The sequence below is a fragment of the Oncorhynchus nerka genome, linkage group LG9a, assembly GCF_034236695.1.
Source record: "Oncorhynchus nerka isolate Pitt River linkage group LG9a, Oner_Uvic_2.0, whole genome shotgun sequence".
NCBI lineage: Eukaryota > Metazoa > Chordata > Actinopteri > Salmoniformes > Salmonidae > Oncorhynchus > Oncorhynchus nerka.
In genome coordinates this window covers 46,033,249-46,105,337 of record NC_088404.1, presented here as the reverse complement: position 1 = coordinate 46,105,337, position 72,089 = coordinate 46,033,249, and the positions used below count along the sequence as shown (strand labels likewise).

Below are 72,089 nucleotides of genomic sequence, written 5' to 3'. Positions count from 1 at the left end.
TTGGTAGACTTTGAACCCAATCAGAACAGTCATAGTCAACCGGTTTGGGCACTGTTGTTAGGCGATGTGGCACAACAGTTCTGACGTGGCAGAGAAAACTGTTTTTGAACGACTTGGGATATAGAAATAGGTACTAGGCATTAGTCTGATGTTGACTCATTGTTTAACTGCCCTTTGAAATGGCGGTTCAAACTTGGATTGGAAATGTAAGGTAATGTCAGCTGCATCAACATTCGCTGTTGATCATAATTCCTCTCTCAAACGGAGGTGTGGGGTCAAGTCAAAAGAGTGAATATGCAACACAAGACATGAGTGAAGCCTTTGTGTCTTGGAGGGTTGTCTAGTGGGACTGATACACTGTATGGATGTGGCGTTAGCGTGAGCTTAGGGCCTCTCCTCCCTGTGCATATCTGTGGAGTCAGGCTCAGGGCTAGCCTTCTCTCTAATGGAGTGCTAACCACTGAGGCAATCTCTCTCTCTCTCTACCTCTCTCTACACCTCTCTCTACACCTCTCTCTCTCTCTACTTCTCTCTCTCTCTACCTCTCTCTCTCTCTCGCTCTCCCTCCTACTCTCCTCAGTCTCAGTCTGGCTCCCAGCTGGAGATCTCTCTAAGCACTAACAGATGTATGGCCCTGAGACCGCGGAAGACACAAGAGGAGACCTCTCAGATGTGGGAGAGAGAGGCAAAACCTCACGGACACCCCCGACACGCACACGTGCACGCACGTGTCCACACACTCTCTGAAAGACACTGGGCTCAGACAGAGAAGCAACAGAGGAATAACATCTCAAAACCCAAAGGTCCATGATTGTATTATGACATCTGCCTGCCATAACATGGCAATCCTAGAGCAGCACCAGGAAGGGGAAGGAGGAAGAGATTGAAAGCTGTGTGTGTGTGTGTGTGTGTGTGTGTGTGTGTGTGTGTGTGTGTATAGACAGACACCCTACCTTCGTAAATAGAGATGATGTGGGGGTGTTTCAGGGAGGACATGATCTCTATCTCCCTGCGGATGTGAACCATGTCCTGCTCCTCCTTGATCTTCTCCTTCCGGATGGACTTGATAGCCACCTGGGGAACAGAGAACAGACATGTGTTCTGGTCAGTTGACGTGGACTACTGTGGAAAATTAGTGGGCAGGTCAAATCAAACCCACAAAAGAGATTGTGATGATAAACCAACGCAGGCCAAACCGCGAGTCAACACACCCACACAGCATATCACAGACACCTTGTTGCACGTACATCAGCAAAGACATTTGGACAGCCAGAATGCTTGCCCTGTTGACCTTCGCAGAATACAGTATGTCTTACATAACATAATCTAAATGAACACTCTTTGACCCTCCTTCCCAGAGCCCATATAGTGACCCACCCGTTGTGACCTCTGCTCTCCACTCAGCCAGTCAACACAGACAGGAGAGGCACTGAGACTCAGTCATCAGAGGCTCCTGCTGTGTAATTCCCCGTCTCTTTAGAGGAGAAAAGGAAGGTGCTCTCGGTGGAAAGAAACAGCGTTGTCGCGTGGTGCAGTAATGAGAACTCCTTTGTACGGAGTGTTCACCCTGGTATTAACAGACAGCTGGTGCTAGGGGCTTGGTCTATCTAGTCTGTGATGTGTGTGGAGTGGGGCGGGGCGACTCCCTCTAGCCTGACTCCGGTCTAATGGACATATCAGGTAGAACATCAAGGAGAATAGGGAGTTTCTGGGCTGTGGGTTTCCATGGCAACTGCAGCTCGGGGGCGGTGTGTGTGCCTGCCAGCAGGGGGAGTGGATTGATGAGCTGAACCTTCTCAACTAGCCTGTGAAGACATTATAGTAGATGCAAGTGCCAAACGAACACACTTTCAGGCCAATGTATCGTGTTGATTTACACCATGCCGCCCACAAACACTTACACACGGCGTACAGTATGTAGGCTTACACCCACATCTGTTGTAAAAACGACAAACCAGAGGCCTAAGGTCAAGGGCGTCCGGTAGCCTAGTGGTTAAGAGTGTTGGGCCAGTAACCAAAAGGTTGTTGGTTCGAATCCCCAAGCAGACTAGGTGAAGAATATGTCGATGTGCCCTTGAGCAAGGCACTTAACCCTAATTGCTCCTGTAAATTGCTCTGGATAAGAGTAAAAAAAAAATCAGGTCAGCAGAGACTTCCTCTCAATTGGCCTCCCCCTAGTCTCTGTTAGCTAGCCCATTGGGACGACAAAAGCTTTCCTTACTAAGAGAGAGGTCCATTACAGCAGAGGCCAATTCTAGTCCAGAGCCAGGCAGCAGTACAAACCACACACTCAGTGTGCCAAGCTAATTACTGTGTAAATTCATAAAAATAACCCAACCAGAATAACTCTCCTCATCCAGAGACTTGATTACATAGAATAAAAAAAGATGTAAATATAAACAAGGAAAGGCCCTGTTTTGTTTCCACACGCTGAGTGGTAGTCTTTAGGTCTTAGTTAGTCGCTGGTCTCTATTGGTTAAGTGTTCTACCTCCACTGTTATCAACAGCATTAGTACTGTATTCACTTCATGCCAAATCCTAAACCATGAGTGGGAACGTAAGTCCCCAGTCTGTCTTTATGTGAAGCAGCACACTGTCTGCACTGCCGGTCTGTTTTTCAATTGTACTGTTTTTCATTGAAGGCTGGGATCTTTCAGTTCCTATAGAAGTACAATACAGGACACACTCTACTTGGATATGGTGATGTAGAAATAGGGTTGCAAAGGGTCGGAAACTTTCCAGTAAATTTCCGGGATTTTTCTGGAACATTTCCATGGGAATTTGGGGAATTTTGCTTAAATTCATCAAAAAAATGTAGCTTATAACAATTAACCTTTTTGTGGGATACACATAAGGCAATTCTAGGTCTTGCGGCATATTTTGGTTCAACTATCACCAATTCAATGGAATTGCAACCCTCTGCACGCACAGTGGATTTTTCCATCACATGTACAGCTGATTATCAAGATTCTTGCACACTAATGAGATGCTATTGAGCCCACACTACTACACTGTCTGAGCCAAGAACTACATGCTTTCGGGTACAATTTTATTACAATACTGGGTGAATATATTTTATATCACATACATTATTTTTTGTTAACTAGTAAATAGTAGCCTACAGCAAAGTGTATTTAAATCATTTCTAACTTGTTAACCATTTCTGCTAGTTAGTTTTTGCTACCATGTGGGTTTTAGCTTGCTTGAGCCTGCTAACTGAGGAGTGTTAATTCACCTGTTTCCATACATGTTTCGTTTTAAAACATGTATCTTTCAAAGAAGTTGTTTAATGTAACTACTTAACTATTTATCTGTACATGGAATTGTATTTGTTTTTTTCTACCAATTGTTTTCTAATCTTTACAGGAAAATGCCACGGGCTCTACATTTCACTGCAGCTAATGTAGAAGGAAAAGCTGTATACATTTGCAAATACTGTGCCAAATCATATGTGAAGAATGCAACAGATGCAGAATCAACTGGCCAAGTGCATAATGTTCCCTCATCACTCACAACAAGCAACCTCTGACAAATGTCCCTCTGCTTCTATTCGAGGTGAAATGATGAATCAGACACCTTATCGATAGCAACAGCTCATGGTCCTCCTGGAATGAGAAGTTTTTTTGACTCAATAAAGGAACGTAGTCAGAGAAATGCTGATGAATGTCTTGCTAGAGCTGTGTATGCAACTGGTTCACCTCTGATGCTCACAGGCAATGTGTATTGGAAGACATTTCTGAATGTTCTTCACCCAGCATAACATGCAGACATGCTTAATCTACTCATTTGCTGGATGCAGAGTTCCACAGAGTTCAAGTGAAGGTCAAGCAAATCATTGAGAAAGCAGACTGTATTGCAATCATCTCTGATGGGTGGTCGAATGTTCGTGGGCAAGGAATAATTAACTACATCCTCTCCACCACTCAACCGGTATTGTACAAGAGCACAGACACAAGGGACAACAGACACACCGGTCTCAACATTGCAGATGAGCTGAAGGCAGTCATCAATGACCTTGGACCACAGAAGGTATTTGCACTGGTGACAGACAATGCTGCGAACATGAAGGCTGCTTGGTCTAAAGTCCTAACCTCACGTCACACCCATTGGCTGTGCTGCTCAAGCATTGAATCTGCTTCTCAAGGACATCATGGAACTGAAAACAATGGACACACTCTACAAGAGAGCCAAGGAAATGGTTAGGTATGTGAATGGTCATCAGGTTATTGCAGCAATCTACCTCACCAAGTAAAGTGAGAAAAATAAGAGAACCACGTTGAAGCTGCCCAGCAACACCTGTTGGGTGTTGTCACCATGTTTGACAGTCTCCTGGAGGGGAAGGAGTCTCTCCAAGAAATGGCCATATCACAGTCTGCCAATATGGACAGCCCCATCGAGAGGATCCTCCTGGATGATGTATTTTGGGAGAGAGTGGTAAGCAGCCTGAAACTCCTGAAACATATAGCAGTAGCCATTGCACAGATTGAGGGAGACAATGCCAGACTTGCAGATGGAAGAGAAGACATCCATACTGCCCTGCCCACTTCACTGTTGCTCCAAGCAGAGGAGACTGCAGTTCTGAAATACATAAAAAGCGTGAAGACTTCTGCCTGAAGCCCATACATGCCGCAGCGTACATGTTGGACCCCAAGTACAGTGGCTTGCGTAAGTATTTTCCCCTCTTGGCATTTTTCCTATTTTGTTGCCTTACAACCTGGAATTAAAATGTATTTTGGGGGGTTTGTATCATTTGATTTACACAACATGCCTACCACTTTGAAGATGAAAAATATTTTTTCTTGTGAAACAAATAAGAAATAAAACAAAAAAACAGAAAACTTGAGCGTGCATAACTATTCACCCCCCCCCCCCCCCCCCCCAAAGTCAATACTTTGTAGAGCCACCTTTTGCAGCAATTACAGATGCAAGTCTCTTGGGGTATGTCTCTATTATCTTGGCACATCCAGCCACTGGGATTTTTGCCCAATCCTCAAGGCAAAATTGCTCCAGCTCCTTCAAGTTGGATGGGTTCCGCTGGTATACAGCAATCTTTAAGTCATACCACAGATTCTCAATTGGATTGAGGTCTGGGCTTTGACTAGGTCATTCCAAGACATTTAAATGTTTCCCCTTAAACCACTCAAGTGTTGCTTTAGCAGTATGCTTAGGGTCATTGTCCTGCTGGAAGGTGAACCTACGTCCCAGTAAACATATACATTTAAATGGTATTAATAATAATTTGCATATATTTCCATTAATTCCCATATATTCCCGTTAATTCCCACAGAAGGTTTACACCTCTTGTAATGATTGTCTGTGGTGGAAGAAGGTGAGGACCAATGCGCAGCGTGGTAAGTGTCCATATTGTTTTAGTAAGAATCTGAACACTGAACAAAAACAATAAAACAACCAGTCCTGAACGGTGAAGCAAAACACAGAACAGAAAATATGCACCCACAACTCAAAGGTGAAACCAGGCTGCCTAAGTACGGTTCTCAATCAGGGACAACGATTGACAGCTGCCTCTGATTGAGAATCATACCAGGCCAAACACAGAAATCCCAAATCATAGAAAAAATAACATAGACTCCCCACCCCAACTCACGCCCTGACCATACTAAAACAAAGACAAAACAAAGGAACTAAGGTCAGAACATGACACCTCTGAATATTCCCCAAAATGTGCAACCCTATGTATAAATACACAAAGGTCTTACTGTGGTGTGTGTGGTTTAATTTTTGAGAGATTTGTGGATGACTGGACTGCATGTATTGCAGATAGTACAGTATCAATAGACACTGCCCTTTGACCCTCAATATACTGTAAGTTATGTTTTTAATGTCACGTGTGAAATGCCTTTCTTGCAAATGCAAAACCCAACAATGCAATAATCAACACGAAAAACACACGAGAAACAAGAAGAAATATGTCAACCTATTAGAGACAGCATTCCAACAATACAGCGCAGACAAAACTCCATCCATCCCACCGGGCTCGTCTCTTACTCCCCTGGGACCCTGGAGTGGGTGGGATCATTAAACACGCAGGCCTGTGTATCATCCACCTGCCAGCTGGCTGACTGGCTACAGTACTGCAGCCCTGCTTTTGTCTTTAAGTGGTGGGCTATTACTGTCAGTCACACAGATGGCTGCCCTGCCGGCCTTGCCCAGCCACCCTGTGCCAGGTATCGTCCTCCTCTACAGGCTGTAGGCTGTAGTGTGTTTGATGCGAGAGGCCGCGCTTCGCTCCCCTAGAGCCTGACAACAACGTTTTCTCAGCCCATTAAAATAGATGAGGTATCCATCACTAGTTCCCCACTAGATCATGTTCATTTGTGTGGATGGAGAGATTTTGTGTGTGTGTGTGTGTGTGTGTGTGTGTGTGGGGAGTTAACAATAGCAGGGAGGACCCTATGATTGATTGAGAGAGCTGAGCCATCTTTTTACCACAGTGCCAGAGTGAAGAAGAAAAACTGCTGATAACTGCACAACTACAGCCCATAACAGTGAATCTCAGTAATTTTCTCCTCCCAGTTAATCCCCAGTGAATCCATTGTTTGGGGGTGAGGTAATCTAGTGCTTTAAACTCAAATGAATGTGACTTTCTAACCCCTAAACTAAAGCCCACCCCTTCCATTATGTTGGGGTTCCCTATCTTTAAACTGCTCCCCTCCTCCCATCTCCCTCCCTCCCTTCTCCTCCCCCATCCCTCCCTGACTCATTCCCTCCCTCCCTCTGCGTTGGACCCCCCCACAGGATAATAACTTTCCATTCGTGTCTTATTTCCTGCTGGGGACGGCCTTTCATGTGTCAATGCCCACTGCTGTCACCACAACTTTTTCCCTTTGTGCAAGGCATCTCCTCCCTCACACACACTAAAACGGACACGCATACACGCATGTAAGCACACACACGCACCTTTTATTAAAAAAGATATGTTTATTTAAGAAGGCAAGTCAGTTAATAACAAATTCTTATTTACTATGATGGCCTAGCCCGGCCAAACCCTAACCTAGACGACACTGGGCCAATTGTGCGCCACCCTATGGGACTCCCAATCATGGCCGGTTGTGATACAGCCTGGAATCTAACCAGGGTCTGTAGTGACGCATATAGCACCGAGATGCAATGCCTTAGACCGATGTGCCACTTGGGAGCCCTTATGCACCCAAACACACAGACACAAGAGTCAGAATTGCATACACATTGACCTTTGCACATCCAAGCCCATGCACACATACAGTAGTCAAATCAAACCGCACATACAGTAGTCAAATCAAACCGCACATACAGTAGTCAAATCAAAACATACATACATTAGTCAAATCAAACCACACATACAGTAGTCAAATCAAAACATACATACAGTAGTCAAATCAAAACATACATACATTAGTCAAATCAAACCACACATACAGTAGTCAAATCAAACCACACATACAGTAGTCAAATCAAAGCACACATACAGTAGTCAAATCAAACCACACATACAGTAGTCAAATCAAACCACACATACAGTAGTCAAATCAAAACATACATACATTAGTCAAATCAAACCACACATACAGTAGTCAAATCAAACCACACATACAGTAGTCAAATCAAACCACACATACAGTATGAGGACACAGACACACTGCTGTTCCATCCAAAGTGAGCAGCCGACAAACACAACAGAAGGTTGTGCAGATTCTATGTCGACAGGCTGTCACACTTGAACACATGCTCTCATGCACCCCGACATCTAATCAATCTCTCTGCAATGGTAAACCCACAAACACAAGTCATCAGTCTCTTCTCTTTGCCCTTTTGCTCTTCTCATTTAGTCCAGCTGCAAAGGAAGCTGGGGCATGCCAGGGAAAGTCATACGGGCAGGGTCAGCAGAGGGATTCCATAACGATCACCCTGTTGCTATCTCTATCACATGGACACCAGGGGCTCTTTAGGTCAGGGGTCATGTACACTCTCACAGCACCATGCCAGACACACGTGCCCTGGGGCCACAGTCTGCACACCCTCTCTATCACAGCGTGCCTCTGAACTGAATGTACTCAAGTGTTGATTTACAAAGGGCCCATGGCCCCTTGTACTGGTAATAATGTTGTGACACATTCAACGGCAACAGTTCAGGTTGATTTATAATTAGCTACCACCTACACACTGTTCCAGGGTCAGCTCTGCTGCCTGCTATTTGAAGTGGAATCATTAAGGGCTGAAGAACTAAGGCAGGCCAGGCTAACTGATAGAGGAGGAATGCATGGAGATCAGGCATTACCATCACTCCATAAATCTCTAGAATGATGTCAGGGCATGTGGAGATGGCAATGACATACAAAGTGGTGAAACTGTGGTAATTAATGGGATATAACATAATAGCCTTAAACATTTCACCAAATTTGACTAGGCTTTTAGAAACAGACCCAAACAGATCCTGATTTTCACTTGAACCAAACACCCTGTCTGTTTAATGAGTTGGGAAACTTGCAATAAGGCATTGATGCCATAAAGCAATGGCACCAGCCAGGCAGGCCATGTGAGGGTGCTATTTGAGCTATGGGTTAATGGTGCCCCCACCAAGCATGCATGTGCCAGGAGCTATGGAACACAGAGGGACGTGTTGACCCGACTGAGTTTCCCCCCTGGCATTCTGAATCTGAACACACGTAAGGAAATTTCCTCTCGTTGTGCCAAAAGGGGATCATGGGTAAAATTATGCAGCACATAGAGATATCTGAAGAGGTGTGGTGCATGGGTCCCCAAATATGGTGCATGGGGGCAGATGACGAGCACTCAATGACATGCTGCTGTCCTCACAGTCATGGATAAACTCCAGGAAAGTGTTGACCAGAACAACACCAAGAACACAAACAAAAACAAAACAGTTTAGGGACATTGGTCAAAGAGACACAGTCATAGGTCCGGTAGGTAGCCTAGTGGGTGAAGCATTGGGCCAGTAACTGAACGCTTGGTGGATTGAATCCCTGAGCTGACAAGGTAAAAATATGTCGATCTGCCTCTGAACAAGGCAGTTAACCCACTGTTCCCCAGTGGGCCGTCGTTGTAAATAAGAATCTGTTCTTAACTGACTTGCCTAGTTACATTTGAAGTCTGAAGTTTACATACACCTTAGCCAAATACATTTAAATGTGTTTTTTTCCCCACAATTCCTGACATTTAATCCTAGTAACAATTCCCTGCCTTAGGTCAGTTAGTATCACCACTTTATTTTAAGAATGTGAAATGTCAGAATAATATTAGAGAGAATGATTTATTTAAGCTTTTATTTATTTCATCACATTCCCAGTGGGTCAGAGGTTTACATACACTCAATTAGTATTTGGTAGCATTGCCTTTAAATTGTTTAACTTGGGTCAAACGTTTTGGGTAGCCTTCCACAAGCTACCCACAATAAGTTGGGTTAATGTTGGTCCTTTCCTCCTGACAGAGCTGGTGTAACTGAGTCAGGTGTGTAGGCCTCCTTGCTCACACACGCTTTTTCAGTTCTGCCTACAAATGTTCTATAGGATTGAGGTCAGGGCTTTCTGATGGCCATTCCAATACCTTGACTTTGCTGTCCTGAAGCCATTTTGCCACAACTGTGGAAGTATGCTTGGGGTCATTGTTCATTTGGAAGACCCATTTGCAACCAAGTTTTAACTTCCTGACTGATGTCTTGAGATTTTGCTTCAATATATCTCCATCATTTTCCTTCCTCATGATGCCATCTATTTTGTGAAGTGCACCAGTCCCTCCTGCAGCAAAGCACCCCCACAACATGATGCTGCCACCCCTGTGCTTCACGGTTGGGATAGTGTTCTTCGGCTTGCAAGCCTCCCCCTTTTCCCTCCACACATAACGATGGTCATTATGGCCAAACAGTTATATTTTTCTTTCATCAGACCAGAGGACATTTCTCCAAAAAGTACTATCTTTGCCCCCAAGTGCAGTTGCAAACCGTAATCTGGCTTTTTTATGGTGGTTTTGGGGCAGTGGCTTCTTCCTTGCTGAGCAGACTTTCAGGTCATGTTGATATAGGACTCATTTTACTGTGGATATGGATACTTTTGTACCTGTTTCCTTCAGCATCTTCACAAGGTCCTTTGCTGTTGTTCTGGGATTGATTTGCACTTTTCGCACCAAAGTACGTTCATCTCTAGGAGACAGAACGTGTCTCCTTCCTGAGCGGTATAACGGCTGCGTGGTCCCATGGTGTTTATACTTGCGTACTATTGTTTGTACAGATGAACGTGATACCTTCAGGCGTTTGGAAATTGCTCCCAACGATGAACCAGACTTGTGGAGGTCGACAATTGTTTTTCTGAGGTATTGGATGATTTCTTTTGATTTTTCCATGATGTCAAGCAAAGAGGCACTGAGTTTGAAGGTAGACCTTGACATACATCCACAGGTACACCTCCAATTGACTCAAATTATGTCAATTAGCCTATCAGAAGCTTCTAAGGCCAGGACATATTTTTCTGGAATTTTACAAGCTGTTTAAAGGCACAGTCAATTTAGTGTATGTAAACTTCTGACCCACTGGAATTGTGATACAGTGAATTATAAGTGAAATAATCTGTTGGAAAAATGACTTGTGTCATGTACAAAGTAGATGTCCTAACTGACTTGCCAAAACTATAGTTTTTAACAAGAAATGTGTGGAGTGGTTGAAAAACTAGTTTTAATGACTCCAACATAAGTGCATGTAAACTTTCCACTTCAACTGTAAATAAAGGTTACATAAAAAAAATATAGATATATTCTTTTAACATGCAGTTCAATTATTTCAACAACATCAAAAAGAGGTGTTATTCTAGGCCAGCTCTCAAGTTTGAATTTGACAAACTAGAAACCTCTTAACCTTACCTCAATAAATGGCACATTCCAGCCCATTCAATGTGAGTAGGCTGAAGTGTCTTGGAGGACTGTTGGCCTGTTTCAATGATGTGTATCGTTGAGGACAGCGCGTGCTAAAGATATTCCCATGGTCTCTAGGGCCTTATGAGCACGGGGAAATTCCCAGAGGAGAAAAAGACACACATGTCTAGAGCACAGCAAAGTAGCTATTTGGGGCCTCTTTGTTGTAGCTATGTTTTCTATGACTCAGGATTAGACGTCTCAGGTCTGTAGACTTAAATTACACAGGCAGCCCAATTCTGATCTTTTTTCCCGCTAATTGGTCTTTTGGCCAATTACATCAGATATTTTCCTGATCTGATTGGTCAAAAGACCAATTAGTGAAAAATAGATCGGAATTGATTGCCTGTGTAAACGCAAGAAGAACTTTTACAGATGTCTCAGGCATACAGGGTTATTGAAACCCCTATACGTAAAGAGTGTTTAAAACCCCTATGCATAAATAAATGTCTCACCTCTCTGCCGGAGTGTCGTTCAATTGCCTTCTTGACTTTGCCATAGGTCCCTCTTCCGAGAGTCTCGAGCAATTCGTAGCGGTGTTTCAGGTTATGCTTGTGGTGGTGTTTCTTGAAGCCTGAATTTCTCCTGCTGCCATCGCTAGCTGCCGGTGTCTCTGGCATTGAATGACCGGCAGGTAGCGATGGAGGGGACAGATCACCCCTAGATGGTTTACCCACTGAGGTGGGGGTTTGTTTGGCCTCAGGACGGGTCAGCCCTCGGTGGGCCGAGAGACAAGCTGTTTCCATCTCTGGGGAAGTATTCCAACTAACTTCCCACGGTTAAATATCTTAAACTAAGCTATTTGTTACAAATATTTATACTATAGTTATACTTATTATAGGCCTAATAATAGTCGTAATAAATAAAATAAATTACAAGGAATAATGCGTAAATATTATAGTAATAAACATAGAAATTATTCCGATTGTCTAATGATCACTCCCTTTGTTCATTCTTTTCTGATCAAAGAATTCTCTCCACATCTAGTCATTCCTTTGTCGGCTTATAAGAGTGAGTCATTATTATACGATTAAATAAAAAAGAAAAAGGTTATAAAGGAAACATGTGACATCACCTGTCTTTGCGCGACTGATACATAATGCAATGCATATTATACATGTTTTACTATGAAGGTATATTCTAGGGCTGCAGTCCTCTAAATATGTATTCAGCATTCGACAGACGAATGCATGTCGGAAGCTGAATCCACTTTCGATTGTATGTCTCCTCGGGTATGAACAATGGTGCTCAAAATGTAGCAATCCAGAAATATTGTATTTTATTTGGGTTATTTAAACATCAGGCTATTCTATTCTCGTTATCCGTGTAGTAGCCTATACTGGCATTATTATATCATAGTCTTTCGTTTATTCTAGGCCGTTCACATAATCTACCGTAAAAATGCTGCCAACATCGTTAACTCACAACTAACAGGCGAAACCTTCAGCGTCATTGCCTCCCGAGAAAGCAGCGACGAAACCGGCGTTCTGGATGAAGATGACCCTCATTTTGTCCTCAAACCAGGTGTAACGTCATTCAGCTGAGCTCTGTGTATGGCGCGAGTGCTCCATGCCCAAGTCGACGTTGCATATGCGCTATGATCGGATATGTCAAGCTCAGACGTTTTGATTATTGCCATTGTCGTTTTGCTCTCCTTCTTCGTGTGCCCTTCTTCTCCCTTTCTCTATATTCTCTAACGTGAGGGGCTGTGAATAAGGAATGTGAAATGATCGAGTCCGGAGGCGGAGTTTACAGTCCTCCTTCCTTCTCTCCGCTGTGCTCTCTGCCTCTCTCCTGATTTTGGACTGCTGCTGACTGCTTTTCCCTTGACAGAGGCTGTGGAAGTACAGCCCTGTTTTTGGCAAACTACAGTCATTTTACTATAGCCTAATGACTAAACTGTGTTTCAGATACAAAATACAATATAAAGTCATAATAAAACCTAACATCGTAATAACCCGTCAAGGAACATCCTCCTACCTGCCTGTCATTCATTATTTTAGCCGTGTCAAAGTTATTAGAGTGCAAGAGAACATAACGTTTTGATTGGCAACTCAGGTTGAGGCAGTTTAATTATTAATATCGCTGAAACCTTTATGAAGTCACAGGAGGTCCTTCACTTTCACAGGAGGTCTTTCACTTTCAAACCAATATTTGTTCCATTAATAATTACAACCACTGCTGTTACTGTGGGCGAGTCTATAAGAGCCAACGGTACTTATGAATCAGGAAGCAGAAACAGGTATCCAATGTTAGGTTTATCACTAAATACATGTTTTGCATTCCTACTCTGGCATGACAATGACGGATGACATACAGTAAGACCCGTTGAGAACCTGGCTGTGCAGAATTCACAATCTATCTCAGTGTTACTGTCATACTGTCGTTACTGTATGTTATCATTACGCAACATGTTTGCATCTGGTTCTTGAAGGCCACATCACATTGTATAACACTACTGATCCCCACGTGCAAGAATATCACGTTGTTGTCTGTAGGTTTTTACAGAGTGGATATAGTGGCCATTTACTGCGGAATAATAGATTGTCATGGAAATATTCTTGAAATATGACTTTTATTTTTAAGCAGCAGAGGTCAAAGGTTGCCATATTAACTCTAACACTAATCCACAATAAATGTATTCATTTGATTTATTATCTATAGATTAAATATTTAAAGATTATTCTGAGTGAGTCCAGGTTTTATCCCTCTTCTGAAGGAAAAAAGAGCCCTCTACTGTAAGATATCACTTGCCTTTAGTAGCCAGGGAAGGAGAATAGCGTAGTGAATTCCATCACCCCTGGGCTATGCCCTCGTCCTGCTCAATCTAGCTGCAGTATCAGATGGCCCAGTGCCATTCTGCTCAGGGAGCCTCACCTCACCTCTGGTCCTAAACTGGTTTGTATTTAGTGAAACATTCAGAATGTTGCAGCTAGAAATTCAGTCTACTTTCAATTCTACTCGGCAGACGATCATAGTTCTACACAATACATTTCTACACAATACAATAGTTCTACACAATACATTTCGATCTGAGGGTTCTGTAATGTTGCACACCCCAGAGAGACTCACTTCACTTCTGGTCCTAATCTAGACCCAGACTCTGAGACGTTACCAGGAGATGACCTGATGCAGCCTGCAGCTCATTGGGTTTACTGCAATTGCTCTTGTTAACGTTGGGCTGTGTATGGTGTAATTTATGCACTAATTAGAGAGAGGGGAAGTTTATGTCAAACATCATCTGATTAGAGTGACCTGTTTTCCTCTACGATACGATAGCAGAATACATGCAGAACATTTGTGTTATTTTTTCTCTCTAAACATGGTCATTGGGGTATCCATTTATAGCAACACAGACTCAGTCCAAGATTTATATGTGATATGATGCAAAGTTGGCCTTATTTGCACTCGTGCAAATATTTGTTCTTGGACAAATATAATGTACATACTGCCCTCTAGTGTGGAGAGATATGGAGATGTCCCATCAAATCAAATCAAATTGTATTTGTCACATGTCCTGAATACAACAGGTGTAGACCTTACAGTGAAATGCTTACTTACAAGCCCTTAACCAACCATGCAGTTTTAAGAAAAATACCAACAAAAAAAATCAAAAATTAAGTAACAACTAATTAAAGAGCAGCAGTAAAATAACAATAGTGAGGCTTTATACAGGGGGTACCGGTACGGAATGTGTGGGGGCGCCGGTTAGTCAAGGTAATATATACTGTACATGTGGTAGAGTTATTGAAGTGACTTATGCATAGATAATAACAGAGAGTAGCAGCAGTGTAAAAGAGGAGGAGGAGGGGGGGGTCAATGCAAATAGTCTGTGTAGCCATTTGATTAGCTGTTCAGGAGTCTTATGGCTTGGGGCTAGAAGCTGTTTAGAAGCCTCTTGGACCTAGATTTGGTACTCCGGTACCGCTTGCCGTGCGGTAGCAGAGAGAACAGTCTATGACTAGGCTGGAGTCTTTGACAATTTTAGGGCCTTCCTCTGACACCGCCTGGTATGGAGGTCCTGGATGGAAGCTTGGCCCCAGTGATGTTCTGGGCCGTACACACTACCCTCTGTGGTGCCTTGCGATCGCAGGCCGAGCAGTTGCCATACCAGTCAGTAATGCAACCAGTCAGGATGCTCTCGATGGTGCAGCTGTAGAACCTTTTGAGGATCTGAGGACCCATGCCAAATCTTGGTGTGCTTGGACCATGTTAGTTTGTTGGTGATGTGGACACCAATGAACTTGAAGCTCTCAACCTGCTCCACTACAGCCCCGTCGATGAGAATGGGGGCGTGCTCCGTCCTCCTTTTCCTGTAGTCCACAATCGTCTCTTTAGTCTTGATCACGTTGAGGGAGGGGTTGTTTTCCTGGAACCACCCGGCCAGGTCTCTGACCTCCTCGCTGTCTCGTCGTTGTTGGTGATCAGGCCTAAAGCTTTACCAAGTCAACCAAGAGGACAGGCTTAACAGTCACATTATTCTCCTGACACAATTTATTTCCAAACAATAGCAGCAGTTCCAAATAAAAATGTATTCCTCTCCACTAAGGTTTTTTATTTATGAATTTATGATTTTAGAGTTCCCAGCTAGTCAGAACCCAATGAGTTAACCATTAGACAGAGGATGATTGCTGCCAAATGGCCATAAAAGTGGATTCTGGGCAGCACCTGTGGAAATAAATTGAATGGCTTCTACATAAAAGAGATGTTGATCTGCTTGTATTTGTCACAGTCGCCTCTAGGAACATATTTACCACTATGTCATATTTTTGAAATAATATTCTGTAATCAATAAACTTGTATTTTGTAGGTTACCCCATGTAGGTTCAAATAAAATAAAATAAAAATGTATTTACATAGCCCTTCTTAGATCAAATCAAATCAAATCAAATTTTATTTGTCACATACACATGGTTAGCAGATGTTAATGCGAGTGTAGCGAAATGCTTGTGCTTCTAGTTCCGACAATGCAGTGATAACCAACAAGTAATCTAACTAACAATTCCAAAACTACTGTCTTATACACAGTGTAAGGGGATAAAGAATATGTACATAAGGATATATGAATGAGTGATGGTACAGAGCAGCATACAGTAGATGGTATCGAGTACAGTATATACATATGAGATGAGTATGTAGACAAAGTAAACAAAGTGGCATAGTTAAAGTGGCTAGTGATACATGTATTATATAAGGATGCAGTCGATGATGTAGAGTACAGTATATACGTATGCATATGAGATGAATAATGTAGGGTAAGTAACATTATATAAGGTAGCATTGTTTAAAGTGGCTAGTGATATATTTACATCATTTCCCATCAATTCCCATTATTAAAGTGGCTGGAGTTGGGTCAGTGTCAATGACAGTGTGTTGGCAGTTTAACAGTTTGATGGCCTTGAAATAGAAGCTGTTTTTCAGTCTCTGGGTCCCAGCTTTGATGCACCTGTACTGACCTCGCCTTCTGGATGATAGCGGGGTGAACAGGCAGTGGTTCGGGTGGTTGATGTCCTTGATGATCTTTATGGCCTTCCTGTAACATCGGGTGGTGTAGGTGTCCTGGAGTGCAGGTAGTTTGCCCCCGGTGATGCGTTGTGCAGACCTCACTACCCTCTGGAGAGCCTTACGGTTGAGGGCGGAGCAGTTGCCGTACCAGGCGGTGATACAGCCCGCCAGGATGCTCTCGATTGTGCATCTGTAGAAGTTTGTGAGTGCTTTTGGTGACAAGCCGAATTTCTTCAGCCTCCTGAGGTTGAAGAGGCCCTGCTGCGCCTTCTTCACGACGCTGTCAGTGTGAGTGGACCAATTCAGTTTGTCTGTGATGTGTATGCCGAGGAACTTAAAACTTGCTACCCTCTCCACTACTGTTCCAACGATGTGGATAGGGGGGTGTTCCCTCTGCTGTTTCCTGAAGTCCACAATCATCTCCTTAGTTTTGTTGACGTTGAGTGTGAGGTTATTTTCCTGACACCACACTCCGAGGGCCCTCACCTCCTCCCTGTAGGCAGTCTCGTCGTTGTTGGTAATCAAGCCTACCACTGTTGTGTCGTCCGCAAACTTGATGATTGAGTTGGAGGCGTGCGTGGCCACGCAGTCGTGGGTGAACAGGGAGTACAGGAGAGGGCTCAGAACGCACCCTTGTGGGGCCCCGTGTTGAGGATCAGCGGGAGGAGATGTTGTTGCCTACCCTCACCACCTGGGGGCGGCCCGTCAGGAAGTCCAGTACCCAGTTGCACAGGGCGGGGTCGAGACCCAGGGTCTCGAGCTTGATGACGAGCTTGGAGGGTACTATGGTGTTGAATGCCGAGCTGTAGTCGATGAACAGCATTCTCACATAGGTATTCCTCTTGTCCAGGTGGGTTAGGGCAGTGTGCAGTGTGGTTGAGATTGCATCGTCTGTGGACCTATTTGGGCGGTAAGCAAATTGGAGTGGGTCTAGGGTGTCAGGTAGGGTGGAGGTGATATGGTCCTTGACTAGTCTCTCAAAGCACTTCATGATGACGGAAGTGAGTGCTACGGGGCGGTAGTCGTTTAGCTCAGTTACCTTAGCTTTCTTAGGAACAGGAACAATGGTGGCCCTCTTGAAGCATGTGGGAACAGCAGACTGGTATAGGGATTGATTGAATATGTCCGTAAACACACCGGCCAGCTGGTCTGCGCATGCTCTGAGGGCGCGGCTGGGGATGCCGTCTGGGCCTGCAGCCTTGCGAGGGTTAACACGTTTAAATGTCTTACTCACCTCGGCTGCAGTGAAGGAGAGACCGCATGTTTTCGTTGCAGGCCGTGTCAGTGGCACTGTATTGTCCTCAAAGCGGGCAAAAAAGTTATTTAGTCTGCCTGGGAGCAAGACATCCTGGTCCGTGACTGGGCTGGGTTTCTTCTTGTAGTCCGTGATTGACTGTAGACCCTGCCACATGCCTCTTGTGTCTGAGCCGTTGAATTGAGATTCTACTTTGTCTCTGTACTGACGCTTAGCTTGTTTAATAGCCTTGCGGAGGGAATAGCTGCACTGTTTGTATTCGGTCATGTTGCCAGACACCTTGCCCTGATTAAAAGCAATGGTTCGCGCTTTCAGTTTCACGCGAATGCTGCCATCAATCCACGGTTTCTGGTTAGGGAATGTTTTTATCGTTGCTATGGGAACGACATCTTCAACGCACGTTCTAATGAACTCGCACACCGAATCAGCGTATTCGTCAATATTTTTATCTGACGCAATACGAAACATGTCCCAGTCCACGTGATGGAAGCAGTCTTGGAGTGTGGAGTCAGCTTGGTCTGACCAGCGTTGGACAGACCTCAGCGTGGGAGCCTCTTTAGATCAGCTGATATCTCAAAGAGCTGTACAGAAACCCAGCCTAAAACCCCAAACAGCAAGCAATGCAGGTGTGGAAGCACGGTGGCTAGGAAAAACTCCCTAGAAAGGCCAAAACCTAGGAAGAAACCTAGAGAGGAACCAGGCTATGAGGGGTGGCCAGTCCCCTTCTGGCTGTGCCGGGTGGAGATATGTTATAGCCTTTTGACAGTCAGTGACAGATGTCACTGTAGATCATTTCCAAAACAGTGGAACCTGATATAGAACGTATTTTATGTTTCCATGTCAGTGTGTTCTTAGTTATTAGGCCTCTGCTATAACACTATACATAGCCCTGTCCCAAATGTAAATTTCCATTCTCTGCAATGTACCCAACCGAAAAGTTATAACATGTATTTATAAAAGAGGTTATGTAACTTTATCGTTATAAAACACAAAATAAAAAATCAGAGTAATAATTCACAAACTACAATTTCATGTTGTGCTCTTGGGTGAATCCGAAAAACATCTCTGAACTCTGGATCAGTGATTTCCGTGAAATGCATGGTCACGTCCCCAATGGCACCCTATTCTCTATATAGTGCACTACTTTTGAACTGAGACCTATGGGTACTCTGGTCAAAAGTAACGCACTATATGGGAAAAAGGGGGCCATTTGGGACATAAGCCTATGTGTTTCTGCCAGGTATTCAGAACCCCTGGGCCACTGGCAGAGGTAACTCACAATAACAACTTCAAGATCAACAAAACTATTTGGGCACACAGTGGGCATCCAAAATAGAATATTTTTCATATGACATAAGAAACTAGGCCACTGTAAAGAGAAAACAACACTGCTGTATTTAGAATGCCCAAAATAGGGACTGATCCACACTTCAAGAATTCAGACCTACTTTGAGATTACATTGGATATCTGGGATACAGTCATTAAAAAAAGCAATAATTAAGAAACAATGTAAACATTACAGGTGAATAGGCCTACGGCTTCTATCCTAAAAATAGAAACAAAAAAAAGAGGTGGGGGTCAGCCTAATTGGGTATATAGTTTCATCCCAATGTCAACAGATCATTCCATCTTTCTCGACTCACACTGACTTACCAAATCACCTCATCATAAATTGTATATGGTGAGTGTCCCACCTGTCTAAGATGGAAAGTTGTGTTAACTGCCAATAGACCAGGAATAGCCTGAGGGAACGTGGACAGAGGTGAAACAAGGACACGCTGTATCCAAATATATGTATATATATTTTTTTACATAAACTGATTTGACTTGTATACTGTGACTTATGCAAAAACACAACCACAAGGAAACACGTTTGGCTGGAAAGTCACTGCACATCCACTGTGACGACTCCCTCACATGGACCAACATCCAAGCAAAGATGTCATCCAAGGTCAAAACAAGGTTATTTTCAGTCCATGGTGGAGGGGTCTTGAAGCTGGCAGGCCTTCCCAAGGATAGAATAGCAATGCTGGTGGACCAACATCCAAGGAGAGATGTCTGCCAGACACACAGAGATCATATGTTTCATGGGGGTTGGGTGAAAGATAGTTGAGTGCCGTCAGCACTCAGAGAAACCATGTGAGGATGTGAAAAACAAAACAAGTGAACCAACACCAGGGAAGGGATAAGGTGCGGACACTGATACTTTCCATGAGAGAGTGCAGAGCCGGAGACATGTTCGGAATAATATCAATATTACAGGTACAACTTATCTGTGATTCGGCATGCGTTGCATTACCAGCCTTCTCTGCTTCGGTCTCATGAAACTCCAGAACTGCCAACACAGAGAGAGAGTGCAGAGCCGGAGACATGTTCGGAATAATATCAATATTACAGGTACAACTTATCTGTGACTCGGCGTGCGTTGCATTACCAGCCTTCTCTGCTTCGGTCTCATGAAACTCCAGAACTGCCAACACAGAGAGAGAGAGCAGAGCAAGAGTAAGGAGTAGATCATTCTGCCTAAAATCATTCTAACAATCGCCCAGGCCAGGAATCAGCATATGCTTTTACCAATTTTAGTGTGAGGCTAATGTATAGGGTTTGTTGACAATGATATTCTTGACAAACAATTGAGTAAAACAAGCATGTATTTTGAGTTCTGATGGGGTACGACAGGTGAACTAAGTTAATTAAGTACTTACACATGTTCCACTCTTCAAGAATCAATAGGCCTAGCTATTTAATTTATTCAAAATTCTAATTTGTCAGTCTGTTCTATTGGCAACTGAAGAGGAACTATTTTGCACTGTCTCTCGAGGATATGATGTCCCCTGATCAGGGGTACAGCAAGTCTGTTTTGAAGGTAAAGTAAACAAGAACAAGCAGTAGAAATGTAGCTACTAGCTGGGTCCTCAGGAAATAACAACTGTTATTTAGTGTAAAATGTGTATTCTAAAGGGCTTTGAATATAAAATTAGGTGTTGTTTAAAAACGCAGAGATATAGATATCTAAGGGAATTTTATGTGTTTTGTTTTTAGTGGATGTAGGGTTTTTTGCCATGTCTCTGTGTGCTACTAATCAGCTTCTATGAGAAAAATAAGTAATTTGTCACGCCCTGACCTTAGAGAGCCTTTTTATGTCTCTATTTGGTTTAGTCAGTGGAAGGCCTTCCACTAGTTGTTAAAACATGGCTGCTATAACAGCCTCCACTCTTCTGGGAAGGCCTTCCACTAGTTGTTAAAACATGGCTGTGGGGACTTGCATCCATTCAGCCACAAGGGCACTAGTGAGGTCGGCACTGATGTTGGGCGATTAGGCCTGGCTTGCGGTCGGCGTTCCAATTCATCCCAAAGGTGTTCGATGGGGTTGAGGCTCTAGGCAGGCCAGTCAAGTTCTTCACACCATTTCTATATGGACCTCGCTTTGGGCACGGGGGCATTGTCATGCTGAAACAGGAAAGGGCCTTCCCTAAACCGTTGCCACAAAGTTGGAAGCACAGAATCGTCTAGAATGTCATTGTATGCTGTAGCGTTAAGATTTCCCTTCACTGGAACTAAGGGGTCTAGTCTGAACCACAAAAAAACAGCCCCAGATCATTATTTCTCCTCCACCAAACTTTACAGTTGCCACTATGCATTGGGGCAGGTAGCGTTCTCCTGGCATCCGCCAAACCCAGATTCATCCGTCGGACTGCCAGATGGTGAAGCGTGATTCATCACTCCAAAGAACTTTACACCACTCCAGCCGACACTTGGCATTGCGCACTGTAATCTTAGGCTTGTGTGTGGTTGCTCGGCCACGGAAACCCATTTCATAAAGCTCCCAGCGAACAGTTATTGTGCTAACGTTGCTTCCAGAGGCAGTTTGGAACTCGGTAGTGAGTGTTACAACCAAGGACAGACTACTTTTACGTGCCACGCGCTTCAGCACTCAGTGGTTCCACTCTGTGAGCTTGTGTGGTCTGCCACTTCGCGGCTGAGCTGTTGTTTCTCCTAGATGTTTCCACTTCACAATAACAGCACTTACAGTTGAGCAGGGCAGCTCTCGCATCGCATAAATTTGATGAACTGACTTGTTGGAAAGGTGGCATCCTATGACGATGCCACGTTAGAGTAACTGATCTCTTCAGTAAGGCAATTCTACTGCCAATGTTTGTCTATGGAGATTCCATGGCTGTGTGCTCAATTTTATACACCTGTCAGCAACAGGTGTGGTTGAAATAGCCTAATCCACAAATTTGAAGGAGTGACCACATACTTTTGTATATATAGTGTATTTAGGCTTCCCATAACAAAGGGATTAAATAGTTGTTGACTCAAGACATTTCAGCTTTTTATTTTTTTGTATTTTGTAAAAAATTCTAAAAACATAATTCCACATTGACATTATGGGGTATTGTGTTTAGGCCAGTGAAAAAAATTATGTTACACAACATGGATAAAGTCAAGGGGTGAATATGATATGCACTGTATGTTTTTCTGAAAGTCAAACGTCCTTTTCTGAAAGAACACAATTTTTTTCAAATTATGACATCCAAAATGTGCAACATAGTAGAAATGACCCAGCTAGCTAAATTTTGAACAATGACCTGTTGAAAAGCACATAATCCCTGCAGATGAACTGACACGGATAACACCACTTCATGCTTCATCCAGCGATGTTGCTCCGTCTTCGCTTCTTCTTCTTTTATAGCAGACTACACTGTGCGGGGTATTGAAACAAAGAATATTCCGTTGGGGGATGGGGTGGGGAGCCCGACATCATACAAAAGGTTTTGTTTAAAAACACCCCACTCCTTCAGTCACAGCTCAAATTCCATCCCTAAACAGGCTCAGATGCCTGTGAAGTCAGAGCATTCATCAACAGGATTCTTTGTAATGCCTCTGCTCTAAAATCCTAGTCACAAAAAATCTCAGCGGTACTCACAATGATGCGTATTTTCTCAGATTTCCTCTCTGTTTAGCTGTGCAGTTGATAAACCAAAGTAATACACCCTACATAGTCCACCTTCTTATTTAACATGCAACACATCAGGATGCCTCTGTTGACAAGGAATATTCTCTGTTGTCTCTACTCCTACTACCATTGTTTCTTCAACTTCACTCATCTCTTCCACTCTTCTTACTGCCTCCAGATAGGAGACATGCTGGACTGCCCTGATCTGATTCTTACCACCTCCGTCTCCTTCACCCTACACAGGACATTTCAGAAATTCGGGTGCATGTTCATCACCACAACGGTAGCGTTTAGGCTCAGCTGGCATAGGAAACTCTTGCCATCTACATACACTTGACACATGACCAATATATTTGCATTTATTACACTGCATGGGTTTGGGCATGAAGACTCTCACAGGGTACCTCATAAAACCCAAATATATGTGAGAAGGGAGAGAACCTTCATCAAATAATGATCGAATGGATGGAGTGAGCTTCCACCATGCCGGTCAGTTTGTGTGCACCGACCACTTGATCCAATTCTTCACATGCTGTATATTCTCTGCATTTACTTCTAGTGCCACCCCAGAGATAACACCCTTGATAGGTGCCCTGCTTCGAAGAGCAACACATGACACATTCCAATCCGATATCTTCTTGAGGCGCAGAGCACACTCTTTCTGTTCCATAGATACACAAAAAAATAACAAGCCCACTTTTCGTAACTCTCATCAACGCCACTTCATCCAACGCTCCACAATTTTTATAGAGACTTCAATCGGATCTCCCAGGTAACAACATTAATCCAAAACACTTACTCCAACCCAAAAAAATGTCAGAACTAGACTTGGATTGACTAGATTCCACTACCAATTTACTTCTCTTATTTCCTTTTGCATTCACCACTGTAATGCAATTCTTCTCACGCTCATCTCCACTTGACATGCCATCTGATTCAAACATAACATTCCACCATTTCCCTCAGTGTTCCCTAACTTGCTTTTCCCTTAAGCTGACATTTGTGTCCTGCTATCTCTTTCTTCCCTTTCAAATATCGTGCGATTGATGACGTTTCCCATTTCAACCAATCAAAATATCCAACTTTTATATCGATTTTTTTTGCCCTATCATACATAATTCGGGTTTGGTGGCGTTCCCCTGCTCAAATGTTGCATACATAAACCAATGGTTGCATGCCACTTCATTGACTGTGTCATCGACTGACAGATTGGGCTTGTTCGACACTGCAGCCGATGGTGCAGGCGACCCGTCAGTCAGTCACAATCAAACCTATGATACGTCATGGTTTTGATGCTCTTAAACACAGACATAGTTATAGGGGGCACACTCTTTTCACGCCACTTCAATATAAAGTGATTTTCATAGCAGGTTAGGAGAGCATTTTCCCAAACCCTAACCCTTACCTAACCTTAATCTCAGTCTCCTAACCTGCTACGTTAATTATCCTAACCTGCTACGAAAAAGTGGTGTGAAAAGCATGTTTCCCATAGCTATAGAGCTTGTAGTCCTAAAACCTGGAAATTAGTTACCTCTGGTTCGTTCAGCCATTCCTAGGGGGCAAATGAACAGGGAAAAAACAGGGTTATAGTCTGAAGCTAACACAGGTTTAGGGGATTTTATAGGCTACGTTTTGTTCTTTGAGATAATATCAGTCAGTTAAAGCTGCAATATGTAACTTTTTGGGCGACTAGACAAATTAAAATAGAAATATGTGTTATAGGTCTGTTGTTCTCTTTGAAAGCAAGTTTAAGAAGTGGTATATACGTTCTATGTGCGCTATTCTATGCTTCCCGTTCTTAAGTTTCGTTTTTGTGCCTTTTGCTTTCGGTTTTGTACACCAGCTTCAAACAGCTGAAAATACAATATGTTGGGTTATGGAAAATATATTTCACAGCGGTTTAGATGGTGCAAGGATTCTCTCTCTTGTTTTGTGACATAAACTGGAATTAGGGGAACTATTAGAATTTTTGCAACCAGGAAATAGCGGACGATTTCTACATAGTGCATTTTTAACATGCCCTTTATGAATTTTGAAACCTTTATGTGCTTTATGTACTTGATTTGATTATGTAAATACTTCACAATTCACAAAAAGTGACATTAGCTGATGAAGATTATTTTATAGAACAAAATATATAAGATCTCATAAACCTGTGTTTACCACATAATTTATTTTCGGCACCTGATTGCTATAGGAACTGTAAGATTTGGCTTAAAATCCGCAACGCCTGAGCAGTAGAACGCGTCCAGAGGCTGGAGGCAAACAGTAAGACAATTTTAACCAGGTCGTTAGCTTCTTTGACACTACCTTTTTTTTGGAACCATTTGGACAAAGCATCATGATAAAGTCCTCCATTATTATACCCAATATCATTATTGTGAGAGTCAAATTGAATATTCAGTCAAATTAAAATGTTTCGTTTTGAGCAATTTACAAAAACCACCATAGCTGATTAAATAAACGTTGTATCTACTTTTTAAATAAATGACAAGCAGCAGCAGCTGGAGTCGGCATTTCAAGGCCGCTTGAAGAATAGTCTCCATAGGCCAGGGATTATCAACGAGATTCAGCCGCCGGACGATTTCTTCTTGAGTAGATGACCAGGGAGCCGATGTGAAATAAATAGATCTATTGGAATGTGGAGAGCGAGCGCTTATAGAGCCCCACGGTAAAGGTGTCATAATACCTATAAAACCTAGCGGTCAAACAGGGAAATGGTCCCAATCGTTTTCCACCATTCATTTTCACATTGGGAATTTTGGAAACACTTCAAATAAGGGCTGTGTTTCATGTAGGCTAACGCTGGCAAGAAGTTTTGATAGCCATATAAATCTTTTTCAGACAAGGTGACTTTTATGGGTATTATGACTCATAATGTGTACTCAATTGCAGTTAATTTAGTCTTTGACTTAATAAGTCAAATATCTTTGAGTACTTAACAGGGGAACAAAGAGTCCCAGATGGTTTGCAATAAAACATACTAGAGAGGCGTATCGTTTATAAGGATACCTAAATAGTGGGATAATTTGGTTATCACTAGTGTTTAGAATACATTGAGTTTGTTGACAAAAAAGGGCATGGGACACCTTTTCACACGGAGATGTATTTGTCAAAGGTCCGCAGTGTGTCTGTGTAAACTATATGATTATATTGGGGACAGGTTTATTACAGTGAATGTCATCTATTAATTTGCTGTTTTAGTATTTCTAAGTAGCAATGCAGCCATATCAGCCAGGGAAACTAATTGTTCTCGTTTTATGACAGAACATTCCGATTTTTCTGCCTGACTGTAGTGCTTTTTCTCTGAATTGTTAGGATTTTCTTGTGATCACAACAAAAATACTTATTTTGCTCAAATAGAGATAGAATTAAATAGTTTTCTTTGAAAAGATGGGCATGGCTGAGAATGGAACATTCCGTGTTCTGCCTGAGTGTGGCGCTGTTTACAGCAATTTTCTGGATTGTCTTGTGACCAGAACAAAACTACTTATTTTACTCGACTAGAGATTTAAAATACATTAAGGGGAAAGGATTCACAGACACAGAGGCTGATTATCTTTTCTTTATTTACAATGCTGGCTGCCATGGGTTACAAAAACACAGTACATTGAATGCTTTTATTTATTTATTTGTATGTATTTTTTATTTAATTAGGCAAGACAGTTAAGAACTAATTCTTATTTACAATGACGGCCTACCAAAAGGCAATAGGCCTCCTGTGGGGACGGGGGCCTGGGATTAAAAATAAATGCAATACAAATATAGGACAAAACACACATCACAACAAGAGACAACACTACATAAAGAGAGACCTATAAGACAACAACATAGCAAGGCAGAAACACAGCATGGTAGCAACACAACATGGTAGCAGCACAAAACATGGTACAAACATTATTGGGCACAGACAACAGCACAAAGGGCAAGAAGGTAGAGACAACGGTAAACGCACAAAGCAGCCACAACTGTCAGTAAGAGTGTCCATGATTGAGTCTTTGAATGAAGCGATTGATATAAAACTTTCCAGTTTGAGTGTTTGTTGCAGCTCGTTCCAGTCGCTAGCTGCAGCAAACTAAAAAGAGGAGCGACCCAGGGATGTGTGTGCGTGCTTTGGGTACCTTTAACAGAATGTGACTGTCACAAAGGGTGTTGTATGTGGAGGATGAGGGCTGCAGTAGGTATCTCAGATAGGGGGGAGTGAGGCCTAAGAGGGTTTTATAAATAAGCATCAACCAGTGGGTCTTGCGATGTGTATACAGAGATGACCCGTTTACAGAGGAGTATAGAATGCAGTGATGTGTCCTATAAAGGAGCATTGGTGGCAAATCTAATGGCCAAATGTTAAAGAACATCTAGCCACTCGAGAGCACCCTTACCTGCTGATCCGTAAATTATATCTCCGTAATCTAACATGGGTAGGATGGTCATCTGAATCAGGGTTAGTTTGGCAGTTGGAGTGAAAGAGGAGCGATTACGATAGAGGAAACCAAGTCTAGATTTAACTTTAGCCTGCAGCTTTGATATGTGCTGAGAGAAAGACAGTGCACCATCTAGCCACACTCCCAAGTACTTGTATGAGCTCTAAACCCTCAGAGGTAGTAATAACACCCGTGGGAGGAGGGGCATTCTTCTTATCAAACTCCATGACCTTTGTTTTGGAGGTGTTCAGAACAAGGTTAAGGGTAGAGAAAGCTTGTTGGACACTAAGAAAGCTTTGTTCTAGAGCATTTAACACAATATCCGGGAGGGGCCAGCTGAGTATAAGACTGTATCATCAGCATATAAATGGAGGAGAGAGCTTTATACTGCCTGAGCTATGGTGTTGATGTAATTTAGGAAGAGCATGGGGCCTATGATTGAGCCTTGGGGTAGTCCCTTGGTGACAGGCAGTGGCTGAGACAGCAGATTTTCTGACTTTATACACTGCACTCTTTGAGAGAGGTAGTTAGAAAACCAGCCCAAAGACCCCTCAGAGACACCAATACTCCTTAGCCGGCCCACAAGAATGGAATGATCTACCGTTGTCACACTCTGACCTGAGAGAGCCTTTTTATGTCTCTATTTTGGTTTGTTCAGGGTGTGATTTGGGTGGGCATTCTATGTTCTGTATTCTATGTTCTTTAGTTCTATGTTTTGGCCGGGTATGGTTCTCAATCAGGGACAGCTGTCTATCGTTGTCTCTGATTGGGAATCATACTTAGGCAACCTTTTCCTCTTTGTTATTTGTGGGAAGTTAACTTTGTTAGAGGCATCATAGCCCTGTTGAGCTTCACGGTCGTTTTGTCTTGTTTATTGTTGGCAACATTTATCTAATAAAAGGAATATGTACACTCACCACGATGCACCTTGGTCCACTTCTTACGATGCCCGTGACAGAACTTCCCACCACCAAAGGACCAAGCAGCGTAGCCAGGAGAGGCAGCCCCCAAAACGGTCGGCATAGCCGAGGATGGAACCAGAGCCAACTTGGAGGGGATCGAAGGTAGTGAAGCATAGACAGTGAATGAGTTGATGGGGAGATTGCAGGAGAGAGCTATGAGAGGGCTGCTGTGTTGGTGCATGAGGCATGACATTAAACCTACGGAGCGTGTCCTCGGTTTGATGTCACCTAAGTCAGCTCTCCATACTTGTCCTGAGGTGCGTGCTAGCCGTCTGGTGAAGACTGTGCCAGCCCCACGCACCAGGCCTCCTGTGCGCCTCCCCAGCCCTGCACGTCTTGTGCCAGCTCGGTGCTCCAGACCTCCAGTGCGCCTCCACAGCCCGGTGAGTCCTGTGCCGGCTCTACGCACGGTTTCCCCAGTTTGCCAGGAGAACCCAGTGTGGCCTGTTCCAGCTCCCCGCACGTGCCCGGGCTAAAGTGGGCATGCAGCCAAGAGGAGCGGTGCAAGTGATAAGCACCAGAGCTCCAGTGTTCCCGCACAACCCGGTTCATTCTGTGCCTCCTCCAAGGACCAGGCCTCCAGTAGGTCTCCCCAGCCTGGTTCATCCTGTGCCTCCTCCACGGACCAGGTCTCCAGCAGGTCTCCCCAGCCTGGTTCATCCTGTGCCTCCTCCACGGACCAGGCTTCCAGTAGGTCTCCCCAGCCTGGTTCATCCCGTGCCTCTTCCACGGACCAGGCCTCCAGTAGGTCTCCCCAGCCTGGTTCATCTGGTGCCTGCTCCACGGGCCAGTCCGGGGCCTCCAGCAAGGGTCCCCAGTCCGGGGCCCGCAACTAGGGTGCCCAGTCCGGGGCCCGCATCGAAGGTGCCCAGTCCGGGGCCCGCAGTGAGGGTGCCCAGTCCTGGGCCCACAACGAGGGTGCCCAGTCCGGGGCCCGCAGCGAGGGTGCCCAGTCCGGGGCCCGCAGCGAGGGTCCCCAGTCCGGGGCCCGCAACGAGGCAACCCCAGTCCGGGGTCGGCGGCGAGGGTCTCCACACCAAAGGCGCCACCAAAGTGGGGTGAGCCAGAGGTGGAGGGGGGCAGCTGTCTATCGTTGTCTCTGATTAGGAATCATACTTAGGCAGCCTTTTCCCCTTTGTTATTTGTGGGAAGTTAACTTTGTTCGAGGCATCATAGCCCTGTTAAGCTTCACGGTCATTTTGTCTTGTTTATTGTTTTTGTTTGCGACATTTATCTAATAAAAGGAATATGTACGCTCCCCACGCTGCACCTTGGTCCACTTCTTACGACGCCCGTGATAACCGTATCAAAAGCTTTGGCCAAGTCAATAAAAATAGCAGCACAATATTTCTTAGAATCAAGGGCAATGGTGACATCATTGAGGACCTTTAATTAAGGCTGCAGTGACACATCCATAACCTGAGCGGAAACCAGATTGCATACCCGAGAGAATACTATGGACATTAAGAAAGCCAGTCAGTTGATTATTGACAAATTTTTCCAACACTTTTGAGAAACAGGGCAAAATAGAAATAGGCCGATAACAGTTAGGATCAGCTTTATCTCCCCCTTTAAATAAAGGGCAAACCGTGGCTGCCTTCCAAGCAATAAGAACCTCCCTAGAAAGGAGAGACAGGTTAAAAAGGTTGGAGATAGGCTTGGTGATGATAGGGACAGCAACCTTAAAGAAGAAAGGGTCTAAACCATCTGACCCAGATGTTGTTTTTGTGGTCAAGTTTAAGGAGCTCCTTTAGCACCTTGGACTCAGTGACTGCCTGCAGGGAGACAACTTTGTAGCGGGACAGGGGAAAAGAGGGAGAAGTATCGGGGATAGTCGCATTAGAAGGGCTGGGAGATGAGGAAATGTTGGACGGGCAAGGAGGCATGGCTGAGTCAAATAGGAATCCTGACTTAATGAAGTGGTGATTAAAGAGCTCAGCCATTTGCTTCTTGTCAGTAGCAACCACATCCTCAACATTAAGGGACACGGGCAGCTGTGAGGAGGAGGGTTTATTCTCTAGGTCTTTAACCGGTTTCCAGAACTCTTGGGGGTTAGACCCACAGAGAGAGAACTGCTCCTTAAAGTAACTAACGTTGGCCTTCCGGATAGCCTGAGTGCACGTATTTCTCGTTTGCCTGAACGAAAGCCAGTATGCGTGTGCCAAGCCTTTTGCCAAATGCAATTCTAGAAGTGGAGTCAAGATCACGGTCGAACCAGGGGCCGAACCTGTTTTTAATTCTCATTTTCTTTATGGGCGCGTTAACAATATCACTGAAAATATAAAAAAAGAAGGTCCAAGCGTCTTCGACAGAGGGGACCAAGCTGATTCTATACCATTTTACAGAGGCCAGTTCATGAAGGAAGGCTTGCTCATGAAAGTTTTTTAGCAAGCGTCTATGACAAATCAGGAAAGGTCATTTCACTGAGCAGCCATTACGAACACAGGCTGTAAAACAGTGATCACTAAGGTCATTACAGAAAACACCTGACTGATACCTGTCAGGATTATTTGTGAGGATAACATCGAGGAGAGTAGCCTTTTCTGGGTGTTTGGAGTCATACCTTGTGGGATTGGTAATAATCTGAGAAAGATTTAGGGAGTCCCGTTGCTTTAGGACTTGGTCTGGTGGTTTAAGCATGTCCCAGTTTAGGTCACCAAGCAGGACAAATTCAGACTTATTGTAAGGGGCCAGGAGAGAGATTAGGGCAGGTAGGGTACAGGCCGGTGCTGATGGAGGACAATAGCATCCAGCAACAGTCAACGAAGAGCTATTTGAAAGTTTAATGTTTAAAACCAGCAAATCAAATTGTTTGGGGACAGACTTGGTGGAGACAACCGAGCACTGAAGGTGTTCCTTGGTAAAGATTGCCACTCCACCACTTTTGGAAGATCTGTCTTGCCAAAAAAGGTTATAACCAGATAGGTTAACATCAGTGTTCAAAACACTATTTCTTAACCACGTCTCAGTAATGACCAACACATCTGGATTGGAGCTGTGAACCCAAACTTTCAATTGATCCATTTTAGGTAATAAGCTTCTAGTGTTAACGTGCAGAAACCCCAGGCTTTTAAGAGAGCAGAAATCAGTGAAGCAGATATCAGAGCACAAGTCAGAATTGGACCTAGCAACAGTAGATGGGCCAGGGTGTCCATGCACATTTCCAGATATCATCAACAGTAATACAATCAGGGCACGGCAGAGGGCAGGGAGAGCTCTGCAGTGCTGATTTATCTGAATGTGCATCAGACGGCAACAAGATCATATTGCACAGCAATTTCATCAGGTAACATGAATGCAAAGCCGGTGAGAGGTGGTTAGAATAGGATGGGAGGCCAAAAGTCTGTGTAACCAATAGAGAGTCAGAGTCCCGAGTGTGGGAACAAACATAGTCTGTCCCACGGTTGGGTAAAGAAAAGTTTGTAGTCAACAAAGTATACAGGAGTCATGAGGCAAAAAGCAAAATAGCAAAATGCACAAGAAAAAAATATATATATAATGACTTGGGGCTAGCCATAGTAAGTTCAGAGTCACTCGCCCCAACAGTCAGTGAGTGCTGGAGGCGAGCGAAAGCTCGGGAGGGAGAGATGAGTGTGGTGGGGGTACCTGTACCAGACAGGGGTCTGCTACCTGAATTGTCTCAGAAAAAATATAAAAAATACATAACTAGGCCAACAGTACAACAGCGAGGTCAAACAGGTGTGTGTGTTTCATTATCTAGTATCCACAGAAACAATATTGATAGTTCTCAACCATCAGTGCATGTGATGTACTATCTTAGCCATGCTCTCATTAACCCTAATCTTTTCTCTTTCTCCACTTCCGGAGGCCCTGAGGCTCTTGGACCACAGACCTTATTTTCAGCGTTTATCCAAAACCCCTTCAAAAGTGGCATTCATTTCCCCGTAGGCTTTTACCAATGAACCGTGGCAGAGTTACTCCTCATCCTGAAGTTGCGCCATCGACTAGCTTTTGGTGTAGCGCCGACTGGTAAAACGCTTCAGAAGGGTGGTCACGTGTGCTAGCAAGGAATTTGAGGTGGTGCGATGAGACACTTGAGGGAGGACGGTCAGGCGGTGTGTTTGTGAGGCAGAGTTCGCAAGTTCGAGCCAGATATGGGCCGAATCGGGAGGCAGTGTTACTCATTAAGCAAGCAGCATGACGTCCTTTACACCAAACAAAAAGATGCCATTTCTATTTCCCTCTATAGTAGTGTTATATTAACGAGGCTCTACTCTATGTCCCTGTCCTGTGTGTGTATGAACCAGTGATGATTCACTCACCCCCCTACTGACCAGGAGATGAGCCAAGCCACCCTGCCTTGCTACCTCCCAGACTGTCTGGAGGGTGAGATACCGTATACAGGTCTCTCCATGGGTGGAAGATGGACATTTAAGCTTATAAACACTCTCTTTATTTTACTGACTTGTTGAATGATTGATCCATTCATCCCTCCCCAGCTTTCCTCTCCTCTGAGTGCCCAGTGAGGGTGCAGCTCAGTCAGAGAGCTGTTGAGGGACTGGTTAGGAAGAACACTTCTACAGCCAGTGAGGTGAGAGGTCACACATGGTTTTGATGGTAAATATTTGTCCCGCAAGTAAAAGGGAATATGTTACATCATCTATGTTCATTTACATTAGTGCAAATTGCCCACCGATATTCATGTAATTTCTCACCCTTTTTGGTTGTATGAAGTTTATTTCCCCTCAGGCACACACATTTGTTTTTTGTTATTATGAAAGTAATTTTCCCCACATTTTTCTTTACATTGCTTATGTACTGTATATTTGGTGGCCTGATTGCATCCAGACCTTCACTTGGATTCACCTGTTCAGACTGTCATGGAAAGAGCAGGTGTCCATAATGTTTTGTACACTCAGTGTACATACCATGCACAATTTTGACAAGGTGGAAGATACATACTGAATTTATACTTTTTTTCATGCTAAGATGAACTAAGATATGTGTTTTGCAAGAATTGGTTGATTGGTTGGTTCAATAGTTTTCCAAAATGTTGATGCCATTGGGTAAAAGAGTAAGAATAGGATACAATGTCTAACCCAAACTTGAAGCTTGTTTTACTCCATTGTTTGTAAACAATATCATTTTACATAGCAATTCTTAGTTGGCTGGCTTTTGGGTTAAGCGGGCATTGTGTCAAGAAACAGTGCGGCTTGGCTGGGTTGTGTTTCAGAGGATGCACGGCACTCTACCTTCTCCTCTCCCGAGTCTGTACGGGAGTTGCAGCGATGGGGCAAGACTTTAACTACCAATTGGATACAGCGAATTTTGGGAGAAAAATACGTTTAAAAAAAGAAAATATAAACAATCCTGGTGAGGACGATGAGCAGATGAGCTTCCCTGAGACGGTTTCTGACAGTTTGTGCAGAGATTCTTCAGCTGTCCAGGTGACTGGTCCCAGATGATCCTGCAGGTGAAGAAGCCGGATGTGGAGGTCCTGGGCTGGCGTGGTTACACGTGGTCTGAGGTTGTGAGGCCGGTTGGATGTACTGCCAAATTCTCTAAAATTACATTGGAGGTGAAATACAACTACAAACAGCTCTGGTGGACATTCCTGTAGTCAGCATGCCAATGGTACGCTTCCTCAAAACTTGGGCCATCTGTGGGATTGTGTTGTGTGACAAAACTGCACATTTTAGAGTTGCCTTTTATTGTCCCCAGCACAAGGTGCACCTGTGTAAAGACCATGCTGTTAAATCAGCTTCATGATATGCCACACTTGTCAGGTGGATGGATTATCTTGGCAAAAGACAAGTGCTCACTAACAGGGATGTAAACACATTTCTGCACAAAATATGAGAGAAATAAGCTTTTTGTGCATGTGGAAAATTTCTGAGATCTTTTAGCTAAGCTCATGAAACATGGGACTAATACTTTACATGTTACGTTTATATTTTTGTTCAGTGTCAATGTTACATGAAATGTAAATATGAAATATCAAAACTGAATGGAAACCCATTTGTTAATATGTATTGGCAATAATTCACTTAATGGTGAGGCATAGAAAAAATACAAATGTATATTTTGTCATGCTGGATGTTTGAAATATGAGTAGGTTATTAATGCTTCTTCAGTAGTGGAATACAGTTAATTAGCACTTGAATGTTGCAAATAAAGCTGGAGTGATTGTGTGATTATTAATAAAATTGTACATAGACCAATTTCTGATACTGTGCACATGTGTGTGCAAATACATTGAAATTATGTTTTCAATTTCAACCAAAACCGAACGTCGATTGGACGTCTGGCACAGTCGTCTTTTCAACGACATTTTGCTGGAGTGGGATAAATTCTCTATATTATGCGGGGAATACTTTGGAACAGATTTCCAAAATTGAAATCACTTGAAGCTGATATCATGGTGTTAGAGTTTAAAAAAAATGGTATGTCCCCCCTAAAAATAATAATGTTTTGCTCAGATAACTTTGGGGGGCAAACCGAATCAACCGCGGGACGCCAGATAGGGACAGACCTTTTTTTCAAAGCTCTTGCTAACGTTCGAGTTGGCGGGACTATTTGAGGAAAGGTGTCCGTGTGCGCGCACGCAATTACATCTTTTTAGTCGCGTGTGTGAGAAAGCAGCAAGTGAACACATTTACGAAGAGCAATTTGCTGCAACAGAGGTATGTTGCCTTGTACAACAATTTCTCAGGAATAAAGCAATATTTTATTAGTTAGGTTATGTTATGTTATTAGTTAGGTTATGCACCGTGTTGTATTTTCATCACGTTTAAATAGCTACAAACCTGCAATAAAGACGAGTTGTGGAAGCATAATGTCAGTCACAACTAGCTACTGTTCGCATAGCTGGCAACATTAGCGTGCTAATAAATGAGATGCAACGGCAATTGTATTAGCTATCAAGTGCAATGCGTTGCATGACCGATAAAGCAATCAAGTGCAATAGTGGCCACACTTATGTAAATGAGTTTGACAAACCACCAGTCACATTGTTTTGTTTTCCCCTCTGCCCTCATTTACAGTAGCACCACCTTCAGCATCTAGCTACTTGCAGACATGGTAACAGCAGTGCAGTGTGTGATAGCCAAGTTGCTGGCCCCACTATGGAGAAAGGTAGAGGAGGCTGAAGTGGATGGGTTATATGGCGCAGGTAAGTCTTCAAATGAGCTCACCAAGCAGCCTGACAGCTTCTCAATGCACCTGTCCTGTTTCAGTCGACAGCAAATGAGTGCTATAAATCCCAGAATGTGATCGATCCAACATTGCCAGTGGCTACAACCCACCTGTTCTCAAAGGAATTACTTTTCTGTGTCAAATCTCTGATTTAGTTTAAAAAAACTTGACAGTTACAGTGACGAGAAAAAGTAGTGAACCCTTTGGAAATACCTGGATTTGTGCATAAATTGGTCATAAAATGTCCTATCTTCATCTAGGTCAAAACAATACAAACACAGTCTGCTTACACGAATAACAAACAGTTACACGTTTATGTCTTTATTGAACACAGTGTAAACATTCACAGTGCAGAGTGGAAAAAGTATGTGAACTCTTGGATTTAATAACTGGTAGACCCTCCTTTGGCAGCAATAACCTCAACCAAATGTTTTCTGTAGTTGCGGATCAGACCTGTACAACTGTCAGGAGGAATTTTGACTCATTCATCTTTACAAAACTGTTTCAGTTAAGCAATATTCTTGGGATGTCTGGTGGGAACCGCTCTCGAGGTCAAGCCACAGCATCTCAATCAGGTTGAGGTCAGGACTCTGACTGTGCCACTTCAGAAGGTGTATTTTCTTCTGTTGAAGCCATTCTGTTGTTGATTTCTGTGTTTTGGGTTGTTGTCCTTTTGCATCACCCAACTTCTGTTGAGCTTCAATTGGCGAACAGATAGCCTAACATTCTCCTGCAAAATGTCTTGATGAACTTGGGAACTCATTTTTCTGTTGCTGATAGCAAGCTGTCCAGGCAGTAAAGCAGCCCCAAACCATGATGCTCCCTCCACCATACTGGTTTTGATGTTGGTGTGCTGTGCCTTTTCTTTCTCCACACATAGTGTTTTTGTTCCTTTCAAACAACTCAACTGTAATTTCATCTGTTCAGACTATTTTGCCAGTAGTGCTGTGAAACATCCAGGTGCGCTTTTGCAAACTTCAGACGTGCAGCAATGTTTTTTTTGGACAGCAGTGGCTTCTTCTGTGGCGTCCTCCCATGAACACCATTCTTGTTTTAGTGTTTCACATATCGTAGACTCGTCAGATGTTAGCATGTTCCAGAGATGCCCAGTCTTTAGCTGACACTCTAGGATTCTTCTTAACCTCATTGAGCATTCTGCACTGTCATCTTTGCAGGATGGCCACTCCTAGGGAGAGTAGCAACAGTGCTGAACTTTCTCTATTTATATACAATTTGTCTTATTGTGGCCTGATAAACATCAAGGCTTTTAGAGATACTTTTGTAACCCTTTCCAGCTGTATGCAAGACAACAATTCTTAATCTTAGGTCTTCTAAGAACTCTTTGTTCGAGGCATGGTTCACATCAGGCAATGCTTCTTGTGAATAGCAAACTCAAATTGTGAGTTTTTTTTTAATAGGGCAAGGCAGCTCTAACCAACATTCCAATCTCATCTCATTGATTCAGATTAGCTGACTCCTGACTCCAATTAGCTTTTTGAGAAATCATTAGCCTAGGACAGGGGTGGGCAAACTTTTTGGCTCGAGGGCCACATTGGGATTTTGAAAGTCAATGGAGGGCTGCATTTTGAGGGACCAATTGTTTGTTAATCAATTTGCGGGGGCCTCCCGAGTGGTGCAGCAGTCTAAGGCACTGCATCGCGTCACTACAGACCTAGGTTTGATCCCAGTCTGTTTCACAGCTGGTCGTGACTGGGAGACCCATAAGGCGGCGCACAATTGGCGTCGTGAGGGTTTGGCAGGCAGAGATTTCCTTGTCCCATCGCGCTCTAGTGGCTCCTGTGGCGGGCCGGGGGCGTGCACACTGACACGGTCGCCAGGTGTACGGTGTTTCCTCCAACACATTGGTGTGGCTGGCTTCCAGGTTAAGCGGACATTGTGTCAAGAAGCAGTGCTGCTTGGCTGGTTCGTGTTTCAGAGGACGCATGGCTCTCGACCTTCGCCTCTCCTGAGTCCGAATGGGAGTTGCAGGGATGGGACAAGACTGTAACTACCAAACCACGAAATTGGGGGTAAACAACAGTCTCGTGGGCCGTACTGTGCCCCCAAGGGGCCTATACATTTTCCAGCCTACACTGTGAATGTGTAAATGATGTATTCAATATAGACAAGAAAAATACAAATTGTGTGTTATTAGTTTAAGCACTTTGTTTGTCTATTGTTGTGGCTTAGATGATCAGATCAAATTTGATGACTAATTTTTGCAGAAATCCAGGTACTTCCAAAGGGTTCACATACTTTTTCTTGCCACTAAGTTTTTCAATGCAATGATCAATGACCAATCATAATCTTTTGTGTGTCAGCGATGGAGGAGGTCCGCAACCTGCGCTGCGGCGTGGTGACCCTGCTGTGTCAGGACTACGGCATGATCGACGATGATGTCTACTTCACCACTGGAGAGGTGCTGGGTGGCGTGCCGCTCAGAGTCGGGGATGCAGTCAACGGCCTTGCAGTACGAGATAGTGCCCAAGGAGGGTGGAAAGCACTGAGGGTGAGACACTTTGACCAAGACCTTACTTTAACCAGTATGGTTTTGTTATCTACGGAGATGAGACCTGGCTGGGTCTCACTATTTAAATTGGTTTCTTACTTCTTATCCTGGCCTTTATTTCAATTGCCGGGTGAAATGACTAGAGCCCGACTGATGTGAGATTTTTGGTCCGATTTTAGACTGGAAATATAATATACAATATCTGCATATTTTTCTTATAGTATAATAATAAAATAAAAACGTCTGCAAGGATTGTGCTTTCAACAGGCCTATAAAGATACTCAGAAAGCTGATTTCTTACATTTGAGGAAAGAACATTAATGTGAATGGCGTCAAGTACACTCACAGGTAGTTAGCTGGCTAGCTAGCTAGCTAGCACTCGTCATGGAAACGGGGTTGGCGAAAAGTGAATTTGCACCAGTCCCTGACAGGTGACAACACATGCATCCAAGCGTAGCTATGAAGCACTACTTTGTAACCTATGTTTTTTTTGTGTCTCGGAAAATATTTGAATGACAGAGCTTGAGGAATACCCTTGGCAAAGAGCAAATATAACACTCCAGATTTTGCAGTCTTCACTAAAGGGCTGTAAAGATAATATTACCACAGAGTAGAACATTCTGCTTGCTTTACATTTGGGCATAGCATCCATTGTTTGTCACAACACCCTACCATGACACTTTACGTAACAGTATATGGCCAGTGTGTATTTTTTGCACTTTATTGAGCTGGCAAGCTTCTATCTACTCAGCACTCACTGTAGAAGCAGTAACTTCACTCTCCTCTCTGACTGGTGTAGTTGCGTTGGAGAATAGTGTTGAGTCTTGCTGTAGCGCTCTAGGGAAAGATAGGCTTATTGCCATGTAAAGAGCACCCTCTTTACAAAAAGTCAGTCTATGATGGGGACGGGGATTTTGGTGTGTTTTCTCTCCATCTTATATTGGTCCTTTTCGGAGGATTAAATATATCTGATACAAATACATCTGTAAAAGGCTAATATCAGCCGATTTAATATCGGTCAACCGATAATAGGTCAGGCTCTAGAAACGACTATAGGTTTCAACAATGTCTTTTTTTACAATATGTTATTTTTATTCAAAGACTTAATCATGGAAACTTACTGCCAGTTGTGGCTGCTTTGCGTGATGTATTGTTGTCTCTACCTTCTTGCCCTTTGTGCTGTTGTCTGTGCCCAATAATGTTTCTCCCATGTTGTGCTTCTGCCATGTTATTGCTACCATGATATTGTAATGTTGTGTTGCTACCATGTTGTTGTCATGTGTTGCAACTAGAGGTCGACCGATTAATCGGAATGGCTGATTAATTAGGGCCGATTTCAAGTTTTCATAACAATCGGAAATCGGTATTTTTGGACACCGATTTTGCTATAAATTTTTGTTTTTGTTTTTTTTGTTACCTTTATTGAATTTTTATTTAACTAGGCAAGTCAGTTAAGAACACATTCTTATTTTCAATGACTGCCTAGGAACAGTGGGTTAACTGCCTCGTTCAGGGGCAGAATGACAGATTTTCACCTTGTCAGCTCGGGGGATTCAATCTTGCAACCTTACGGTTAACTAGTCCAATGCTCTAACCACCTGCCTCTAATTGCAATCCATGAGGTGACTGCCTTTTACGTGAATGCAGTAAGCCAAGGTAAGTTGCTAGCTAGCATTAAACTTATATTAAAACAATCAATCAATCATAATCACTAGTTAACTACACATGGTTGATGATATTACTAGTTTATCTAGCGTGTCCTGCGTTGCATATAATAGATGCGGTGCGTATCGTTGCTCCAATGTGTACCAAACCATGAACATCAATGCCTTTCTTAAAATCAATACGCAGAAGTATATATTTCTAAAGCTGCATATTTAGCTAAAAGTAATCCAGGTTAGCAGGCAATATTAACCGGGTGAAATTGTGTCACTTCTCTTGCGTTCATTGCACGCAGAGTCCGTGTATATGCAACAGTTTGGTCCACCTAATTTGCCAGAATTTTACGTAATTATGACATAACATTGAAGGTTGTGCAATGAAACAGGAATATTTAGACTAATGGATGCCACCCCTTAGATAAAATACGTAAAGGTTCCGTATTTCACTGAAAGAATAAACTTCTTATTTTCGAGATAGTTTCCGGATTCGACCATATTAATGACATTTAACATTACATTTAAGTCATTTAGCAGACGCTCTTATCCAGAGCGACTTACAAATTGGTGCATTCACCTTATGACCTCCAGTGGAACAGTAGTGCATCTAAATCTTTTCAGGGGGAGGGGGGGTGAGAGGGATTACTTTATCCTATCCTAGGTATTCCTTAAAGAGGTGGGGTTTCAGGTGTCTCCGGAAGGTGGTGATTGACTCCGCTGTCCTGGCGTCGTGAGGGAGTTTGTTCCACCATTGGGGGGCCAGAGCAGCGAACAGTTTTGACTGGGCTGAGCGGGAACTGTACTTCCTCAGTGGTAGGGAGGCGAGCAGGCCAGAGGTGGATGAACGCAGTGCCCTTGTTTGGGTGTAGGGCCTGATCAGAGCCTGGAGGTACTGAGGTGCCGTTCCCCTCACAGCTCCGTAGGCAAGCACCATGGTCTTGTAGCGGATGCGAGCTTCAACTGGAAGCCAGTGGAGGGAGCGGAGGAGCGGGGTGACGTGAGAGAACTTGGGAAGGTTGAACACCAGACGGGCTGCGGCGTTCTGGATGAGTTGTAGGGTTTAATGGCACAGGCAGGGAGCCCAGCCAACAGCGAGTTGCAGTAATCCAGACGGGAGATGACAAGTGCCTGGATTAGGACCTGCGCCGCTTCCTGTGTGAGGCAGGGTCGTACTCTGCGGATGTTGTAGAGCATGAACCTACAGGAACGGGCCACCGCCTTGATGTTAGTTGAGAACGACAGGGTGTTGTCCAGGATCACGCCAAGGTTCTTAGCGCTCTGGGAGGAGGACACAATGGAGTTGTCAACCGTGATGGCGAGATCATGGAACGGGCAGTCCTTCCCCGGGAGGAAGAGCAGCTCCGTCTTGCCGAGGTTCAGCTTGAGGTGGTGATCCGTCATCCACACGGATATGTCTGCCAGACATGCAGAGATGCGATTCGCCACCTGGTCATCAGAAGGGGGAAAGGAGAAGATTAATTGTGTGTCGTCTGCATAGCAATGATAGGAGAGACCATGTGAGGTTATGACAGAGCCAAGTGACTTGGTGTATAGCGAGAATAGGAGAGGGCCTAGAACAGAGCCCTGGGGGACACCAGTGGTGAGAGCACGTGGTGTGGAGACGGATTCTCGCCACGCCACCTGGTAAGAGCGATCTGTCAGGTAGGACGCAATCCAAGCGTGGGCCGCGCCGGAGATGCCCAACTCGGAGAGGGTGGAGAGGAGGATCTGATGGTTCACAGTATCGAAGGCAGCCGATAGGTCTAGAAGGATGAGAGCAGAGGAGAGAGAGTTAGCTTTAGCAGTGCGGAGCGCCTCCGTGATACAGAGAAGAGCAGTCTCAGTTGAATGACTAGTCTTGAAACCTGACTGATTTGGATCAAGAAGGTCATTCTGAGAGAGATAGCGGGAGAGCTGGCCAAGGACGGCACGTTCAAGAGTTTTGGAGAGAAAAGAAAGAAGGGATACTGGTCTGTAGTTGTTGACATCGGAGGGATCGAGTGTAGGTTTTTTCAGAAGGGGTGCAACTCTCGCTCTCTTGAAGACGGAAGGGACGTAGCCAGCGGTCAGGGATGAGTTGATGAGCGAGGTGAGGTAAGGGAGGAGGTCTCCGGAAATGGTCTGGAGAAGAGAGGAGGGGATAGGGTCAAGCGGGCAGGTTGTAGGGCGGCCGGCCGTCACAAGACGCGAGATTTCATCTGGAGAGAGAGGGGAGAAAGAGGTCAGAGCACAGGGTAGGGCAGTGTGAGCAGAACCAGCGGTGTCGTTTGACTTAGCAAACGAGGATCGGATGTCGTCGACCTTCTTTTCAAAATGGTTGACGAAGTCATCTGCAGAGAGGGAGGAGGGGGAGGGGAGGAGGATTCAGGAGGGAGGAGAAGGTTGCAAAGAGCTTCCTAGGGTTAGAGGCAGATGCTTGGAATTTAGAGTGGTAGAAAGTGGCTTTAGCAGCAGAGAGAGAAGAGGAAAATGTAGAGAGGAGGGAGTGAAAGGATGTCAGGTCCGCAGAAGTTTTCCTCCATTTCCGCTCGGCTGCCCGGAGCCCTGTTCTGTGAGCTCGCAATGAGTCGTCGAGCCACGGAGCGGGAGGGGAGGACCGAGCCGGCCTGGAGGATAGGGGACATAGAGAGTCAAAGGATGCAGAAAGGGAGGAGAGGAGGGTTGAGGAGGCAGAATCAGGAGATAGGTTGGAGAAGGTTTGAGCAGAGGGAAGAGATGATAGGATGGAAGAGGAGAGAGTAGCGGGGGAGAGAGAGCGAAGGTTGGGACGGCGCGATACCATCCGAGTAGGGGCAGTGTGGGAAGTGTTGGATGAGAGCGAGAGGGAAAAGGATACAAGGTAGTGGTCGGAGACTTGGAGGGGAGTTGCAACGAGGTTAGTGGAAGAACAGCATCTAGTAAAGATGAGGTCGAGCGTATTTCCTGCCTTGTGAGTAGGGGGGAAGGTGAGAGGGTGAGGTCAAAAGAGGAGAGGAGTGGAAAGAAGGAGGCAGAGAGGAATGAGTCAAAGGTAGGCGTGGGGAGGTTAAAGTCGCCCAGAACTGTGAGAGGTGAGCCGTCCTCAGGAAAGGAGCTTATCAAGGCATCAAGCTCATTGATGAACTCTCCGAGGGAACCTGGAGGGCGATAAATGATAAGGATGTTAAGCTTGAAAGGGCTGGTAACTGTGACAGCATGGAATTCAAAGGAGGCGATAGACAGATGGGTAAGGGGAGAAAGAGAGAATGACCACTTGGGAGAGATGAGGATCCCGGTGCCACCACCCCGCTGACCAGAAGCTCTCGGGGTGTGCGAGAACACGTGGGCAGACGAAGAGAGAGCAGTAGGAGTAGCAGTGTTGTCTGTGGTGATCCATGTTTCCGTCAGTGCCAAGAAGTCGAGGGACTGGAGGGAGACATAGGCGGAGATGAACTCTGCCTTGTTGGCCGCAGATCGGCAGTTCCAGAGGCTACCGGAGACCTGGAACTCCACGTGGGTCGTGCACGCTGGGACCACCAGATTAGGGTGGCCGCGGCCACGCGGTGTGGAGCGTTTGTATGGTCTGTGCAGAGAGGAGAGAACAGGGATAGACAGACACATAGTTGACAGGCTACACAAGAGGCTACGCTAATGCAAAGGAGATTGGAATGACAAGTGGACTACACGTCACGAGTGTTCAGAGAGTTAAGCTTACGTAGCAAGAATCTTATTGACTAAAATGATTAAAATGATACAGTACTGCTGAAGTAGGCTAGTTGGCATTGGCTGCGTTGTTGACACTACACTAATCAAGTCGTTCCGTTGAGTGTAATAGTTTCTACTGTGCTGCTATTCGGGGCTAGCTGGCTAGCTAGCAGTGTTGATTACGTTACGTTGCGTTAAAAGAACGACAATAGCTGGCTAACTAACCTAGGAAATCGCTCTAGACTACACAATTATCTTTGATACAAAGACGGCTATGTAGCTAGCTATGTAGCTAGCTACGATCAAACAAATCAAGCCGTTGTACTGTAATGAAATGAAATGAAAAATGTGATACTACCTGTGGAGCGAAGCGAAATGCGACCGGATTGTTGAGTGCAGAAGTTCTGTTCGGTAGACGTTGGCTAGCTGTTGGCTAGCTAGCAGAGTCTCCTATGTTAAGGACGACATAAAACTACACACTCTAAACTACACAATTATCTTGGGTACGAAGACAGCAAAGACAACTATGTAGCTAGCTAACACTACACTAATCAAGTCGTTCAGTTGAGTGTAATAGTTGTGCTGCTAATCGGTAGACGGTGGACTAGCTAACGGTGGACGTTAGCTAGCTGGCTAGCTGCAGGGCAGTGTAGACTGCGTTAGGACGACGAAATACGATAATTACGCAATTATCTATGATACAAAGACGGCTGTGTAGCTAGCTAAGAAGAAATTGATAAGATTAGACAAATCAAACCGTTGTACTATAATGAAATGTAATGAAATGTAATGAAATGTAATACTACCTGCGGACCGAGTGCAGATGCCTAATGACCTACGGCTCGTATTTCTGTGTGTTATTATGTTATAACTAAGTCTATGATTTGATAGAGCAGTCTGACTGAGCGGTGGTAGGCAGCAGCAGGCTCGTAAGCATTCATTCAAACAGCACTTTTGTGCGTTTTGCCAGCAGCTCTTCGTTGTGCGTCAAGCATTGCACTGTTTATGACTTCAAGCCTATCAACTCCCGAGATTAGGCTGGTGTAACCGATGTCAAATGGCTAGCTAGTTAGCGGGGTGTGCGCTAATAGCGTTAGCTAATAGATAGCGAATAGAGTGGTTGTTCCCCTTGCTCTGCATGTGTAACGCTGCTTCGAGGGTGGCTGTTGTCGTTGTGTTCCTGGTTCGAGCCCAGGGAGGAGCGAGGAGAGGGATGGAAGCTTTACTGTTACACTGGCAATACTAAAGTGCCTATAAGAACATCCAATAGTCAAAAGGTTAATGAAATACAAATGGTATAGAGAGAAATAGTCCTATAATTCCTAAAATAACTACAACCGACAAACTTCAACCTTTTACCTTGGAATATTGAAAATTCATGTTAAAAGTAACCACCAGTTTTCATATGTTCTCATGTTCTGAGCAAGGAACTTAAACGTTAGCTTTTTTACTTGGCACATATTGCACTTTTACTTTCTTCTCCAACACTTTGTTTTTCCATTATTTAAAGCAAATTGAACATTTTTCATTATTTATTTGAGGCTAAATAGATTTTTATTGATGTATTATATTAAGTTAAAATAAGTGTTTGTTCAGTATTGTTGTAATTGTCATTATTACAAATACATTTAAAAAATCGGTATCCGCTTTTTTTGGTCCTCCAATAATCTGTATCGGTATCGGCGTTGAAAAATCATAACGGTCGACCTCTAATAGAGACACATGCATACTATGTTCTGTGGTGACAACTGTGGCCATTCCATTCCTCAGGTGGAGAAGAACGCTGATGCCTGGGAGGAAGGAGGGGGAGGAGCCTCCCTGGAGGCAGACAGCAACCAGCTCCGTCCTCTGATTGGTACTGTGACGTCATGTGACCGGGACGGTGGCTTCATCAATCAGACCACTTTTTTTCCACGAGAAGCTCTTTGTGATGGTATTGTCAACAATCAAAATAGATTTACTCCTATTTATGTTCTACTATTCTATTTCTATGCTGCCAAGCTGTCCCAGATGCTATACCCGTTTAGCCTTTAATGTCCTATTCTATGCTTCCTTTTTTTCAATTCCTTGCTCCTGTCCATCAGGTTTTGAACCCATGAAAGGGGACTGGGTCCAGGCCCAGTACTTTATTAGTCCCACCCAGTGGAGCAGCCAGGCCCGGTCTGTGTCCCCCTTACGCTACCGCCGCATGGACCAGGTCAGTCCCTCTAGAACTTCATTCATTCATTCCTTGCAAATGGCATTTCAACTTTACCTCACTGAAGACATGGCAACATTGCAGTACCTACATGTTTCGTGCCCATGGACTTTGATCTGTAGTCCAATTATCACCGTCAAGTCCACATTAATGTGACGATACAAACTGTTAGTCTCACCCCCTTCTGATTTGGAAAGGCACACATCTGTCTATATAAGGTCCCACAGTTGACAGTGCATGTCAGAGCAAAAACCAAGCCATGAGGTCGAAGGAATTGTCCGTAGAGCTCCGGGACAGGATTGTGTCGAGGCACAGATCTGGGGAAGGGGACTAAAAACATTTCTGCAGCATTGAAGGTCTAGTCTCACTTCCTTCTCTGCACACACACTCTCCCCCCATACCCCCACCCTACCCAGGTGCGTGTGTCCAGTGTGTTTGGTAGCAGCGGCGTGGTGGAGGACAGTGTGTTCTTCAGCCTGGACAACCTACTACTCCCAGCCGGGTACCGTCCCTCCCCTGGGGACATGGTCAGCCTGGTGGTTGTGGAGAGCAGCCAGTCCTTCTACTGCTGGAGGGCTCTGTGCATGGCTACCAGCCAACACAGGTAAATAACCACAAACAGTTCAGCTGGGGGGCTCTGTGCATGGCTACCAGCCAACACAGGTAAAAACCACAAACAGTTCAGCTGGAGGGCTCTGTGCATGCCTACCAGCCAACACAGGTAAATAACCACAGACAGTTCAGCTGGAGGGCTTTGTGCATGGCTACCAGCCAACACAGGTAAATAACCACAAACAGTTCTGTTGGAGGGCTCTGTGCATGGCTACCAGCCAACACAGGTAAATAACCACAGACAGTTCAGCTGGAGGGCTCTGGCATGGCTACCAGCCAACACAGGTAAATAACCACAAACAGTTCAGCTGGAGGGCTCTGGCATGGCTACCAGCCAACACAGGTAAATAACCACAGACAGTTCAGCTGGAGGGCTCTGTGCATGGCTACCAGCCAACACAGGTAAATAACCACAAACAGTTCAGCTGGAGGGCTCTGGCATGGCTACCAGCCAACACAGGTAAATAACCACAAACAGTTCTGTTGGAGGGCTCTGTGCATGGCTACCAGCCAACACAGGTAAATAACCACAAACAGTTCAGCTGGAGGGCTCTGTGCATGGCTACCAGCCAACACAGGTAAATAACCACAAACAGTTCAGCTGGAGGGCTCTGTGCCCGGCTACCAGCCAACACAGGTAAATAACCACAAACAGTTCAGCTGGAGGGCTCTGTGCATGGCTACCAGCCAACACAGGTAAATAACCACAAACAGTTCTGTTGGAGGGCTCTGTGCATGGCTACCAGCCAACACGGGTAAATAACCACAAACAGTTCTGTTGGAGGGCTCTGTGCATGGCTACCAGCCAACACAGGTAAATAACCACAAACAGTTCAGCTGGAGGGCTCTGGCATGGCTACCAGCCAACACAGGTAAATAACCACAAACAGTTCAGCTGGAGGGCTCTGGCATGGCTACCAGCCAACACAGGTAAATAACCACAAACAGTTCAGCTGGAGGGCTCTGGCATGGCTACCAGCCAACACAGGTAAATAACCACAAACAGTTCAGCTGGAGGGCTCTGGCATGGCTACCAGCCAACACAGGTAAATAACCACAAACAGTTCAGCTGGAGGGCTCTGGCATGGCTACCAGCCAACACAGGTAAATAACCACAAACAGTTCAGCTGGAGGGCTCTGGCATGGCTACCAGCCAACACAGGTAAATAACCACAAAGTAAAGCTGGAGGGCTCTGGCATGGCTACCAGCCAACACAGGTAAATAACCACAAAGTAAAGCTGGAGGGCTCTGGCATGGCTACCAGCCAACACAGGTAAATAACCACAAACAGTTCAGCTGGAGGGCTCTGTGCCCGGCTCCCAGCCAACACAGGTAAATAACCACAAACAGTTCAGCTGGAGGGCTCTGTGCCCGGCTCCCAGCCAACACAGGTAAATAACCACAAACAGTTCAGCTGGAGGGCTCTGTGCCCGGCTACCAGCCAACACAGGTAAATAACCACAAACAGTTCAGCTGGAGGGCTCTGGCATGGCTACCAGCCAACACAGGTAAATAACCACAAACAGTTCAGCTGGAGGGCTCTGGCATGGCTACCAGCCAACACAGGTAAATAACCACAAACAGTTCAGCTGGAGGGCTCTGGCATGGCTACCAGCCAACACAGGTAAATAACCACAAAGTAAAGCTGGAGGGCTCTGGCATGGCTACCAGCCAACACAGGTAAATAACCACAAAGTAAAGCTGGAGGGCTCTGGCATGGCTACCAGCCAACACAGGTAAATAACCACAAACAGTTCAGCTGGAGGGCTCTGTGCCCGGCTCCCAGCCAACACAGGTAAATAACCACAAACAGTTCAGCTGGAGGGCTCTGTGCCCGGCTCCCAGCCAACACAGGTAAATAACCACAAACAGTTCAGCTGGAGGGCTCTGTGCCCGGCTACCAGCCAACACAATTCGTTACAAAAATAGGCCCTAGACAATGATCAGTGAATTAATACATTTCCCACTGCTACACACACAAACCCTTGTATCAATTAAATAACCTATGATGGTCTCATGGCATTATCAGAATTCCACCATGTATGTTGGGTGAAATCTCAGGAGGAATTCATATGGTATTAAAGGCTGATAATGAATTAGGACTTGGGCCACTAACCTACACCATTACCTCTGGTCTTTTTCCTCCAACAGTATGAATACTGTCAATAACAGGTCCGTCCCAGAGGCGGAGATCAATAGTCTCCTGGAGGACAAGGGGGGCCTGGTGGTTGGCGACAAGACACACTTTGGGGTTCTGCTGCTGGGAGAGAGCCGGGAGCTGGTTGTCTGGATACAGTGAGTCAGCCATGGAGTGTCTACTTGTCTTAAATGAGAGAGAACTACCCTGTAAATCTGTAAATACCCTGATGAAGGCTTTTGTAGAAATGTGTTTGTTTTACAGTGCATTCGGAAGGTACTCGGATCCCTTCTTTTTTTTTTCAACTTTTGTTACATTTCATTCTTATTCTAAAAATAATTTTACAAAATGTTTTACTCATCAGTCTACAAACAATACCCAATAATGACAAAGCGAAAACAGGTTTAGACATTTTTGCTAATTTATTCAAACAAGTATTCAGACCCTTTGCTATGAAACTCTAAATTGAGCTCGGGTGCATCCTGTTTCCATTGATCATCCTTGAGATGTTTCTACAACTTGATTGGAGTCCACCTGTGGTAAATTCAATTGATTGGACATGATTTGGAAAGACACCCACCTGTCTATATAAGATCCCACAGTTGACAGTGCATGTCAGAGCAAAGACTAAGCCATGAGGTCGAAGGAGTTGTCCGTAGAGCTCCGAGACAGGACTGTGTCGAGGCACAGATCTGGGGAAAGGGACTAAAACATTTCAGCAGCATTGAAGGTCCTTAAGAACACATAAGGGACTGCGACTCGACCATAACACGATGCATAAAAGACATCAGCGAGGACATCGCTAAGCAACTGATTACTGACAGATCCGTGGCGCCGTGTTTTAGTATTGCGCTTGACGAAAGCACTGATGTAAGTGACATTGCCCAATTATGTGTTTGGATCCGCTTCCCTCAAAACGAGTCGTTCCGAGAGAAACTTTTAGGTTTACTGCCCCTTCAGGGACAAACACTAGGAGAGGATATTCTGAAAGCCATTGTTACATTTTTTGCTGTTAATAATATTGACCGGTCAAATCTGGCAACTATGTGCACTGCCGGTGGCCCAAACATACGAGGGAAGGAGAAGGGACTCATAGGCCTGATGAGAAAAAGAGAGGATATTCCCAAATTTGTTATGTTTCATTGTATCATTCATCAGGAAGCACTTGTGGCTAAACTCAAAGATTGTGACTTACAGAATGTGATGCAGCAAGTCGTGCTCGTGGTGAACATTTATTATTGCGAGGGCACTGAATCACCGGCAATTCCACCAGTTACTGGAGGAATACCAGACAGAATATGGCAACTTGATATTTCACAATGAGGTGAGATGGCTGTCTCGTGGCAGAGTTTTTGAAAGATTTCTTTCTCTCCACCCTCAAATCTGTGAATTTGTTGCAAGCAAGGAGAGAGAGGAGCCAGAGCTGGATGATCCACACTGGATATTAAAGCTGGCTATTTTTTTTAAACTGACATCACCTGCCACCTGAACACAGTGTATCTCCAGCTCCAAGGGAAAGCTAAAACTCTGGGCAAAATGCTGCGTGTGGTCACAGCGTTTCAACATAAAATCACCACACTGTTCATACCTGATAGTTTGTTCATTTCCCAAACCTCAGAGCAGTCACCACATCCAACCCTGACATCCTGCCACATTTAAGCTATGATGCATTTGTTCGTGTGTTGGAGTTGAATTTGGAGTTTGAGTAAAGATTCATGGAGTACAACATCATTGAGAACCCCTTTTCATGTGCTACTGTCATCTCTGACCCCAGTCATCACAACCCTCTGTCCTGACCGTGCTGGAATAGAGAGTGAGATAGTGGAGCTGCAGGCCTATGACACATTGTAGGGTGAACTAAGATCATGTGTTACCCATTTCTGGAGCCTTGTGTCAGACACAGAGTATCCACTTCTAAAGCAGTGTGCAACATTTTCAACAATGAACATTGTGAAACTAAAGCAGAGAAACAGACTGACCAATGCACACCTGGATTGGCTCACAAGAATAGCAACAACAGACTATACATTTAGAAGGAATTCAGTCAAGGAGCAGAAGGGACCATTTTTGCTCATCCAACTACTGAGGTAACCCTTAATATGGGTCTAATACATGTGATGTAGCCTATTTGATGTGTGTATGTATATATTTGTGCTGTACATCAAATCAATTGCATGTGCTCTAAATTTGCTCTCAATTGATAATATTGGAATAAAAAGTACAACAAATAAAGATCTGTGCGGCCCTCTGTCTCATCTCAAAGTGGTCCCCTTACAAAAAATAGTGAGTAACACTCCCCCTAATTATTGCCGTCGGGGTGCCCAGCACAGGTACTCCCAGCAGAGGGAGCCAACGTCGCGGCACACACCTCCCCTCTATCACAAACCCCCGGGGTAGACCTCCCAGGATACCGTGAGGGGAAAAAAAACGTTCACCTTTTGTGACTAGGGGGCAGTATTTTCATTTTTGGAAAAATAACGTTCCCGTAGTAAAAGGGATATTTTGTCAGGACCAGATGCTAGAATATGCATATAATTGACAGCTTAGGATAGAAAACACTCTAAAGTTTCCAAAACTGTAAAAAATATTGTCTGTGAGTATAACAACTGATATTGCAGGCGAAAGCCTGAGAAAAATCCAATCCGGAAGTGCCTCATGTTTTGAAAGTGCTGCGTTCCAATGTGTCCCTATTGAGCAGTGAATGGGCTATCAACCAGATTACTTTTTCTCCTTTCTCCATATTCCCCAAGGTGTTTACAGCATTGTGATGTAGTTTTTCGCATTTATGTTGAAGAATACCCGTAAGCGGCTACATTGCGCAACTGGTCACCTGATGGTTCCCAGAGTGATTCTCGCGTAAAATACAGAGGTAGCCATTCTTCCAATCGGCCCTACTAAAAAATTGTCCCGGTGGATATATTATCGAATAGATATTTGAAAAACACCTTGAGGATTGATTATAAACAACGTTTGCCATGTTTCTGTCGATATTATGGAGCTAATTTGGAATATTTTTCAGTGTTTTCGTGACTGCAATTTCCGGGCGATTTCTCAGCCAAACGTGAAGAACAAACTGAGCTATTTCGCCTACAAAAATAATATTTTTGGAAAAAAGGAACCTTGGCTATCTAACTGGGAGTCTCGTGAGTGAAACATCCGAAGCTCATCAAAGGTAAATGATTTAATTTCGATTGCTTTTCTGATTTCCGTGACCAAGTTGACCAAGTTACCTGCTGCTATCTGGACAAAATGCTATGCTAGGCTATCGATAAACTTACACAAATTGCTTGTCTAGCTTTGGCTGTAAAGCATATTTTGGAAAACTGAGATGACAGGGTGATTAACAAAAGGCTAAGCTGTGTCTCAACATATTTCACTTGTGATTTTCATGAATAGGAATATTTTCTAGGAATATTTTATGTCCGTTACGTTATACTAATTAGTGTCAGTCGATGATTACGCTCCCTCATGCGGGATGGGGAGTCACTATTAATCCATTTTAGAATAAGGCTGTAATGTAACAAAAAGTAAATGGGTCTGAATACTTCCCAAACGCACTGTAATAATATTTAAGCACAATTTTTTGGACCATTGTCCGATCAAGACTCTCTGAATATCATTTTATTGTGAGACATATTTAACCTTTTTTATTTCATCAGGTGAGCCCTGAATGACACAAATCACAGAAATAAACACATCAAAATGCAAATGCAAGCAGAAAGAAAACACGGTTGTAAAAAACCAATAAGGTTTTTCAGAGGGCCAACCATGCAGTGATGAGTACTAAACCTAATGACCCTGCGTGGCATATCTTATATATATATATATATATATATATATATATATATATATAGATATCTTTTATAATCAGCTTCTTGATATGCCACACCTGATAGGAGTGGCATATCTTGGCAAAGGAGAAATGCTCACCAACAGGGATGTAAACAAATTTGTGCACAACATTTTGAGAGAAATAAGCTTTTGGTGCTTATGGAACATTTCTGAAATCTTTTATTTCAGCTCATGAAACATGGTACAAACACGTTACATGCCGAGTTTATATTTTTGTTAAGTATAGATACGCTTTTGGCACGAGCGCATCCAGTGGTGGAAAAAGTGCCCAATTGTCATCCTTGATTAAAAGTAAAGATACCTTATTAGAAAATGACTCAAGTGAAAGTCACCCAGTAAAATACGACTTGAGTAAAAGTCTAAGTATTTGTTTTCAAATATACTTAAGTATCAAAAGTAAATGTAATTTGTAAAATATGCCAAAGTATCAAAAGTAAACATATAGACCTTCCCGAGTGGCGCAGCGGTCTAAGGCACTGCTTTTTGTGGAACATTTCTGGGATCATTTATTTCAGCCCAACACTTTACATGTTGTGTTGATACTTTTCTTCGGTATAGATGCCCAGATATTTGTAAGCAGGGACATAATCAATATGGGCACCATTTTTAAAGTACATATGCTTAAATCATCAGTTATTTGTATGTCTAGAGAACAACATATACTTAGTTTTAACTGCATTCAATACTAATTTCAGGTCTGTAATACAATGAAGGCTGACAGTGGTTCAGATAGAGCCTGTTCAAACGTGGTGGCAATACCATACACAACAGTATTCTCGGTATACAAGTGGTTACAAGTCAATATTGCTAATGTAAACAGGGTGAAGTACAGGACTATATCTCAATTTTTTTCAAACTTGTGGGCAATTCAGGATATGTCTCTCAATTAAAAAATAAAATAATGATTGTTCTCTAAGCGGCGTTGTACAATTAACGGTCAAATACACAGCATATCAAATGAATTCAGGACTTGTGAAGTTATACCCAGGCTAAATATAAGCCTTCCACAACCACAAGACCCACTAATAACTTTATTTTATCCAAATAGTTTAACATTTGTAGAAAAAAAATATGCATCTAGAACCATGCATAATGCACATGACCTAATACTGACTAAGTTCTTGTAGCAGGCGTTAGGCTATCGAAAATGTAACTGCTTGTCGGAGGAAGATGTGCTCTCAACTTTGTTGGCGTGTCACGCAGGGCGAGGGCTTGGTTTGTGTGTAAACCATAGAGGATAAGACGAAGTGAGAGGTTTCACTCACGCTAAAATTGGTCCAATGTGTTTCAATGGGCTTATTTTGGACCTAAGGTTGTCGCCTGCCTTTGACAACTCCCATTGTTATGGCGGAGGCGTGCATCTCGTCATTATATATAGACCTCTGGGGTAAATGGGGAGGTGAACACAGCACAGAAGGAGCGAAAGAGACGACCCAAAATACAAGACGAGAACAAGCGGCCATAAACGCTCATAAAATCAATACAGACATTTGGAATATTGCGCAAAAACATCCACTTGAATTAATCCGATCATCCAGCCCTATGCAGGACCCAGAATCAACACCTTTCCTTATATCCAGAAAACCTGACTTAATTAACACCATCAAATAATACACATTTGAGTTCTATCTGTGAAGTAAACTAGTTACAACAGGATGGGCATCTTTGATGGGGGTCATCATGGGTCTGTACTCACATCCATACCCACTGTCAGAGCTGACCCTAGCTTTTTGGGTGCTTTAAGCAAAAATGTTGTGTGTGCAAGCAAAACATATTTGCGGCCCCCCTTTTGACAGCAGCGAGAAATTGAACGTTTTAGAGTAACTTTCCAGAAGTCTGCACATTTTGCCATGGGCGTAGAGAAAATGTTGCAGTTTTTTAAAGCAGGTTTGCGGCAATTCTACACATTTTACGATGAGGCAGAGAGAAACGTTTGCAGATTTTAGTAATTTATCTGAGCGAGAGTGACTAACAATCATGCCCCCCCCCCCCCCCCCCGAATCGTTAATTTGACCATTATTACTACTAGTTTAGATAGCTGGCTGCTTAACTACTTTACCAATCTAAAAAATGTTAGCTGACATGGGCTAATTGAGTTACTGTCTGTGACTGACATAACAAGAGAGAAACTGCTGATGCGCAACCAAATTTCGAAGTTGCACCTTGTGCAATTTTCCATCCTTGAGCTGCAGATACATGCAGCCTGGTCTAGCCAATTTGAGGAAAGCCTCTGAATTAGTAAGTGATCAATAGTATCGAAGGCCTTTGACAGGTCAATGAAGAGGGCAGCACAATGTTGCTTTTTATCCATTCAAATAACCACTTTTATAACTAGGGATGCAGTGCAATGACCTGGTCTAAAACCTAACTGATGTACATTTAGCTATGAAATGTGTTCTAAGAAAGATCTGAGAATTAATCAAGGATTTTAATATTTTAGCTAGGTAAGGAAGTTTTGAAATTGGTTGATTTTTAGATATGTAGGCCACAAGGGTCACCAGCTTTGAAGGGGGAGTAGATTAGCCGCCTTCCAAACCTTGGGGATAGCACCAGACAGTGGAGGCTGCTGACGAGAGGACGACTCTTAATAATGGCTGGAACAGAGCGAATGGCAAAAAACATATGGAAACGATGCGTTTGATATTGTTGATACCTTTCCTCCTGTGGTACCAGATATACAGTGGATTCGGAAAGTGTTCAGACCCCTTCACTTTTTCCACATTTTGTACGTTACACATAATACCGCATAATGCCAAAGTGAAAACAGGGTTTTAGACATTTTTGCTAATTTAATAAAAAAATAAAAACTGATACCTTAAGTATTCAGAGGCCACTGTGTTCAAGTTGTAGAAACATCTCAAGGATGATCCATGGAAACAGGATGCACCTGAGCTCAATTTCGATTCTCATAGCAAAGGGTCTGAATACTTTTATGTAAATAAGGTATCAGTTTTTTATTTTTAGTACATTGGCAAAGATGTCTAAAGACCTGTTTTCGATTTGTCATTATGTGGTATTGTATGTAGATTAGTTTATTTTTTATGTAATCCATTTTAGAATAAGGCTGTAACGTAACAATGTGGAAAAAGGGGAAGGCGTCTGGATACTTTCCGAATGCTCTGTTCTCTTTTCTCTTGACAGGAACCGAGGCTCTGAGACCCATAGACTGAAGTGCTGTGAGTTTGCTGGCTGGGACTCAGAGGAGCAGTTCAACCTAGGGACTGTGACAGACCCACCGGGACAGAGAAAGGGTGTTGTACAGCTTCCTGCTCTAACACAGATCCTCTATCGGGGTATTCAGGGCCTATCCAGCAAGCACACTCCCATGGTGGGTCCCGCTCTCTACCCGCAGTCCGGGTCTGCTGGGCCTACTGTACTGCTCAATGGTGATGGGAAGGAGATGAGTGAGATAGATGGAGATGTGGTTGGAGAAACTGGTGAGGCACATCAGGACACTGTTCACAAGCCTGCCATACGGACAGATAAGCGAGACGTGGAGATCGCACCAGGGGAGAAGGTATCTGTGAAAGTGGGCTGCCGAGCCAAGTAAGTCGTGCTTTAGCTAGCTGCTATACAAATCTGGTATAGTTGTCTTTCTGGTGGTGTCACTATTATCTGACTGAATCAATTTGTTCTGAAGATTCAGGTTTTTTAAAACATTGATTATGTATCCCTCCATTTTACCCTAGGAACTTGGGGCGTTGTGCGGAGCTGCTGCTCCTGCACTTCCCCTCTTTCACCATTGGGAGGCGTCTGGAGGTCACAGTAGGCAGTAAAGAGGAGAGTCTTCTCCAGCCCTTTGCTCCCTACTGCCCAGCAGCCCCACTGCCCCTTCCTCAGGCTGCCCAGGTGGTCACTGTGATGGCTGCACATCCACCTCAACGGTAAACTACACCCTGATAGTGTCTCTGTGCTGTGTTGTGTAGGTATGTTCGGCCTACCTGCAAACCACATTTCCCTATAGAATAATGACGATTATCTTGACTAGTTGGTGATACTGTCCACCAACGTTTTCTCTATAATCAAATGTTTTTTTCCCCTGAACCTAGTTACTCTACCCATGTTGGACATGTTGAATGATGACAGTTTGGTCCACATTGATGTATTTACACCCCTCCTGTGTAGTTAGAATTACACCCCCTCCTGTGTAGTTAGAATTACACCCCCTCCTGTGTAGTTAGAATTACACCCCTCCTGTGTAGTTAGATAAAATCGCTAGCCTATGACTTTCTATTCTTCTTTTATTTCACAGGCTGATTAAGCGCCACCTGCCTAACTTCCTGGGTAACTACCCGGTGCCCCAGGCTCTACGGGACTGTATGGAGGCCGACCGTGACGTTTTGGTGGCCCAGCCATGTCTTGGAGAGGTAAGGGAAGGAAGTCTTCTATCGTCTATTACATGCTTTGTTCCCACCAGCCTACAGGAATCTGGCTCCAATTCGGTTTTGATTGAAAAGTCGCTCTGGATTTTGATATGGAGGCCTTTGCTCCTCCAGTGTAAAATAATGGATTAGTTCATCTCCCTCTATTTCTGACAGACTCTGTCGGCGGCCAACATGCGTCTCCGTTTCTCGTCCCTGCTGTGGCTGGAGGAGCTACAAGCTGAGAGCGAGCTCAGGGAGTTCAGCATCAGTGGAGCCCTCCTCAGGAGAGGCGCCGTCTATCTGCACCTAGAAGTGCTTGGCCTGGCTGAGGGCAGGCCCAGTCTCTTCATAGGTATCTGTTGAGTCTTAATTTGGCCTTGTAATAATAATGGAACGTTTGATTGTCACACACACACCAGATGGGTACAATGAAATGTGTCGTTTCACAGAGTCAGCCATACTTGAATTGAGATGTTTGATATAGTGTTTTGTCTGCTCTACAGGTGACAGAGTGGCACTGAAGAAGCCAATCAGTGGAGGCGTGGTGATGGAGTACATCGGTTATGTCACAGAGGTACTCACAGGTTTTGATCTTCTTAGCGTTTTGCTTGCCGCGCTGATATTTCTCCTTGTGCTTTGTTCACACTGACCTGAACACTGTTTGTGGACCATATCCACAGATCAGTGATGAGGACGTGAGTCTGAGGGTGAACACTGAGTTTCAGCATGGCTACCTGGGAGAGCCTCTAGATGTTGAGTTCACCTTCAACAGGTACCTGCCTTGTCCTGGTTCTAGGAAGGATCCTTTCTGTGTCACTAAGTGTTGATCTCTGTTCCTTTAGCATAGATGGCGTGTGACAGGTTGACAGTATACAGGTTGACAGTATACAGGTTGACAGTATATGGATTATGTATGATGATGTTTGCGTTGACAGTATATGAATTATGTATGATGTTTGTTGACAGTATATGGATTATGTATGATGTTTGTTGACAGTATATGGATTATGTATGATGTTTGTGTTGACAGTATATGGATTATGTATGATGTTTGTGTTGACAGTATATGGATTATGTATGGTGATGTGTGTTGACAGTATATGGATTATGTGTGATGGTGTGTGTTGACAGTATATGGATTATGTGTGATGGTGTGTGTTGACAGTATATGGATTATGTATGGTGATGTTTGTGTTGACAGTATATGGATTATGTATGGTGATGTTTGTGTTGACAGTATATGGATTATGTATGATGATGTTTGTGTTGACAGTATATGGATTATGTATGGTGATGTTTGTGTTGACAGTATATGGATTAAGTATGATGATTGCGTTGACAGTATATGAATTATGTGTGACGTTTGTGTTGACAGGTTGTCCATGAGGAGATGCCACTTAGCACTGGACCAGAACAAGCACTTTGAAGAGAATGGTGATCTTGGCTTTTTTCTCTCAATCCCATTTCCAAAATGTGTTGTATTTAGTCAACTATTTCTTCTTCTCTCACCCCAACCCCTGGAAAGTTTATTTCCTGTCTGGTCCACCACTGATTGTGCGTCTTCTCCTCTCTTCCCAGTGTTCTTCCCTAAAGCTGTGATGCTTCAGGCCCCTCTATGGACGGGAGAGTGGGGTCCAGAGGAGGTGAAAGAGGGCACCCTCACAACCGATGGGGTGAAGCTGTCAAGCGTCTCCGTTGACATGGTCTCAAAGGCCACACAAACCAAACCAGGTGATATAAGCATTGGGAGTCCTTCATTCTGACAGCACAGAGATGATCTGTATACTACAGCTGCTGAAGTGTCATAAACCTGAAGGGCATTAGAACTCGTGTCCTAACTAGGACACTTCAGTACATTTGTGAGACAGAATGAATGATCAGTGAAGGAGAGGGGAACGAGTATTGAGCCTCTTTAATTCTCTCAGATTCCAGGCTGCCATCTAAACCCATCCCTAACCCAGGCCAGTTTTTCAACCAGCAGCTGAACCCGTCTCAGAGGGAGGCAGTGAAGCGGATCCTGGCAGGGGAGTGTCGGCCCACTCCGTACATCCTGTTTGGACCCCCAGGGACAGGAAAGACTATCACGCTCATAGAGTCCGTACTACAGGTAGACACCTCTCAACCTGGGAGGTATCCTAGTGGTTAAGAGCGTTGGGCCAGTAACCAAAAGTTAATTGGTTTGAGTCCCCGAGCCGACTAAGTGTAAAATCTGTCGACATGCCCTTGAGGAAGGCAATTAACCCCAATGGATATCAAATGTTAATTGTCACATGCGTCATAAACAACCGGTGTAGACTAACAGTGACATGCTTACTTATGGACCCTTCCCAACAATGCAGTGAGAAAAATAAACAACCAAACCCCCGGTTTATATAGGATTGGTTTTCTTTCAAATGTTTTGACTGTTTGGGTCAGCCGGTCTGATGAGCAGGGTTTGCACTTGTAGTATGTTCCATCGATTCCATCGCACCTGGCAAGCTCTATCAAGTTTCTTGTATTTGGTTATTTACAGCCGTTTCCCTCCATTTTAGTTCCCTGAATAAATAATAGTGGCCTCCTCCCATAGGTGTATCACCGCCTGCCCAGTAGTCGTGTGCTGGTGTGCACTCCCTCCAACAGTGCTGCAGACCTCGTCTGTATCCGTCTCCATGAAAGTGGGTACCTGAACTCTGCCAGCCTGGCCCGCGTCAACGCCTCCGGTCGACAGGAAGAGGTACTGCACCCATTGCCGCCGCAGGACTTTCATCAGTCCTATTTTTTCCGACCGGTTCCTGCCTCTGTATCGCATTTCCCTCTGTATCTCCATAGGCCATCCCGGAGGTTCTAAGGCAGTACTCTCAGGCCGGGGAGGACATCCGACACGCCTCCTTTCACAGGATTGTGGTCAGCACCTGCTCCAGCGCCGGCATGTTCTACCAGATTGGACTGCGGTGAGGGAGGGTAATAGGGTTCAGTGTTAACCTCCCTCGCCAGAGGAAACGTAACTGTAGTAAACCTGATCTAAGGTCATTGTCTCTTTGCTGCGTTTCCTCAGTGTGGGTCATTTCACCCATGTGTTTCTGGATGAGGTTGGCCAAGCCACGGAGCCAGAGGCACGGATCCCTCTGGGGCTTCTGTCAGAGAGAGACGGACAGGTTAGATTGAACACCGAGTACATCTACAATCCTTACTACAGTGGTGTAACTGTGATGAAAGCAACCCATTGCCCGTAACTGACATTGCCCGTCCTAATCAGGAAGTGAGTCATATTTTCTGTTGCTCTCGCCATCCTTTAGATAGTTCTGGCCGGAGACCCCCGGCAGCTGGGTCCAATTGTGAAGTCCAAGCTTGCGCAGGCGTTCGGCCTGGGGATGTCCCTGCTGGAGAGACTGATGGCCAACACTCTGTACTCCAGAGAGAATGGCGGATACAACCCAGTGCTGGTGAGTAGACACACGCACAATCCCTGTCAGTGCCATGATCACTAAAATCCTGCATAGTGAATCCACCAACTATGAATACAAATTCTGCATGTTTCTCTACACAATGTTTTGCCCTTGCATTGTAATATAATGTATGCCATTTAGCAGACTTGTTTTATAACCTACAGTCATGTGTGCAAGCATTTTACTCATGGATATCCCCAGCGGAAATCAAGCCCACGACCCTTGGTGTTGCAATCACCAAGCTCTACCGACTGAGCCACACAGGACTGCGTGGTAAATAGATGCTACCACAGTTGACGCGTTCTCCTGGTGGCCTTTCTTCTTCCTCTTCCAGGTGACCAAGCTAGTGTACAACTACCGTTCCCACGAGGCCCTCCTGGCCCTGCCCTCTAGACTGTTCTACAACGGGGAGCTGTGTGTCAGGGCCCAGAGGCTCGTAGTGGACTCCCTCTGTCACTGGAGCCGTCTGCCAACCAAGGGATTCCCCCTCATCTTCCACGGAGTCAGGGTAAGGACCCCGTCTCTTACTCCCTGTTCTCGTCAATCAATTGAATGTATTTTTTAAAGCCCTTTTTACATCCGCAGTTGTAAAAGAGGAGTGGGGACAGACAGCAGGTCAGGGACAAGGTAGCATGACCTGTGTCCCATAGTCGCAGGCAGAACTTGCCCAAAAGGAACTCAAGACATGGCCTCTTTCTAAATAGTCTCGTCTTTACATACTCATATCCTCCTGTCCTCTTCCAGTCTGTTTCTCAAACAATCAGCGTTTCCTCTCCTTGCTTACCACTGACAGTTTTTGAACATTTTGACAAATATGGGTTTTCCTCTTTGGTTAGAGCAAAACCTTGACGTCGAACACCAATAATGCCAGTCACCATTCCCCCTCTTAGGGCACAGAGATGAGGGAGGGCAACAACCCGTCGTGGTTCAACCCTGGAGAGGCGGTACAGGTGATGCTGTACTGCTGCCAGCTGGCCAAGAAGCTCTACAATCCTGTAGCTGCTAGTGACATTGGCATCATTGCCCCCTACAGGAAACAGGTTAGTAGTGCACATTTCGGCCATCACTGGTTGGTCCTATTCTGTTTTGTCAATCTGCTAGTTTTGATGTTCACCCCAGAGTCTAAGCCTCTAGAAGGCGATATCTATTAAGCTAACATTTAAAAGGCCTCAAAAACTCATAAAAAGTGACTCATTCTGTCACAGTAGTACAGTTTTCCCTCAACTCTGAACACCGGTCTGAACCCCTGAACCATGAACCTCTCCTCTCCAGTCGGAGAAGATCCGTGTGCTGCTCCACCGGGTGGGCCTGTCTGACATCAAGGTGGGCTCTGTGGAGGAGTTCCAGGGACAGGAGTTTCTGGTTATCATCTTGTCCACGGTAATATTCCAATCTTTCCTCTGTCCTACTCATTATTGAACTCTGACTAATTCCTCCCTTTACAGGGTCTCGGTTCCGTTCCTTTTCAATTAAGGGAATCAATTCTGAAATTGAAAAATATGAAATAATGTGTCACTTTTGTATGAGCTGAATATCACTTTGCTGAAATTGACTGAATTGAAGTTGTAATTCACCCTAAAACATCTAAATAAAAGACATCTTGTTCCAGGTGAGGGCAAATGAGTTGGTGCAGGGCAACGACCTGCAAAGCATACTGGGATTCCTGTCCAACCCTAAGCGCTTCAACGTAGCCATCACGCGGCCCAAAGCCCTGCTCATCGTCGTGGGCAACCCGCACATCCTCGTCAAGGACCCATGCTTCACCGCTTTACTCCAGTATTGTTTTGAGAACGGGGCCTACCTGGGCTGTGACCCCCCAACCTGTCTCAGGGCAGCACACCGGTGTGTTTAGAGTGTATTATACACCACACACACACACAGCGTTTAATTTGAGTACAAGCAAGACGCTTCATGATGTGGCTTTAATTTGTCGGTAATAACACACATTCATCTGTTTCTCCTCAGAGCTGCCAGTGAGAAAGAGGAGTGAGAGTTCACCGCCCCCACCGCTGACACTCCACTGCTACCTGTACAATTATGTTCAAATACAAGTTTCTTCTTTCATTCTTTACATTACGATGACTTAGCTCTCTGCATTTGTTATTCTATACCGTCGGCTGCATATGTCTTAATCGGTGGGAAATGGAGAAATGGTTTGTAAAAGATGTATTAAGAGAATGCACTCCCATTTCTTAACTGCTGTATGTTGCTGTTATCATGCCATCCACTGGGTGGCAGTAATAAATATGACAAACCTTTGGTGTTTTTTTCTTACTGGGTTATTGTACTTTGACACCAGTGTCAATGATGCATTATTGATGATGCAATATTGGTGATGCGTTATACCTGTATGTGTGCTTAAGACTCATACAGGTATAAGGACTGTTACCAGGGACTACCTGTGAGAAACCTAGCCTGAATTAGAGGGGGACGGGGACTGTTACCATGGCACCTGAATCCCACTTCAAAGAGCTCATGTAGAAGTTTTTTTTTTAGTTAGGCTCATTGGCAACTCATTAAAGTTCTATTGAGTGAATGAGCCCCCCACCCCATTCTCTCTCCACCACCCCCCCCACTCTCACTGGGCTCCATCAGGGCTGACTCACTGGAGATTCAGACTGTCAGTTGCCACATCCAGTCTCTGAGTGGACCTGCAGACAGACAGACTGCTCGTCTGCCACAGATGTTTAGACACACTGTCTCCTGCAGCCCAGTGTATCTCATTCCTCACATTGCTAAAAAATGTCTGAGATGCTTAAATATTCACTCATTAGAAAGGTTATGGTTTTCTAAATCCAATGGTTGGCATATCTACTAGGGCCCTGCGTTTTGCTCAATAATGTGACATGCTTGGATTTTTTTAACCTTTTATTTAAAGCTTTTTCATCAAACTGTCCACCATCCTCTGTCACCATACTCTTTTTCTGGCTAAGGATCAAATCTCGCTATGTCATGTGATTCTGCAAAACACATTGCTCTGGCCTATGCTAAGTCAACTCCTTCACTGTCAGAAGATGCTGTGTTGACTACTTACGGGTATCTTAGTTAAGAGCATTGGGTCAGAACCGAAAGGTTGCTGGTTCGAATTCCCGAGCCAACTGTGCCCTTGAGCAAGGCACTTAACCCTAATTGCTCCTGTAAGTCCCTCTGGATAAGAGCGTCTGCTAAATGACTAAAATCAACAACAAAACATGTAACTGTACTATGAAAAGACTTCAGTTCCTTACTCCCACGGTTTAGGACTTTTGTATGGTAGAGGCAACATGATGAGTGACTACTTATGGAAGTCAAGCTAACAGATCTACAGCTCCAAATACTATTAATTACTATCTAAATATAAATAATGGAGTCTTATGTGTGAAGTTGCTGACATGGACCGGTTTAATTGTGGAGAAGTGGTTTGTAGTGTACAGAGCTCCCTTGGCTATTGTGGTACTGGTTCAGTGACCAGTTTGTCTGGACCCCTATTGTACACTGAAACCAGGTGTTCACACACAATTATGATAGCGGTAGATGCACCTATAGTAAGATTACCATAAACACAAAGACTTGTATGCTAGCTAGTCCAACTGTGGTTTTACAGTGAACATACTGGATATGTGAGTGTGCTGTTCCTGTGCATCCCCGCTAGACGTTTGATGAACAGGTGCCCAACAAAACAATAGTCTCCATTATTGGCAGGCAGCTTAGGGCAGGCCACACATTATCAACTCAAACACAGCGTCTGCAGGGGGGCCGTTAGAAAGAAAAACAGCTCCCTGCCGGGATAATGGCAGAGGGAGCTTGTTAAACGTGTGGCCGCATTGTTCTGACAAATTGGTCTGTGGCTCTAAATTGCCCCTCAGTAGTGCTCCTCGTCTGAACCCAGGCCCCCGGCTCAGATCAGACTTGGGCTGGGCAAGCAGTAATCCTTTAGAAGGGGGCTGCATAGCTAGGACTGGAGACAGAAGGCTGTGGGAAAGTAAGGGGCCAAACCGACTGGGCCTGTATTCATGAATCATTGCTCTACTGCTCTAGGATCATTTTTACCTTTAATATCATAAGGAATAAGATGACATGCACTCCTACTCTGAGACGCTTTATGAATACGGGCCCCGGGGCTTAGCTTGGCTAGCCTGGCACGTCTTCAGCCTCAGCCACTATTCCTTGTGTGTGGGACAGCAAGACTCAGCCCTATTACTGACTTTAAGCCTTCTGGGCACAAACCCATCGAAGATACACATAGTTGTGGAGACAGGCATAATCCACACAACAATTGCATTGAGTTACTTATCAACTGTACTTTCATTTTCTGCTGCCGTTAGAAGCTAAAGTCCTGAGAGACGGAGGGAGTGAGAGAGCAAGACCGTCATTAAAAGCTAAAGTCCTGAGAGACGGAGGGAGTGAGAGAGCCAGACCGTCATTAAAAGCTGAAGTCCTGAGAGATGGGAGTGAGAGAGCCAGACCGTCATTAGAAGCTGAAGTCCTGAGAGATGGAGGGAGTGAGAGAGCCAGACCGTCATTAAAAGCTAAAGTCCTGAGAGACGGAGGGAGTGAGAGAGCCAGACCGTCATTAAAAGCTGAAGTCCTGAGAGATGGAGGGAGTGAGAGAGCCAGACCATCATTAAAAGCTGAAGTCCTGAGAGATGGAGGGAGTGAGAGAGCCAGACCGTCATTAGAAGCTAAAGTCCTGAGAGACGGAGGGAGTGAGAGAGCCAGACCGTCATTAGAAGCTAAAGTCCTGAGAGACGGAGGGAGTGAGAGAGCCAGACCGTCATTAGAAGCTAAAGTCCTGAGAGACGGAGGGAGTGAGAGAGCCAGACCGTCATTAGAAGCTAAAGTCCTGAGAGACGGAGGGAGTGAGAGAGCCAGACCGTCATTAGAAGCTAAAGTCCTGAGAGACGTAGGGAGTGAGAGAGCCAGACCGTCATTAGAAGCTAAAGTCCTGAGAGACGGAGGGAGTGAGAGAGCCAGACCGTCATTAGAAGCTAAAGTCCTGAGAGACGTAGGGAGTGAGAGAGCCAGACCGTCATTAGAAGCGGAGCCTGGACCACCAGTCTGCATCGCAGTGTGAGATCTCTTCTAGTTGTCTGAGAGGGTAGGAGCATCCTGTGGCTGTCTGACGATAAAATGACTGTGTTCCTCCAAAGCTGCATTGAAATAGTTGTTCTGTTACGATCAATATAATCCATCTCGTCTCTTTTCCCAGGAATTTCTAGAATATTTTTTGTACCCTTAATGTGTAATATGAAAGCATAAAAAGTATTAATTTGCCTAATTACTTTTTTTGCACAAGATTTAAAAGAGGTGAAGTTGGCTCTATGATTTAAACGTGTAAATAATTGCCAAGAGAAATCCCACTGGCACAAGCTGGTTGAATCAACATTGTTTCATCATAATTTGTCAGCATATTGTGATGTGGAATCTATGTGGAAAATACAATGAATCTGACATATCACATTTCAGGATTGTCATCAGTAGCTAGGTTTCCATCCAATTTGTGAGAGATTTCCATGTGAATATTCTAAAATCTGCATAAAATAATATGCCCATATTCAGAGGTGGAAAAATGACTCAGTTGTCACACTTGAGTAAAAGTAAAGATAGCTTAATATTAAATGACTCAAGTAAAGGTGAAAGTGACCCAGTAAAATAGTACTAGATTTTAAATGTACTTAAGTACAGTGGTGTAAAAAGTACTCAATTGTCATACTTGAGTAGAAGTACAAAGTAAACATAAAAGCTATACATCAAATTCCTTACATTTAGCAAACCAGACAGCAAAATGTAATTTGTATTACTTGTTTTGACAGCCAGGGGCACACTCCAACACTCAGACATAATTTTCAAAGGAAGTATTTGTGAATTGGACCTTTTTCCTGTATTGCTAAGCATTCAAATTGTAACTAGTACTTTTGGGTGTCAGGGAAATGTATGGAGTAAAAAGTACATACATTTCTTTAGGAATGTAGTGAAGTAAAAGTAAAAGTAGTCAAAAATATAAATAGTAAAGTACAGATACCCCCAAAAAACGACATAATTAGTACTTTAAGTACTTTTTAGTACTTTACAGCACTGCGCATATTCCCACCAGAGATTTACATCAAAACTGATGTTTGCGAATAAAAGTTTGTGCGTGATGACGTCCTGCACATACAAATAACGTTTGCGGTTAATTTCCTATGTACCGAATGAAAAATACAATTTAAATGGCTTTCCATCGCATTTTCTACTCCATGCTTTTGTCATAAAAAACGGTTGCTATACGCCCACTCTGCTCTTGGCGTGCGCTCTACCTATTGTATGAAATTATGGATAAGAGCTGTGTTATTTGTATTTGTTGAACGGCAGTCAAATATCGATCCTCATGTCACCAGAATAAGACCCTCGACATTTATTTGAAAGGATCATCACCCTCATCACGTGCATTTTCACCACTCTGCGAAGTTGATCATTATTTATTTAATCTGTAGCCTAATAAACTGCATGGTTTCGCGAGTCGTAGTTGGAGGACCACACATTTCATCGCGTGACTCCCAAGTTTACTTCGATATGATGGTTGTTATATCAAAATTGCGTTTCCACCGCAATTTCTCGCATAATGAATTTTACCAGAACAACATGATCCCACCATGTCGCAAGAACATATTGTCTGTCGCATGTATAAAATTGAACGGGCAAATCCTGTCCCCAGTTATTACTTTTTTAAATGTGAGCTAATACATCTGCATGAAATGGTTGGATGGAAACCTGGTCAGTGTAACCAAATTTCTACATAGACAAACCGTGTATAAAATATGCTGGATTTGTACCTTTGAAACCAAGAGAGATCTTCAATGTTATATCCATTATGAGCGGGGAAGAAACGACAGGCTGGGCAGCACATTCAACTGGCAAGTGGTTCTATCTACAGCTATTCATTTGGTCTCCCATCCAGGGTTTTAACCAAGCCCAGCTTTGATATTTGCCTCTGACTATACCATTGTGCTATTGTGAGAGATCTCATAAATCATATATCATCAGTGATACTATTTAGGTTTATATGGAATCAAGTCATCAACAGCTATTGTTTCAATTCAACCCAGGGTTCCACCTACAAATAGACTAGGCCTAGGGCAGTATTTCACAAATCCAGTCCTGGGGGTACAGCCAAAAGTATACCTTTTTGTTTTTGCCCTGGGCAAGCACACCTGATTCATTTTATCCAATAATCTTCATGCCCTCAACAACAAAAATGTTCACGGCTCCACCTCAACCAAAAATCGAAATCTAATTTTATTTCTCACATGCTTTGGGAACAACAGGTGTAGACTAACAGTGAAATGCTTACTTACGGGTCCTTTTCCAACAATGCAGAGTTAAAGATAATATTTAAAAAATATATAGAAATAGTGACCGTGAATAACGATTAAAAAAGAAAAGAATAAATACACAAAATAACATGGCTATATACAGTGGGGAGAACAAGTATTTGATAACCTGCTGATTTTGCAGGTTTTCCTACTTACAATGCATGTAGAGGTCTGTAATTTTTATCATAGGTACACTTCAACTGTGAGAGACGGAATCTAAAACAAAAATCCAGAAAATCACATTGTATCATTTTTAAGTAATTAATTAGCATTTTATTGCATGACATAAGTATTTGATCACCTACCAACCAGTAAGAATTCCGGCTCTCACAGACCTGTTTGTTTTTCTTTAAGAATCCCTCCTGTTCTCCACTCATTACCTGTATTAACTGCACCTGTTTGAACTCGTTACCTGTATAAAAGACACCTGTCCACACACATAATCAAACAGACTCCAACCTCTCCACAATGGCCAAGACCAGGGAGCTGTGTAAGGACATCAGGGATAAAATTGTAGACCTGCACAAGGCTGGGATGAGCTACAGGACAATAAGCAAGCAGCTTGGTGAGAAGGCAACAACTGTTGGCGCAATTATTAGAAAATGGAAGAAGTTCAAGATGACGGTCAATCACCCTCGGTCTGGGGCTCAACGCAAGATCTCACCTCGTGGGGCATCAATGATCATGAGGAAGGTGAGGGATCAGCCCAGAACTACACGGCAGGACCTGGTCAATGACCTGAAGAGAGTTGGGACCACAGTCTCCGTGTCCGCCCACGTGTTCTCGCACACCCCGAGAGCTTCTGGTCAGCGGGGTGGTGGCACCGGGATCCTCATCTCTCCCAAGTGGTCATTCTCTCTTTCTCCCCTTACCCATCTGTCTATCGCCTCCTTTGAATTCCATGCTGTCACAGTTACCAGCCCTTTCAAGCTTAACATCCTTATCATTTATCGCCCTCCAGGTTCCCTCGGAGAGTTCATCAATGAGCTTGATGCCTTGATAAGCTCCTTTCCTGAGGACGGCTCACCTCTCACAGTTCTGGGCGACTTTAACCTCCCCACGTCTACCTTTGACTCATTCCTCTCTGCCTCCTTCTTTCCACTCCTCTCCTCTTTTGACCTCACCCTCTCACCTTCCCCCTCTACTCACAAGGCAGGCAATACGCTCGACCTCATCTTTACTAGATGCTGTTCTTCCACTAACCTCACTGCAACTCCCTCCAAGTCTCCGACCACTACCTTGTATCCTTTTCCCTCTTGCTCTCATCCAACACTTCCCACACTGCCCCCTCGGATGGTATCGCGCCGTCCCAATCTTCGCTCTCTCTCCCCGCTACTCTCTCCTCTTCCATCCTATCATTTCTTCCCTCTGCTCAAACCTTCTCCAACCTATCTCCTGATTCTGCCTCCTCAACCCTCCTCTCCTCCCTTTCTGCATCCCTTGATTCTCTATGTCCCTTATCCTCCAGGCCGGCTCGGTCCTCCCCTCCTGCTCCGTGGCTCGACGACTCATTGCGAGCTCACAGAACAGGGCTCCGGGCAGCCGAGCGGAAATGGAGGAAAACTCGCCTCCCTGCGGACCTGGCATCCTTTCACTCCCTCCTCTCTACATTTTCCTCTTCTGTCTCTGCTGCTAAAGCCACTTTCTACCACTCTAAATTCCAAGCATCTGCCTCTAACCCTAGGAAGCTCTTTGCCACCTTCTCCTCCCTCCTGAATCCTCCTCCCCCTCCCCCCTCCTCCCTCTCTGCAGATGACTTCGTCAACCATTTTGAAAAGAAGGTCGACGACATCCGATCCTCGTTTGCTAAGTCAAACGACACCGCTGGTTCTGCTCACACTGCCCTACCCTGTGCTCTGACCTCTTTCTCCCCTCTCTCTCCAGATGAAATCTCGCGTCTTGTGACGGCCGGCCGCCCAACAACCTGCCCGCTTGACCCTATTCCCTCCTCTCTTCTCCAGACCATTTCCGGAGACCTTCTCCCTTACCTCACCTCGCTCATCAACTCATCCCTGACCGCTGGCTACGTCCCTTCTGTCTTCAAGAGAGCGAGAGTTGCACCCCTTCTGAAAAAACCTACACTCGATCCCTCCGATGTCAACAACTACAGACCAGTATCCCTTCTTTCTTTTCTCTCCAAAACTCTTGAACGTGCCGTCCTTGGCCAGCTCTCCCGCTATCTCTCTCAGAATGACCTTCTTGATCCAAATCAGTCAGGTTTCAAGACTAGTCATTCAACTGAGACTGCTCTTCTCTGTATCACGGAGGCCCTCCGCACTGCTAAAGCTAACTCTCTCTCCTCTGCTCTCATCCTTCTAGACCTATCGGCTGCCTTCGATACTGTGAACCATCAGATCCTCCTCTCCACCCTCTCCGAATTGGGCATCTCCGGCGCGGCCCACGCTTGATTGCATCCTACCTGACAGGTCGCTCCTACCAGGTGGCGTGGCGAGAATCTGTCTCCTCACCACGCGCTCTCACCACTGGCGTCCCCAGGGCTCTGTTCTAGGCCCTCTCCTATTCTCGCTATACACCAAGTCACTTGGCTCTGTCATAACCTCACATGGTCTCTCCTATCATTGCTATGCAGACGACACACAATTAATCTTCTCCTTTCCCCTTCTGATGACCAGGTGGCGAATCGCATCTCTGCATGTCTGGCAGACATATCAGTGTGGATGACGGATCACCACCTCAAGCTGAACCTCGGCAAGACGGAGCTGCTCTTCCTCCCGGGAAGGACTGCCCATTCCATGATCTCGCCATCACGGTTGACAACTCCATTGTGTCCTCCTCCCAGAGCGCTAAGAACCTTGGCGTGATCCTGGACAACACCCTGTCGTTCTCAACTAACATCAAGGCGGTGGCCCGTTCTTGTAGGTTCATGCTCTACAACATCCGCAGAGTACGACCCTGCCTCACACAGGAAGCAGCGCAGGTCCTAATCCAGGCACTTGTCATCTCCCGTCTGGATTACTGCAACTCGCTGTTGGCTGGGCTCCCTGCCTGTGCCATTAAACCCCTACAACTCATCCAGAACGCCGCAGCCCGTCTGGTGTTCAACCTTCCCAAGTTCTCTCACGTCACCCCGCTCCTCCGCTCTCTCCACTGGCTTCCAGTTGAAGCTCGCATCCGCTACAAGACCATGGTGCTTGCCTACGGAGCTGTGAGGGGAACGGCACCTCAGTACCTCCAGGCTCTGATCAGGCCCTACACCCAAACAAGGGCACTGCGTTCATCCACCTCTGGCCTGCTCGCCTCCTTACCACTGAGGAAGTACAGTTCCTGCGCAGCCCAGTCAAAACTGTTCGCTGCTCTGGCCCCCCAATGGTGGAACAAACTCCCTCACGACGCCAGGACAGCGGAGTCAATCACCACCTTCCGGAGACACCTGAAACCCCACCTCTTTCAGGAATACCTAGGATAGGATAAAGTAATCCTTCTCACCCCCCTTAAAATATTTAGATGCACTATTGTAAAGTGGCTGTTCCACTGGATGTCTTAAGGTGAACGCACCAATTTGTAAGTCGCTCTGGATAAGAGCGTCTGCTAAATGACTTAAATGTAATGTAATGTAAATGTCTCAAAGCTAACCATTAGTAACACACTACGCCATCATGGATTAAAATCCTGCAGCGCACGCAAGGTCCCCCTGCTCAAGCCAGCGCATGTCCAGGCCCGTCTGAAGTTTGCCAATGACCATCTGGATGATCCAGAGGAGGAATGGGAGAAGCTCATGTGGTCTGATGAGACAAATAGAGTTTTCTGGTCTAAACTCCACTCACCGTGTTTGGAGGAAGAAGAAGGATGAATACAACCCCAAGAATACTATCCCAACCGTGAAGCATGGAGGTGGACACATCATTCTTTGGGGGTGCTTTTCTGCAAAGGGGTCAGGACGACTGCACCGTATTGAGAGGAGGATGGATGGGGCCATGTATCGCGAGATCTTGACCAACAACCTCCTTCCTTCAGTAAGAGCATTGAAGATGGGTCGTGGCTGGGTCTTCCAGCATGACAACGACCCGAAACACACAGCCAGGGCAACTAAGGAGTGGCTCCGTAAGAAGCATCTCAAGGTCCTGGAGTGGCCTAGCCAGTCTCCAGACCTGAACCTTTGGAGGGAGCTGAAAGTCCGTATTGCCCAGCGACAGCTCCGAATCCTGAAGGATCTGGAGAAGGTCTGTATGGAGGAAAGGGCCAAAATCCCTGGTGCAGTGTGTGCAAACCTGGTCAAGAACTACAGGGAACGTATGATCTCTGAAATTGCAAACAAAGGTTTCTGTACCAAATATTAAGTTATGCTTTTCTGATGTATCAAATATTTATGTCATGCAATAAAATGCATATTAATGACTTAAAAATCATACAATGTGATTTTCTGGATTTTTGTTTTAGATTCCGTCTCTCACAGTTGAAGTGTACCTATGATAAAAATGACAGATGCTTTGCTACATGCTTTGTAAGGAGGAAACACTGCCGATTTTGCAGGTTATCAAATACTTGTTCTCCCCACTGTATAAGGAGTAGAAAATAACATGGCTTTATTAAATTGTATTTGTCACATGCGTGAAACACTTACTTACAAGCCCTTAACCAACAATGCAGTTTTAAGAGAATAGAGTTAAGAATATATTTACTAAATAAACTATAGTAAAAATAAATAAAGTAACACAATAAAATAACAATAGTGAGGCTATATACAAGGGGTACCGGTACTGAGTCAATGTGCTGTGAAACAGGTTAGTCATGGTAATATGTACATGTAAGTAGGGGTAAAGTGACTATGCATAGATCAGGAAGACAAATGAACTTTTTTGTCCTGAATACAAAGCGTTATATTTCGGGCAAATCCAACACATCACTGAGTACCACGTTATATTTTCAAGCATGGTGGTGGCTGCGTCATGTTATGCATGACATCGGCAAAGACTAGGGAGTTTTTTAGGATGGAAAGAAACGGAATACAGCTAAGCACAGGTACAATCCTAGAGGAAAACCTGCTTCCGTCTCCTTTCTAACAGACAATGGGAGACAAACTTCCATTTCAACAGGACAATAACCAAAAACTCAAGGCCAAATATACACTGGAGTTGCTTGCGAAGACGACATTGAATGTTCCTAAGTGGCATAGTTACAGTTTTAACTTCAATCGTCTGGAAAA

The 72,089-nt window shown here is 44.4% G+C and overlaps 2 protein-coding genes across 4 annotated transcripts in view; one reads left to right on the top strand and one right to left on the bottom strand.

The window, feature by feature from the left end:
- The window catches only part of nuak1b (NUAK family, SNF1-like kinase, 1b), a 25,775-nt gene extending 12,942 nt beyond the window's left edge, over positions 1-12,833 (bottom strand). For all 3 annotated transcript variants that reach the window (XR_003864332.2, XR_003864331.2, XM_029668347.2), the window contains exons 1-2: positions 11,373-12,833; positions 954-1,074 (exon numbers count right to left, since the gene is read on the bottom strand). Coding sequence is in view for 1 of the 3 variants with exons in the window: in XM_029668347.2 (XP_029524207.1) it covers positions 954-1,074; positions 11,373-11,663 (412 nt within the window). In the remaining 2 variants the exon portion in view is untranslated. The remainder of the gene's footprint in view (positions 1-953; positions 1,075-11,372) is intronic.
- A 21,706-nt stretch (positions 12,834-34,539) lies between these two features.
- Positions 34,540-61,853, top strand: mov10l1 (Mov10 like RNA helicase 1). The gene is made up of 25 exons (XM_029668346.1): positions 34,540-34,665; positions 35,026-35,153; positions 37,498-37,685; positions 44,777-44,939; positions 45,091-45,203; positions 45,620-45,807; positions 47,968-48,111; positions 54,947-55,351; positions 55,495-55,689; positions 56,058-56,172; positions 56,344-56,521; positions 56,673-56,743; positions 56,850-56,941; positions 57,545-57,603; positions 57,748-57,900; positions 58,095-58,276; positions 58,736-58,882; positions 58,978-59,099; positions 59,204-59,303; positions 59,445-59,591; positions 59,929-60,102; positions 60,485-60,634; positions 60,867-60,974; positions 61,204-61,436; positions 61,560-61,853. Exons 2-25 carry the CDS (start codon positions 35,060-35,062, stop codon positions 61,582-61,584), a joined length of 3,546 nt encoding a protein of 1,181 aa, XP_029524206.1. The 5' UTR covers positions 34,540-34,665; positions 35,026-35,059; the 3' UTR covers positions 61,585-61,853.
- The last annotated feature ends 10,236 nt before the right edge of the window (positions 61,854-72,089 follow it).

Bases quoted from the DNA above. Each gene is read 5' to 3' on its own strand.
- mov10l1 (XM_029668346.1), top strand. From the start codon at position 35,060: ATGGTAACAGCAGTGCAGTGTGTGATAGCCAAGTTGCTGGCCCCACTA. The intron at 48,112-54,946 runs GTGAGTCAGCCA...TTCTCTTGACAG, and splicing joins GAGCTGGTTGTCTGGATACA to GAACCGAGGCTCTGAGACCC. The intron at 57,901-58,094 runs GTGATATAAGCA...TAATTCTCTCAG, and splicing joins GGCCACACAAACCAAACCAG to ATTCCAGGCTGCCATCTAAA.